The sequence below is a fragment of the Trachemys scripta genome, chromosome 13, assembly GCF_013100865.1.
Source record: "Trachemys scripta elegans isolate TJP31775 chromosome 13, CAS_Tse_1.0, whole genome shotgun sequence".
Classification (NCBI taxonomy): Eukaryota; Metazoa; Chordata; order Testudines; family Emydidae; genus Trachemys; species Trachemys scripta.
The window spans coordinates 17376324-17448412 of record NC_048310.1 but is presented as its reverse complement, the minus strand read 5'-3'; positions in this window follow the sequence as shown (position 1 = coordinate 17448412).

Here is a 72089-nt window from a genome sequence, read left to right as displayed (position 1 = left end):
GAAATGTATCTTAAAAACCTGCCTTCAATCTTTGCTTGCACTTTAGAGTTAAAAAATAAAATAAAAAAATCCAATTTCAGTGAAAGCAGCATGGATGCAACAAAATGTCTAATACAACAACATATGCTCCCTGAAGCAAGGTCAATTATCAGTACTTACCACCTCTGAGACTAACATTTTGCCCTGTTGCTGCAGCTGTCAACTTGCCTCCAATTTCTAGAGAAAAGCATGAGAAATGAAATTGAAATCTGGATATGGATTCCAGACAGTCTAAAGTTTGAGAATATTTGAATTAGGGGGTTGGGTTCAGCCTACTGACCGCTGTGACATTCAGCTGTGGATTTGCACTGGGTTCACAGCAATGTTCACTTTGGTGGGGCTGCAAGTTGATATTTGGATCTTGCCTTTTGTTTTGGGCCTATCTTATTTTACTTCTCAAAATTGGAAGCATTACAGTATTATATAAACCACACCACCAGTTTGGCTCTTAAATCACTTTGCTGTCTATAATGGATGTAATAAATGTTTCCGTATTCCTGTAGTACAAAAAATGGCTGAGGCAGTTGTATCCATTTGGCAATGGAACTCACTTGACTGTGATGTATGGCACACTTGTTATTTATTTGAAGAGGCTAGAAGGCAAATGCACTATACAAAAATAGTTCTTTAATGTAAAGCATTAAATTAAAAGCTTACCCTCAGGATTTTAACTGCCAGTAGAAGTAAATGGATGCCTGAGATAACAGAGGAGTGGTTACTGTTTAAAAATATGTTGCTTCTTTTTAAACCTTTGTATTTAACAGCAGATTTTCCCCTCTTTTACAGCAGGATGATATATTCTGAAAACTTCCCCCAAATGTTTACACATCTTTAGGCATATTGGGCCTGATTCTGATCTCATTTACTTGTAAATCATGAATAATTCTACTGAGGTCAATGGAGTTACCCCAGTGTATGTAATATCAGAATAATTAACTTCCAGGGCAGGTTCTTATGTGATCCCACTTACTGTAGAACCTGAGCACCTCACAAGCTTTAATGTATTTATGCTCACATCATCAGGTAGGGAAGATGGGGAACTGAGGCACAGAGTAGCTAAATGACTTGCCAAAAGTCATACAGAAACTTGAACTCAAGTCTCCTAAATCCTAGGTTAGTGCCTGAACCACTAGACAACTCTTCCTCTTCAGGTGAGCTTGCTCTATTGCTGTAAGATGAAATGCTGAAGCTGTGGCATATCAGAACAAAGAATTCCAAACATTTCCAATAGGTCTGTAACCTGGACTCTTTTGGGGGGAGGGAGGGAAAGCGGGGAGGGGACAGTTTCAAAAGTTAGGAAGTGTTAAATCAAAAGTATTAATGGAGAATACTGAATGGAAGGAGATACCACTGCCTACCATGCTAATGAAGGTTGTCTCATTGTTTTCTTCTACTCCCATGTGTACGTATCTGTATCCATATGTTGTCACTTGTTTTAAATTTAAATTGCTCCTTGGGGCAGAGACCATTGTTCTATATTTTTACAGTGCCTAGTGCCCAATGATGTCCATGACTATGTACTATGGTATTTTAAATAATAATTAATAAAAAGGTATAATACTAAAAGTAATTTGCCCATCACTCTTGCCCATCTGGTCTAATTCCCCAAACTCTTCCCATGCTTAGTATAGGCTACCATTTGATACAATCCCTCACTTATTAATCACATTAAAGCTGTCCAGAAATAGCCAGTAGAGTCTGATGCAATTCACCAGAGATGATGACCCCTTATTGTGACCTATATATCCATCCATCTACTCAACCCATCCTCTTAAAGGAAAATTGGTTTTGTGCTTTACTGATCCTTTATATGTAAAAGTGGCCTTAGTGTTTTTCTGCTTGCTTTATCATTACATTTCTCCACCTCAGTTTCTCTCTTTTGATTAAAGGACTTGGACAATCTTTAGAGGACCTGGATGCTGACATCGTAGTTCAGGCTGTAAAATGAACTGTAGTTGTCCCACAACTCAGCCAAAGGGTAATAGGGATGTTGCATCGGACTGACTAAGATCCAGCTAGTAGAGCTGAGAGTCTTCAGCCCAAGGACCACAGGGAAAAACATCCCTCCCACTTCATTTAGGGTCCCAAAGGCCTGCAAATCAAGTTTCAGCCTTGAGCTGTGATGTCACATATCCCAGAGCCTTCAAAGACTATCGATCAGAGACCTCAGCAAGAAGAAGGAAATAAGAATCTGATATCTTAAAGCAAAAAAACCCTAGGATTTTAATAATGAATCTTTCTTTATACTTTATATAAAGGAGTGGCATTGGACACAAACTTTTTTTTCTTTGTTGCTTTGAAGGATAAGATTAAACTATAACAGTAGACTATGATTACACATTCTGCACCTTCAAACTGTTAGATTTGCAAAATGCATTCTTATCACCAAATGCCTATAGATTTTATGCTTCCCAGTATCTTTTTCATGCATAAACATCATGGAGGTTGAATGCCATAGGCTTATAATTTCAGTCAACATTAGAGTAAAAAGCAAGCAAGTAAATATATAGCACAAGAGACTATTTATCAATAAAAAATACCAGCTCTCTGCTGTTTTTTTATCTTATAACATTTATCATCAAGCAATGCTAAAGTACTTCAAATAAGATTCTGAAGCTAACCTGACCAACAAATATCATATTACCTATAGTACCAATAAAGTAGCTGCATATCTTCTGACAACCTAAAACAACATGCAGTGGCAGTGTTCCCTGAAATTCTGCCTCAAACTGAGCTAGATGGGAAAGGTCTTTTTGTTCCTATGGAAAAAAAATAGAAAAGTTTTAAAGTTTTCATCAAGTAAACAACTGGAGAAATTTTAGTTTTTGAATTTTTAGAGAAAAACCTGAACTTTTTGTTGGAATCAACATTGCCCATTAGAATCTTCTATTCCTCCCTCATCCTCCTCCCAAAAAAGTTTTAAATGAAAAATTTCTACCAGTTCTACTTCTCAATAATTTGCTTTTATGCATTATTCAGTATTATTATTACTAGTCAGAGTGTTTGATGATGCATTGTTATTCCACCACTACTTATAAAATCTGGTAGTGTCTAAGGAGATAGGTAGTAGTACAAGTAACTAAATATTGTGTTTGAAATTCAACATACATACAATTGGATATCTGAAGCAAAATGCTTAACTCGTTTAATTTCAAAGAGTGAGAAAAAAAAATCTTAGTTTAACGTAGAAGCCTGAACACACAGTCAATACCCTTTCTTATCCTAACCTTGTGAGATGGAGTATGCCAGACCCACCAAGGCCCCCTGCTGTTGGGCTTGTGGGCCCGCCACACCTCTTCCCCCCCCGCGCCAAAAAAAGGCAGTGGAGATGGTCCTCCAAGCTGCCTAGAGTGGCTGTGTGGGACATGGACAATCAGGGCCCAGCAGCCTAATATAAGAAGAGCTGTAGGGCCAGAGAGAATTCAGTTCCTTGCTGGAGCTGTAGAAGCATAGATGGTGTGTGGCTGGCTGATGGAGCTAGTACTGGGTTTACATTGGCGCCCGGCCCAGGCTCCAAAGGGGCCCGCTCTCAGGGCAGGGGAGCACCCCCACAACCCTAGTCCACACCCCCATCCCCCTGCCCTGATTCCTGCACTCCCTTCACACACCCGCACAACCCCAGCCCTGATTCCTGCACCCCCACACATCCTCCCCCCAGCACCAAACAGGAGCTCCTGCACCTCCCCCCCACCCCTATTCCCACCTGCATCCCTCGCACCAAACATGAGCTGCCCCAGGTAAGCACTCCACATCCCAGCCTCCTGCCCCAACCCTGAGTCCCCTCCCTCACCCTAACTCCTGGTGAGATCCTGCACCCTAACCCCCAGCCTGCTCCTGCACCCTAACTCCCTCCCAGACTCTACACCCCCAGCTCTGAGCCTCCTCCCAAACCCTAAGTCCTGGCCAGATCCCACACCCTAACTTTTTTTTTAATTAAATAAAGCGCTCTTATCCAAAGCACTTTACAATAGTTAGCTAACGGTACAAACAATATTTGGAAATATCATTAAGTAGTCCGCCAAGACCCTGAGTGATTTTCAAGTGGTCTTTGGAAAAATAATTTAGACTACAAAAAACAATCAAGGTACCTCACTTTATTTTCATTTACTTGCTATTACTTATAGGAGGAGGAGGAAGGAAAAAATGAAAAAAAAAAAAAAACCCACACAGGTGGAGGGAGGATAAGAGAATTTCTTTTTCTTGGTTGGGTCCCAAGGAGGGGCTCCACTAACTCTAAATCCACCACTGGGGCTGACCCCTCCCCCACAGCTCCACACGCCACAGCCAGGGACTGACACCCGCCCCCAGAGCTCTGCATGCTGCTGCCAGGACAGGGGCTGACCCCTCCCTCACCCCAGTTCCCTGCACCACTACCAGGAGATGGGGCTGACACCCTCCCCACACAGTTGCCAGGGACTGGGGCTGGCCCCTAACTCCTGCCTCCAACTCTATTCTACCTGGGGCTAGGGCCTGACTCCATTCTACCTAGGGCTCCCTGACACCTCGCGTCGCCACCCTCCCCCACACACGTTTCTCTATGCCCCGCTAGGGGGGCACACTGGACTTTTTGGGTAAACTGAGCATTTGTTGGCAAGAGCAAAGAGGATAAATGCCCATTTTTGACAGAAAAGTCAGGATGGCTGGGACAGAGCTTAAAAAGGGAATTGTCCCAGCCAAATGGGAACGTATGGTCATCCTATCTCCAGGCAAGTGGGTCCTGAGGGAGTCTGGCCAGGGCTGGGGCAGACCCTGACCTGTCTAATCATGCCACTCCTGAAAGGCCAGAGTGATTCCCCACCCTGGCACTGGACCGGCCCTCGTCGCGATGCCAGCTCAGCCTGGCAGACACTGTCACCTTCCAGCAGGGCCGGTGAGTGTGGCCAGGGGGCAGGATGTGAGGGAGTGGGTCTCTGGAGGTGTGGGGGGTTGCTGGCCAGTTGGGGGGTCTGAGTGGGGTGCTGTGTCGTTGTGGTGGTGGGCTGTGGGGAAGTGCATTGGGCAGTAGTGGTGTGGCTGTGTGTGTGGGGAGGTGCTGTGCATTTGTGGTGGAGGGTATGTGTGTGGGGGGCTGCTGGGCATAGCAGTTCCGGAGGACACCGGGCATAGGGAGTTGGGGGCTGTGTGGCACAGCATGAGCCCACCCCTGAGGGGAAGGGGCATGCTGTCAGCACAGGGCTGGTCAGACCAGTGTGCATCTGGCAACTGCCGGTTTGTATTCAGTGCCCTTGCACTGGGCTGGGTGGAGTGGTATTGGCCCCACCATGCTATGCACCCTTGCCCCCTGCTCTGGGAGCCGACCTCCCCACGCCATGCTCCTTTGCCCTCATGGGGGGCCTGTAGCGAGGTCGATGACTCACTAGCATGGCACCTCCTGCTGTTCATCTTGGGAATTAGCTCTTCAGCCTCCAGAGTGCCTTCTGCTAGCCGATGTCTCGCTTGCCTCAGGCCCCATGTCCCTCCTGGCCCCAGTAATACCCGCCACTCTCTGGGTCTCCCCTTCAGGGGAACCCCCAACCCTCTAAACCCACCTTGCCTCACTGGCTACTGCCAGTCATCATCTAGCCCCTGCTCACTGGGGCAAACTGCAGTCTGTAAAGGCCACTCATCATTGGCATCGGACGAGCTACCTCTGCCTAACCCCAGTAACTGCTTTGGCCTTTAGCAAGGCCCATAGCCTGGGGATTTGCCAGGCTGGAGCTCCCCAGCTCCTCTTGCCTTTCCTCAGCACTGCTCTACTCCTGGTACCCTAAGCAGCCAGGTCCTTCTTTCTCCACAGCTAGAGAGAGACTCTTTGCCTTCTAGCCCTGAAGCTCTTTTATAGGGCCCAGCCTGGCCCTGATTGGTTGCCTCTTAGCCTTTCCTGATTGGCTCTCAGCCCTCTCCAAGGGCTGGCTTTTAATGCAGGTGATTGCCCTGCTACAGGGCCCACAAATATGTTGGCGCCAGGCCCAGAAAAGATTAATCTGGCCTTGGTTGGAGCTGCAGAGCCGCAGACAGGGCAGCATTGCCTGAAGCAGCCCTGAGCAGGTTGCTGGGACTCCATTAGGACAAAGCCCTGAGGTAAGGGTGAAGACAGTGTGGGGCTACGGGGAAGTGGCCCAGGGGATTAGAGAAGCCGTGTGGCATAATTAAAGGGACACAGCTGATGGCTGCTATCTACAGGGTCCCTGGGCTGGGTCTCCCCTACCCCCCATTAGCCACTGCGGGGAAGTGGCCTGGACATTGAGGCACACAAGGGAGGGAACTGAACTATAGTGGCCCAGCTGGAGGCTATAGCAAGGAAGCCCAAGAGAACAAAGAAATTGTCACCAGGGAGGAGTCCTGGAGAACTGCCCTATCCTGGAACAGGGACAAACAGAGAGAGTGCAGGCACATGCACTCAGCCAAGTTCACGAGAAGTGAGTGTGCCTTGTTACACCTTGTCATCCAATAAATTAGACATAGATGTAAATTAGAACATCAGATGGACAATTTCTATACCTGGTCAAAAAAATGAAAAACAAAACAAAACATGCAATACAGTTGTTTGTTTTTTTAGTATTCAGCTTGAAACCATTAATTGTTTTTCATGAAATTTTCATATTTAATTAGAACCATTTCCATAATGATTTTCATGACTATTTTCATACAAATTTTTAATTTAAAAATTCACAATTTCACCAAAAACGAAAAATATTGATAGTTTTTTTTTAAATTGCAGTTTAGAAATAAAAGAATCGTTTCATGATGAAAAAGCTTTTCATTCATCTATATATATAACCTAGCTCAACTGATTAATAGAACTAGTCAGAAATTTTCCAGTGGAACGCTTTTCTGATTTGCTGAACTCAGTATGTTCCATGCTAACATGTCAGTTTTGATAAAATAGCTCACCCTCCTCCCTGATTCTCAGCAGCCCACCTAGCAGGCTTGTGGGAAGCCCAGAATTCTATGCTCCTGAATCTTTGGCAGCTTGCCTGGCAGGATGATGGGGAATTGGGAATCCTAAGATCCCAGTCTCCACAAGTCCTTGACAGCTTGTTGAGTTTGGGAAATGGGAGAGGGGGGCCCAGAATTTTCTTTTTTTTTTAATGGAAATTTTTGAAAATCTCTGTCTGGCAGAAAATTTCACACACCCAACTTTTGGGTCCAATTCCGAACAATATCTTTTGGAAATGCAAAAATGTATTAACTAATATTCTCAGGATCTTTAGTTACAGCTTGAACAAAAGTGGTAGTTTAGCACTGTGTATACACTAACATAATTCACCCATTTTATTCAATTGCTATTGAGCTCTCAATGCTCAGGCCTTAGTTGGTTAATGTCCATTGACTAAACTGGGATGTTGTCAAAGTAAGGTCCTTAGGATATGATCCTTTGCTAATAATACTTGCATGGAGTCTCTGAACACCTGCCTTCCCCAGGGGATTTCGAACTCCTCTATATTTGTAGATCTGTGACTCTTCAATAATGCTGATTGATCAGCCCTTGAAACATATATGCAGCTGTGAAAAAGGCTAATGCAGTACTACAGGGGTCGGCAACGTTCGGCACGCGGCTCGTCAGGGAAAGCACCCTGGCGGGCCAGGCCAGTTTATTTACCTGCTGACGCGGCAGGTTCGGCCAATCGCGGCCCCCACTCACCGCGGTTCGCTGTCCCGGGCCAATGAGGGCAGCGAGAAGTGGCGTGGGCCGAGGGATGTTCTGTGTCCTACAATGTGCCAGAGGTCAGACTAGATGACCAGGATGGTCTCTTCTGACCTTAAAGTCTATGAGAAATAGCTAATCACTATAGCATATCTTTATTGATCATTCCCTTCATCTCCAGGTCTTACTCTAGATAGGGATTACAAAACTGCATGTATATAAGCAAATATAATTATTTCTGAGTAGTTTTAGTATTAGCAGAATAAAATAAACAAAAAGAGTTTTGACATAATATAAAGAAATACTGAATTATTACTATGGTGCTTGAAACATTCTGTTGATACAATCTTTTTTGACTTGCATTGGAATTTCTATGCCTATAGAAGTCTATATACAAAGTGTAGGAATTCATCAGTTATTTTGAATATGACCCTTTCCCTCAACATTCTTTCTTGATTGCAAGCAATAAAATTTAATATCGAGGTTAGACTAGCAATCTAATTAACGTAAAAAAGCCTCTATTCCATAATGGGATTACTGCATGAAACATATTTTGCACTTAAAAAAATCATTTTCAGATCTTTTAGATCTTTAGATCAGGTGTCTGATTGCCATGTACTAAAAGGAAGGGAAAAGTTTACTTCTTGCAGATTGTCTATTTGCTAAATTACCAGTAAAAATATGTATCATTAATTCTCCATATTCTTTTCCTCCATAATCAGGGTTCCTAATGGAGATGCTCAGCCAGAAGAAAGTAGTATCTCTCCTTTAGGTAAAGATTCTACCAAAAGCCTGAGGAATAGGGCTGTGTGAGAAATCTTACTCATCTCCACCTCCACTGACACCAACTGTTATAACTACTCAGACCCTGGCTGTCAGTGTTTTTTACACCCTGAACATTATTTTCAGTTTACTTACTGGCTGTTTGCCTCACCCTCCTCCTGCTCTTTTTACTCACAGCACCTCCACTGCTGTATTTCCATGCTCCTCTGCAACATTTTCTCTCTCCTCACCTTCCAATCTCTCCCTTCTCATCTCTACCGGACCGTAATAAATACAAAGGAATGAATGAAGAGTCTTTTGCCTTTTTTAGATTGTAAACTCTTTGGGGAAAGGACTGTGTCTTCCCACAGAGCTTGTAAGTCACCTAACAGCGTGGGGCCCACATAGAACTGGGGCATGTGAGCACTACCAGAGTATAAACAAACAAATAACAATGATGAAGAGAGGACCTTGCTGAACTAAAGCCCAATCAATTCCTACTGCATTTAGTGCGAACAGTTGAAGTGATTTTAACATGCCAAGGAAACAGGTGAATGATTGTACCAGAAGCATTAAACTAGTGGCATTAGCTGGAGGGGGAGCGGGCGGAAGAAAAAGAAAAAAAACAAAACAGCCAGAGAGTAGAGTTTGTTAACACATTTCCACCAGAAGGAGATTTTGACCAAAAAAAAAAAAAAAAAACCACCCAAAAATATTTTAGCCAAAAATGTTTTTACCATTTTCTGACCATCTCTAATAAAGATAAAAGCAGCGGTGACTCTGTTGTCGATTGATTTTTAATCTGGCCAGGAAATCATCCTAGATTCACATTCCTATCCCACATCTGTCATCAGGTTGTTAGCCCCCAAGAAAACTTACTAAGATAAGGTAAATTTAAAATAACAGCTTTATTTATAACACAACAGTTAAAACAGTAATACAGGGATAAACACTAAGGACTTCTGAACTATAAATATAGAGGACCAAATACAAACTCAGCTACGGCTGTAAAAACCAGGGGCTTAAAGCCCTGACCCAGACAGGACAGGTGATCAGAGCATAGATGGCTCTTTAACATATCTTGCAGCTTGATTATAGATGCCCACTGACACGACAGGATGAAGCACGAGACGCAGACGGTGACAGCAGGCTCCTGTGGATGGGACCTCCAAACAGGTAAGCTGACAACTTTGTTGTTCTCTTCACAGGCCTTTCTCCCTGTGCCATCATGTGTGAACTGAAACCACAGGACGGCAGATGGACAACTATCCTCACATGCAGGTATGTACTCTACCCCAGCTACCCTTAGTGTGTTACCTGTCTGCCTCTCAGATGGGCAGCCCTGTATGACTGGAGGGCTGGACTTTAATACTGCCCTGTTACTATGCAGATTACCAATCACATGGCCTGCCTCTTTTCCTGCCTTTAGCAAAAAGGGCACCAAAGGGTGGGGGAAAAGGGCACCAAACATGGATTCCCAACAACAACTAAGAGAAATCCAAGATGGCTTTGTGGCGATAACTGTAAAAATTGAAAAATAAAGAGAGTTCCCTTACACTGTGACATAACCCAGGGCATAGGCACCAACTCCATGGAGCACCCACGGGAAAAAAATTGGTAGGTGCTCAGCACCCACCGGCAGCTCCCGGCCCCACTCCAGCTTATCTCCGCCTCCTCTGCGAGCGCGCCGTTGCGTCCTGCTTCTCCTCCCTCCCAGCACTTGGGCCTCGAAACAGCTGATATGCAGGGCAGGGAGGGAGGGAGGAGGAGGGGCAATACGGCATGCTGGGGGAAGAGGCGAGGCCTTGGCAGGGATTTGGGGAAGGGATCCAATAGGGGAAGGGAGGGGGCGGAGTTAGGGCACAGACTTTGGGGATGGGTTGGAATGAGGGTGGGGCCAGGGGCAGGGAAAGGGAAAGGGTGGAGTCGGGGCGGGGTCAGGGCAGGGAAAGGGGGGGGCACCCACCAGCGCCGGAGAAAGTTGGCGCCTATGACCCAGGGTGCAATCTGGCCTAATGGACAGCTGTGTCCCCTCAATTCCCCAACCTCGGGTGCTTTTACACTGCTTTGCTGTGAGAGCAACCACACCTTGTCTGCTCACACACAGCCTTCAGTATGTAAATCACTTCCAGCTGTATTGTATGAGTGATATAGCCAGCCACTCATGAATTACACTACAGAGCAACACCTGCAAACTCTGAGTCCCAGACTTTCCCCCAGAAATGTGCATCTTGGACATCCTGCTGGACAATACAAGCTCAATAAAGTCTGTCATTTATTAATAGAAAATGATATCCACAGATCTTGTTATCCCCAATGGAGTTTCCCCAAACACTTCAGTCCAAACGCACTGGTCTACATAAAACAACAAAACAAATGTATTAACTACAAGAAGATAGATTTTAAATGACTGCACATAATGAGGCATCTGAGTCAGAATTGGTTACAAAGAAATAATACATAAAACACAACTAACACCTAACTTAGCTTGTTAAGTGAATATAAAGCAAAGGTATCTCTCACCACATGTTACAGTAGTCTGACTGGCTGAACCGCTTTCAGTCTGGATCTCCCGCCCCCCCACACTCCAATGCTGCTTCCTTTGTTCTTTAGGTGCTGATGATTCTGTGAGTAGAAAGCAAAGGAGAGATGATTTGGGGCATCTGCCATCTCCTTTTATACCCCTTCTTTTTGTACAAGAATTATCTCCAGCTGATATTCAGGACACAAAGGTGGTGTGGCCAACAACCTTAAGCTGTTCCTTTGTCAAAATGTAGATCTTTTGCCCACAACCTGTCTCCTGTGGAAGAGTGACCACTTAATCAGGCGATGGTCCCTTTGATCCCATTAACATCTGACTGAGGCACTGACTAGCTTTTAGTCTCAGGGGAATTTGTTTGTGACTGTCTCCAAAACATGTTGGAACATGTCCCAGTAATATCACACAGTGGAATCTTACATACAATGTTGCCACACGTATTTTACCAGGACAATAATGATCAGGAAATCATGAGTTTTCAATGATACCTTACACAATATTCTTTGTATAAAATTTAACATAGTCAATGTAGAAGGGGTGAAGATAGGGGTACAGACAGTCACAGAATTGTATTATTGTTTGAGAGGACAGATCAGTGTCTGTTGCTATCGTATATGAAATCCTTTACAATAACAAGATCACCAGTTTCCCCAGATTGAGAATCTTTTGGAAAATACTTCTTGTGGGCTGGTTAACCATACTAATAATAAATAACCAAAACCACAAATCTCTGAACTTGGGGTAAATCAGAATCTGGATATTGCCTCGTGTCTCCTGGGTGAGCTATACATTAAGGAATGTTGTCTTCAGATCTGCAATGACCCAGAATATTGGTGAAACACAGAAAAAAGCTGGGTGAGTGTGCTCCCTGGAGTTTTCTATAAGAATGAAACAAAGGGACCCTCATACAGATCTGAGCCACAAACAGAAATGGAAAAGAATATTGAAGAAATAGTAACTCTCCTGGACATGGCAGAAAACCCATAGAGACTGTACGGATGTGAATCCATGCTGATGATAACATACCAACTACTAAGATGATGACAGCTGCAGAAATTGTGGCTGCAGTAATGGAAAATAACTGAGGCAGTAAACCTCAAGGAACCCAGAACGATAAAGAGAACAACAGAAGAAAAATACACCCAAAATGATTGAGATTATTAGCAGTCTGGAAACTATTATGTACTAGTTATGAGGTGAATGCAAGATCTAGACTGCATAAGAAACCTGATTTTACTGTACTCATTTTAGGAGAGGGGGTGGAGCCGGAATCAAATCTGACTTAAAAATTATGTCATATTTTGCCTGACAGAACAATTATATTTTAAATTTTAAACTGAAGAATTGCCAGAAAGTTGTATTAAAATGGCAATGGCATTGAATAAACGTTATACTGGGACAGTTCTCAAAGACTTCAATCATGTTTGGGCCCCACTGTGCAAGATGCTGTGCAAACATGTAAGAAGGCACACACTTCCTTGGAGAGCTCACAAACTAAAGAGAAAAAGAAAACAAACAAAGGAGGGGAAGCATGCAGGCAAATCAATCTGGATGATGATGGGTACATACCTAGTTAGTACCATTTCTTCTTTCTTATTTATAGCACAACTGTTCTGTTCCACATAGGTACAGGCCTTGGGAGAAAGGAACTTGATAGTTTTATCAGGACACAGTAACAGATGACAATGACAATCAGTTAATCAATTTCACCAATTGTTGTGTCCCATCATTAGAGAAAACTACTGGAGCCCGTCACCATTCCCCATTCCCACTATCATTGAAAATCTCTGGGCAGGAAAACAATTAACTGTGTACATATCTCAATATTTATTGTGTACACATCTAGAAGTGCAGCAATGAGATGAGCAATTCTTGATGATTGGCCAATGTTTAATGATCACTTTTTTTATTTGATCCTCACTGTGTGAAGATTAGGTATCACACAGAGAGTCCCTAATTAATTAAAAAATATATAAACAAACAAACACCAGGTTTCACACTGTTACCCATTACTGAAGGGAGGATATGGAATTTCCTCTTGTTACAGCCTCTGCAGAAGAGTGTTGCTGTAAGAAAAATGTGTTTAGGAGAGAGAGAAAGGTAGGAGGAAGGTGCCCTCAACAAGGTTTGGATAGTTCAAATAAATTTTAGATAAACATATGAGACAAATTCATATATACCACTGAGTCTAATGTCTGAAAATCAGGGATTAATTTGCTCCCTGAACTTCTGGGTAATCTTTTGAACTGAAACCCCAAATGTAATAAGGTTCATCAGTCACTAAGGACTGTGTGTTAAATGGAACAAAATCACTAGAACATGAACAAAAGAGGACTTGAAATTTACTGTGGAAAAATCATTGAAACCATCAACTCAATCAATTATCTCAAAGCACAGCAGCAGTTCAAAAGGCAAAAAGGATGCTGGATTGTATTAGAAGACTCAGAAGAGGGATAAAGTACAAAACCAGAGGTGATGCTTCCCATATAAGCCCTTTGTTAGACTTCATCTGAAAAACTAGGTATAGCGCTGGGGTCATCATAGCAAAGGATGGATATTTTGCCGCCTCAGGCAGTAATCTTTTTTTTTTTTTACAATAATTATTGAGCATGTTTAGGGGAAGGTTTGGTTCCTCTTTTATTATGAGGAAGATTTAATTTCTCTTATCTCAGTTTGTCAATAGGCATAATGTATAAATTGTTGTATGCACATACATTTTATATAATTTCCCTCTCACTATAGATTGGAGATGGAATGGGGATCTGTTGATAGGATCCAGGGCAGCTTAAGCTAGGGATAAGGTTCAAGGCTGAACCATGATTTGATTTCTGGATTCAACAGTGCAATAATTTTGCAAGATGCTTTTCTCCAAGGAATTTTTAAATTACCCATCATTTATATTTCAGCCAACTTGAATGTTAGAGATATTTTAAAAATCAGCCATTCTTATGAGATCTCTGCCATCTTATGAGATTTCACCCTTACCCAAATAAAAGAGGTTTGGAATCAGAGCCAGAACTATAGATGCAGGTTCAAATCAAAGGATGTAGGTGAGTGTAACTAAGTAGTCTTGATTTTGTCTGTACTACACTTTAAATTCCTAGAATCTCTACATGTCTGCAGAGACATCAGCCATTTTGTCCTCAGAGTTATTATAGCTTGCTGCAGTAGATACCCCCCAACTGTGCTCTCTCACGGAGAAGGTACTTTTGTTTTTACTTGCTATTTTCTTAAATCTCAAAAAGTAATTGTATATTGAAAGTATGTTTTGTTCTTTGGGTATGGAAAACATAACAGGGAGAAAATGAAAAGAAGGAAGAAAGTGGTCTGAGGACAGTGTCAATTTAGTCTAAGCCACAAGAAAAGGCTTAGTCCAATTTTCTGATCCTCTTTGCCCATCCGTGGTCATGATAATTTCCACATCACACCTGGGGTTAATCTCCCTCTTCCACTGAAGATGACAAGCATGCAGCATCTTTGGTCTCATGCATAACACATGAGGTGTAAAATATTACACACAATAATTCACATCTAGTCATATCCTATAGCTGGGGGGGAAATAATATTTAACTACTTCACCTTAAATTGCCAGATGCATTAGAAGGTTAAATTAAAATGCAATTAAAAATATCATCCTAGTAATGATGTGGGATTCTTAATGTGGAATGTAAAATCGATGGCAAAGTCAATTTATTTCAGAAGGGGGAAAAATCTCCTTTCTTTTCTAGCAATCCTATTACATTATACTTCAGTGCATTGCTAAACATTGCTCTTACCTTCTACTTTAACAGTGGCAAACTCAGGGGTCTGACATGAAATAGGCTATTTCATCTGAGATGGTTTAAGCTGGCCTAAGGAGTGACAAGAGAATATAGCAAGCAGTCAGTGCTAATGACAGCATACCATTTTTATAGACTAAAGGTCGAGCAATGAATTTCAATTATAGAGTGTCAGGATGCCCAAATGTAGGTACCTGATAACAAGCCTGAAGCTCCAAGCTTCTGCAGATTTCTTTAGAATTTCAATAAAGCTCTTAGCCTTTAGCACAGATTTTTTTTTTACCAGAAGCCAATAGATGTAATCTTTTATAAGAAACTCCATCTTTGCTTCCCTTCAGCAAGAATGGTGTAGTAGCTAAATGAAGCGTGCCTTTAAAATGTTGTAGCCATGCAATTTTTTTAAACTTGTTTTTATGTTTGTCCCACCCCAACATCTGTATTTGTTTCTTAACCTGGCCATTTTAGAAAACTCTGTTTTTAAATTGAAATCTTTAAATAACCAACTTGTTAAGATATTTCTAATTAACTTTGTCAGAAAGAGGAGAATGTCTCTCTCTTTCTTTTAGCAGAAAGTTGAAACCATCTTTATACAATTAGGGGTAAATTAGAAACAAGCTAGCATTTCTAAATCCATTGTTGTATGTTGGGCGAAATGTCATTAAAGCTGGTGGGTGTAACTGCTGCCCTTTCTTTAAGATAGCTGTAAGAAACAATTAAGCTCCTTCATAGTAGCCTCCACTTAAAACAAAGGCATATGTGACTCTGCCCAGCATGGAAGGCTTTAATGGGCATTATTATTTGTTGGGGATGGGGGGATGGAGAAGCACACAAGAATAGACTCAGAAAGCAGCACACAGGAACATACTGAGAAGAGAGCTACAGTCACATCCTGAACAAGCACTGAGTCCATGGTTCTGAAAAAGGATTGGGGCTGTGAGCAAGGAAACTATCTCCTGTTTGGTTCCTCCTATGTTCAGGGAAATGAATTTGTACATTCTCTGTAAATAAACAAAGGTACCTGACTCCATCATCAATTCTTTCCCCTAACTGGAACAACCTGAAATTCTCCAAATTTATGGCTAGCTGCTCAGCTCAAAGGGATTAACAGTATGTTTAGTACACTCACAAGCAGAGGCAAAAATAGCAAAGTCATTTGCAAAGAAGATTCAGCCCCTGATCCTGCACAAAATTATGCATGCGCTTAACTTTAAGCTCCCTAAATACTTTAAGCACCCTACATCCATTTCCACAATAGTGGAAATCCAGAATGGGTTTATTAATTGTTTTCTCATTCATTCATTCTGTTATTAAGATTTTGTTTTTATGAAAGTCACCCATCCAGTAAAAAAACCCACACTTTCTAGGTTTAATATTATGTTGCAAACATTTGGATGCAAAAAAGACACTCTCGCCAGACCATTCATAAGAAATATTGCCTTTCCCCATCTGGCAAAAACATGAGTAGCCAGAAGGGTCTTATCATGGAGAATACAGAGCTCATCAAAAATGGCTCAACATTTTTGTGAAAAGGTTAACAAAAGTTCTATCCCCCCTTGTTTAGGGAGGTGGGGGTAGGGGTCAAAACATCAAGGGAACACTTCATCACTTCAGTGTGTCCAACTCTGAAATTTTTTCACCAGCTCTACTATAAAAATACATTTGGGGCTTTGTCAGACAAATGGAGGAAGAAAATTTCTGACCTGAAGGCCCTCCACTGAAAGATATTGTTACAGTAGCCCTCAGTTGTTCAGAGTGTTATCTGTCCTCTTCATTCTTCTGTGGCCACTTCATATAGCATAGAAAGTGAGCCACAATCAGGCCTAGAATAATATTTACCTGAAGTGATATAGTTGGGCCTTTCTTATCTTGGTGAACTCTTTACCTCCTCAACATTTCATCTTAATTGTGTGTTTCAGCGTGCTCTCTTGACAGAATCTCTTATAGTATTTGACTGAAACATACTGTGCCAGATCATCCATCCATAAAGCATGGGACCTGTGGAATCTCCTCCCGACAGCTATTAAGACTGCTGAAGTACCATATGTTTTTAGAAAGAAAAGTAAAGTCTCTGTTATTTCTAGAGGCCAGCAGCTGCAAAGTTCATGACAGATTTAGCAACAGAGCTCGTTACAAGATTCTGAGGACAAGACTTTGAAATGCTCTAATGAATGGGCCTTTATAAATGTTTTGCTTTGCTTTTGCCTTGACCTCATGCAAGACGATGATAAGTTATGAATATTGTGCCATGAATAATTATTAGCTGTTCTAAGTTACTGCTTTTAGCTCTTTTTAGTTACTATTTTTAGTAATTTTAGTTTCTCATTAATCTTTTCTCGATTTCTCATTCTTTTATGTCCCTTCGAAACTGTTTTCTTCCTGCATTTCCATATCCTGTATCTAAAGCAGTAGTTTTCAACCTGGGGTCCACAGACTATGTCAAAGGGGTCCACGAAATGTGACTATGAAAAAGTTCCAGATCCCAGAACAGGCATTTCATTTTTCTGATCAATCAAAAGTATGTGGATATCCTCACCTCAGATCAAAACCCGGAACTGTTGTGTTACCATAGAAGCCCACAATTTAGTGCCCTTTCTCATGCTGCATTAAATGTCATGCTGAATATGTATGTTTATTCAGTTTTAGTCAGTTTTAAACATTTATGTTAGTCAGTTTTCAACCTAATACTTCTATGGTAGGGGTCTGTGGATTACAAGTTGAATTTCTGAAGGGGTCCACACCTCCATTTGAAATTTTTTAGGGGTCCGCAAATGACAAAGTATTAAAACCACTGATCTAAAGTAAACTTGTGTGAATAATGGATTTTTCAAGTCACTGGAAATTTTCACAAATTAATAAATACATATTATTTTGGTGATGAAATTAAATAAAACTTTTCAGAATTTTGCAGCAAATCAAAAAGTTAAAAAAAAACATTTTGGGTAGAACAAAAGATTTTGCTTTGACAAAATCTAAATATTTTGTTTTTGATTCTTTTTAAATAAAACAGGAAACTGATACAAAAGGTTTCTTTGAATGCAAAGACAAAACATTTCATTCTCAAAATGTTGAAAAAAAGTTTAGATTTTTTTTTCATTTTTTAAAAAACAAAATACACTAAATATCAGGAGGAGATTGCACATGTCCCATGCTTTATGGAAAAACTACAGTAATTCATTAAATGTTTTGGTGTCTCAGAATCTGCATTTTTCACGAGAAGTTTTGTATGAATTGTATGCATTGGCCTCGTTAACACTACAAAGTAATTTTCCCTCTCTTAATATTCACCCCTTCTTGTCAACCATTGAGAATAGGCCACTTCCACCTTAATTGAATTGGCCTCGTTAGCACTGACCTCCAACTTGGTAAGGCAACTCTCATCTTATCATGTGCTATGATATACAATAAGTACAACAAATACAATGAGTCTTGCACACCTTAGGAGATAGAATCTACATAATACTGCCAGAACTGAGAGAAAATGCTTACTGTATTTGTCACTCCATGCATCTGATGAAGTGGGTTTTATCTCACAAAAGCTTATGCCCAAATAAATGTGTTAGTTTCCAAGGTGCCACGAGGACTCCTTATTGTTTTTGTATGAAAAATATTTTCCAACTCTAGACCTCATTCTCTCAGAGTGTAAATATTGTCTCAAGTTTGAGTAGAGCTAGTAGGAGAAACTTTAATAGGACCATATTCAGTTGGAATCTGCAGTTCCATCAATATCACCAGAATTTTGTTTCAGAAAAAGGTTCAGCAAACTTAAAATATCCCATTTTTACATTTTTGAAACAAAATAATTTCATTTTTTTTATTCTGAAAGTTTAAAATATTTTTAAATTTTATATACAAAATAAAAAAGTGAAATAAGAATTTACCTTTGCAGAGTATTTCAAAATTTTTGGCTTTCACTCAAATTCAGACTTGCAAACTCTAATTCTTCTAACACACTGATGTAAATCAGAAGTAAGGCTAATGAAGACTAAGTCCAGTACATCGCTCGACCGCGCCGCTTCCTGCCACCCCCATTGACCCGGGACGGCGAACCGCGGCCAGTGGGGGCCGCGATCGGCTGAACCTGCCACGTCAGCAGGTAAATAAACTGGCCCAGCCTGCTAGGGTGCTTACCCTGGCGAGCCGCGTGCCAAACGTTGCCAACCCCTGATCTACATAATACTGCCAGAGCTGAGAGAAAGTGCTTTCTACTCATAACAACTAAATGAATTTTAATGAGATGAAAGTCATCATATATGCCACAAATCAGCGACTGTAGACTGGAACAAAGTAAACTTGCCTTAATGGAAAGAAATACTATGCTATGAAATTCCTGATAACAAAGAATCGTTCAATAATATCAGGTCTAGCTACCTTGAACCACATAATAAGAACAGAGGAATGTTACAATTGTGAAGGAGATTAAATTCATATATATCTCTATTTTAAGTATCATCATAAAGTTATTTTCTCATGGAGCATTTGATTAAAATGAGGTGGGCTTGGGTTGAAAAATTCTCATCCAGATGCTGATCATCTCCCTCCACACCAAATCTTTGTGGTATCTGGATCATGAGCTTTGGTCTGAGCACATTTCTTATTCTAATGGATAAGTTTGGAGGCTCCAAACCAAATGCGGTTATAGTGGTGCATAATGATATCTGATTTTGCAACTACAAAAATTCAGTGTCAGTTTAATAACTAGGTTTCTATTTACTTTTCCAGTATAAGAAATAGAAAGTCTCTGTTCATTCAAATTAGGAAAAATATGGTGTGCATAAATATAGTATTGTTCTCATTATTTAATAAAGTCCCTTACTGTGAATACAAGTGTACAATTGTACAGTGTATAATGTCCTTTTCTTATTAAGTTCAGGGTCAGGTCAATTGAATTGGTGGTAAAGTGATGAATGTCTTAACCTAACATACCCTGTTTTGGTTAATTAGGGACCTACTTCACTCTGTTAAGTACAATATATGCTCTACTTACACCATAGTGAAGTATAGTGTAATTGTATCTTTGTAATTATTTTTTAGGTTCAATAGTCAGCACAAACAGTTCATTTTCTTAGAGTTATTTTTACAGTGTGCAGTTAGCATGAACAGGTCTAGTATTAGAAAATATTTGTAATAAAACTGAAATTTGCCAGTTTAAGTTTGCAAAACTTAATCATCTGCATTTGGTTCACATGATTTTGTGCAAAATAGTTCATCTTCTGGCTGTTTGTGAAAGACTGAAAAGCCACTCTGGCACTTTGAAGGAGGTGTGATTGTGAGGGAGCAGAGTACTGCACACCAAATGTCACGTGGCCTCATAAATAAAGTAGAGGACTGAAAATCAGGAGGTCCCAAGTGCTAGTCAATACTTGCTAAGTGAAGGCATTAAGCACCATGAAAGAGTGGGGTCATTACTTAGTAAATACATAATAATAACCCCCTAGTTTACTGATCTAGAAAATGGAGGCTCCAAGAAGAAGTGAAGTGGCATGCCAAGGATATTCAGCAAGTCTATAGCAGAACCACATTTGGATTCCTAGTCCTAGTCCTACAGCATGCCTAATCCCCTAAATGTGCATTGAAAATATGCTTGGGAAATTATGACTTGAATTATACCGTATAACCCCATTGTCCTCAATAAGTGTTCTCAGTCACATCTATGTAACCCTACAATTGTCAAACCCTGCCAAAGTTGAGAGTTTTACAGGACTGATAGTAACAAAGTGACCTCTCCACCCTTTGTCTGGCTTGTCAGAGAAGGTGCTGCACTCCTTCAAGGGCTGTAGAGCCAGAGAGGCAGTTCTAATACCAGATCATCATGGGGACACTGATCCATCTCCAAGCCCCCACAGGTGACTGAAAGAGAAGGGGACTATTTATGCACATATCTGTGCAGTAAAAGCTTTCTTTTTCACCAGGCAGAGTAGTAAAGGAGCCTCACCACAGAGAACTTCACATATTGATAATGCTTATCTGATGCCTGCAAATGTTGATCTTACTAAATGAATATTTACCTAGAATAGCTGGGTAGGAAGCCCTTGTGATAATTCATACAATGCAATTTTTAAAAAGGGGGAAAATAGCATGCATGGCTGAATAATTGTTCCATACAATTATTAATTAAGATCCAATAGCTCTTGAGGAACATTAAGCTTGAAACATAGTCTACTCTGCATTCCAAAGGCAGCATTTCTGATTGTTCAAAAAAATTTGCACACAGTTAGAAGTTCATGTTATTGGATGAATAAATAATAGGGAGAGAGCCCTGTAAAGAACAATTTGAATAACAAACAAGAAATGTATGGGCATTTCAAATGATTTATTTATAGTGCTAACATTTTAAATTAGATACCTAGATACCCATAATTATTGTATAAATTCTAGCTGAATATTTTAACTCTTCATTTTATATATTGTACATTTTTAACTGTACACCAGTTCCTCTAATAAAATGATGAAAAAATATGCAGCTCAATGAAGCAGGTTTATAGGACTGTAATCTAAAAATATTAGAGTATTAAGCAATCATTTCATGATGTTTCTCAGCACATGGATGCAGCAAAATTAAACAATTTGAATGCTGTAGAATAGTATCAAAAATAAAAATTAAACTTAGGTTGCTTTAATCCATCTATAATGCTCCTACAGCACTAAATTCAGAACCATAAATAACTATAATTTGAATCTTTTATAAATGGACTCATATTCAAGTGTGCAGTTAGTCTAAAACCAATAGGACTGTTTTGCGTTTGCAAAGATTATGTTACTAGATGTGATGTATTTTAATACATTCTGTTGCTTTTCATGTTAACAAGTTTCTAAATGACAAATACAAAGGGTTGTATTGTGTGAGGTCTCCTGGATTTCTTGCGTTTCACTTTGATTTGGGGACTGACAAGACCTACCCAGGTGACTGCATACTGTGGTGATTTGCATTAGTGGCAATTTTGCTTACATGTTATTTATAGTAAAACAGAAAAAAGTATATACTCAGTAAAAAGAATGCAGAAAATCAATACTATCAAAGTTAAAAGAAGATTAGAAGTCTGACCAGTGAAGCAATTTACTAACACATATTAGGCTTAATCCTCATTTATATTAAAGTTACATTATATCTTTAGCCCACACTTTTAGGCACTTTTATTCAGCCAGACTGGTGTCAACTGACCTTAGTGAAAAGAGAGTCATGCCCATTGTTATTAATTATCTGTATTTGAGTATCACCTACCAGCTCCGTTTAAGACTGGGGGCTCATTTTGCTAGGCACCTTACAAACTCATAGTGGCATTCTCTGTCCCAAAGACCTTAACTCTAAATATGCAAGACAAAGGGGTGGCCAAGGCTATACAACAGGTTAATGCCAGAACCAGGTCTCCTGAGTCTCAGCCCAGTGCCTTATTTACTAGCTGCCTTATTGGAGGATAGGTCCATCAATGGCTATTAGTCAGGATGGGCAGCAATGATGTCCCTAGCCTCTGTTTGCTAGAAGTTGGAAATGGATGCCAGGGGTTGGATCACTTGATGATTACCTGTTCTGTTCATTCCCTCTGGGGCACCTGGCATTTCCCACTGTTGGAAGACAGGATACTGGGCTAGATGGACCTTTGGTCTGACCCAGTATGGCTGTTCTATGTTAGATCAGGCTGCATCACTAAAATGCAGTCTTTGTTATCATCAAGCTCATTATAGCTGGTTTAGGAACACACTAAATATACTTATTTCAAGTATTCCAAACTAACATATATAGTCAGACGCTGGCTTGCAGCATAACAATAAGACATCAATCCAGAGGAATTGCAAATGAAAAATCATCAAAATGAAGTTCTCACATTAATGACATTAATCTGTTTGGTTTGGTGGAGACTTCTACCATTATACTATGATACACTGCAATCTAATTCAAGCCTTTGCAGAAGAATGCCACTTTAGCATGTCCTCCTGGAGACAGTCTCTCAGACAGGCTCGGTGCACGTTGGAGCAAAGAGGAACTCATTCTCTGACAGGGATTAGCTTTGCTGGCTGCTGCAGGGCAAGAGGAGGATGGCACCCTGGTCAGTGCTAGTACCTAATGACTGCAATTGTGTTTTCCCCTTCACAAAGCCAGAAGCTGTCAGGCTACTTAACTTCTCCCCATTCCATACCTTTGTACATTTTCTCTGGAACAAACATAATCTTGCATCATGGCATTTTTAGGTGAAAACAAAAATAAAACACATTGACAGGCTGACGTCTGACATTTATGTAAAGCAGGATTCAGAAGGGCAAGTTACCGAGTACAATTAGTGCAGGATATATATCATGCCTTTTCTGCCTCATTGTTTTGAGTCAGGCTGAGGCTGGGAGCAAGTGAAAGTTACCTCAGGACCAAATCCCGCTGATTTTACTTATGTAAATACTCCCATTGACATCAAGGGCTATACTCAACTGAGCCAGCTGAGCAGGATTCATTCCCGAATGATGATGATGTATGTGAAATGAGTTTGTGGTTTAGTTTTTATTTCATGGGTATTTATATTCCAAACACATTAAATAAACCACTACAACTGGCACCGATTGGCACTTTTATGGTAGGCTCAAGGGGTGGTCAACGACTGTCTCAACATGAAGATTTAATATGCTCTTGTGATTAGAGTCCAGACACTAAGGGAATAATCTGGGGAAGCTTGCAATCATTCTTCATCCTGTCCCTGTTCTGTAGATAAAGTGAAGACTTCATTTCCAAGTGCTGTCAGCCTGACCTTTTGTGAGCACTAATTTAGAGAATAATACAGGGTACTGTTAAGTTCATTGAGATGCTTACTGTGCAGTAATAGCAGCATCCTACAATATCCATAAGAAACTATTACACACATTTAGTACCCTGAAATATGTTCTGGATCTCTATATTTAAGATAATTTGTATAGTCTTAAATATGGAGTCAGGACAACGTAATTTTCTAAAGTATCAGCGGGGTAGCTGTGTTAGTCCGGATCTGTAAAAAGCGACAAAGAGTCCTGTGGCACCTTATAGACTAGCAGACATATTGGAGTATAAGCTTTCATGGGTGAATACCCACTTCATCAGACGCACGCAGTGGAAATTTCCAGAGGCAGGTATAAATATGCAGGCAAGAATCAGTCTAGAAATAACGAGGTTAGTTCAATCAGGGAGGATGAGGCCCTCTTCTAGCAGTTGAGGTGTGAACACCAAGGGAGGAGAAACTGCTTTTGTAGTTGGCTAGCCATTCACAGTCTTTGTTTAGTCCTGAGCTGATGGTGTCAAATTTGCAAATGAACTGAAGATCAGCAGTTTCTCTTTGAAGTCTGGTCCTGAAGTTTTTTTGCTGCAGGATAGCTACCTTAAATCTGTTATTGTGTGTCCAGGAAGGTTGAAATGCTCTCCTACAGGTTTTTGTATATTGCCATTCCTAATATCTGACTTGTGTCCATTTATCCTTTTACCTAGGAATTGTCCAGTTTGGCCAATGTGCATAGCAGAGGGGCATTGCTGGCACATGATGGTGTATATTACATTGGTGGATATGCAGGTGAATGGTGCGGTGTGTGGTTGCTGGTGAGAATATGCTTCAGGACCAGACTTCAAAGAGAAACTGCTGAACTTCAGTTCATTTGCAAATTTGACACCATCAGCTCAGGATTAAACAAAGACTGTGAATGGCTAGCCAACTACAAAAACTAGTTTGTACACCTCCCTTGGTGTTCACACCTCAACTGCTAGAAGAGGACCTCATCCTCCCTGATTGAACTAACCTCATTATCTCTAGACTGATTCTTGCCTGCATATTTATACCTGCCTATGGAAATTTCCACTGCATGAGTCTGATGAAGTGGGTATTCTCCCACAAAAACTTATACTCCAATACATCTGCTAGTCGATAAGGTGCCACAGGACTCTTTGTTGTAATTTTCTGAAACAACCAAGTTATTCAACCAATGAAGAAAAAAACATACAAGAAATTAAGAACACAATTCTCTTTTCATTGAGGGCAGTAGTTAAATCCTCACTGATTTAAAATGAATAGAATCAGGCTTTACTTGGGCATTATATAATTTACCTCACAGATGTTTGTAAAAATCAAGTACAGTCATGGAACAACATTCCCACTTGACCTCAGAAGGAACTGTTCAATGCTCACACATGGATTTTGTTTGGAGTCTTATGGGATAGAATCTATTATTTTTTCATTTGTTCATGCACTAGTGGAGAATTTCTTGTACAGAAGAGGACTTCCACTTTACAGCAGCTACAGAGGTATTTCAACTTCTCTATTACTTTACTCTGTGTGTGATCCTTCCCCATGTTTATCAGGGGTTTATTATTGAAAAATAAAGAAGAAAACTATAGTCATAAAAAAACTGGACTAACTGGAAAAGTTTTTTTTTAATCATAGTATATCATCTCTTTACAATATGAAAACTACATCATATCCTATTAGAATTCCTACAATAGAGTGTTCTGAATTTCAGAAATATAGGTCTGCTTCTACAAAGGCTTGAGAGAATCTGAAGTTGATTACCATGGGAGTGGATGACTGTTCACTGGGAGCTCTCTTTTTGTCATATTTCTATATGATAACTATCCAAAACAATCAATTAAACTGTTATTGGAAAAAATGGGCCTGATCCTTTATTCATGTAAACAGGACCACTTGTGTGTGGAAGGGTTGGAACACTGAACCCTTGTGCAGTCACTGTCAGATGTGCTAGCTTTCTAAGAACAACTCCAAATTTTAGCCCAGAACAAAGGCATTCTGTGTCCTGTAGGGACTCCTGGAAGATAGAAAATGGCACAGTAAGGAATGCTGGGAAAAGAAACTCATTTATATTGCTGTCCTATTTCTCAGCATTGCTCCATGTCCCAACTGGAGCTGGGTGAAATTTATGGCCAAAATGTTTTTTGGCCAAAAAAATGCAGATTTAGATAAACCAAAAAAATTCACAAATTTATACTGAATTCATCAAAGTTCTTCCATTGAAAAGAAAATTAAAAAAAAACAACAACCAAACAAAAATACAAAACAAATCAAAACATTTCATTTCAACATTTTCAAAACATTCAATTGAAAATTACTCCTTTTTTTCAAAATATACTTCCATTTTATTTAAAATATTTAAAAGTTTTAAAAAACTTGAATATGAAATGTTTCATTTTGGGTTGAACTAAGTGCTTTGTTTGACTCTAAATATTTTTTTTGTTTGCCTTTTCATTTTTTTTTTCATATGGCCAGCAAACCAAACAATCATTTATTGAAATAGCTCTAGCCCCAACCCCCAATTCTCAAGTGTTCCACTGGACTACATGTCCCGGGTCAGATGCCTCTGTTCTAGGCTGAAATTGGAAAAAGTTCTATGCTAGATTTAGGCTAATCAGTAAGGGCCAGCACACCCTGTTATAAACTTAACATCTTGTAAGATTTCCTAAATGTACATGACCATTTTCTCTCTTCTGAGCATAAATATTTATCACAAAGCAAGAGGATCTCAATAAACTGCACTGACATGTTGCACTCTGAGTAGGTGGCTTATGGGAAGCTGTATAAAGAGATGTCCTAAAATGAAATCTTACAACTTTACATAAATATCATGAGTTGCTGTTCTTAATCACACACAATGCATCTTCTCACACAGAAAAATATATTTGATGAACTAATTAAGTTTTCTGGATATGTGCATATAATAGATATATTGATAGTATTAACTATATGTATTACAGTGCACTATTATGTAAAACTTCCTCACACAGCTCTGTGATCCTCATTGTGACTTCCAACATATACTGTACTACAGGTCTCTGGAATAATTCTCAGTAAATCTAACAATTGAACTCCACTATATCTCTGTGCTAATAGTGTTTGCTTGTACAGAGAGATTTTATAACATACCAAAAGAGTAGATGAAAATGACTGACCAAACACATTTTATTTATAACCTACTGGAAGCAATGTATGAAATGCTCTTTTGAGTAGAATATATTAATGTGATGGGCTTTTCTCTGTTTCATCCCATTATATTTTATAAAAATATACCTTACCTGCAGATTTAAAATTAATACTGTTATTCCTACTTACTTAACTAACACTTTTATTCATTAAATATAATTTTGATTATTCTAAGATTATATTAGACCAGGGGTCATAGAATCATAGAATCATAGAATATCAGAGTTGGAAGGGACCTCAAGAGGTCATCTAGTCCAACCCCCTGCTCAAAGCAGGACCAATTCCCAGCTAAATCATCCCAGCCAGGGCTTTGTCAAGCCGGGCCTTAAAAACCTCCAAGGAAGGAGACTCCACCACCTCCCTAGGTAACGCATTCCAGTGTTTCACCACCCTCCTAGTGAAATAGTTTTTCCTGATATCCAACCTGGACCTCCCCCACTGCAACTTGAGACCATTGCTCCTTGTTCTGTCATCTGCCACCACTGAGAACAGCCGAGCTCCATCCTCTTTGGAACCCCCCTTCAGGTAGTTGAAGGCTGCTATCAAATCCCCCCTCATTCTTCTCTTCTGGAGACTAAACAATCCCAGTTCTCTTAGCCTCTCCTCATAAGTCATGTGCTCCAGACCCCTAATCATTTTTGTTGCCCTCCGCTGGACTCTTTCCAATTTTTCCACATCCTTCTTGTAGTGTGGGGCCCAAAACTGGACACAGTATTCCAGATGAGGCCTCACCAATGTCGAATAAAGGGGAACGATCACGTTCCTCGATCTGCTGGCAATGCCCCTACTTATACAGCCCAAAATGCCGTTAGCCTTCTTGGCAACAAGAGCACACTGTTGACTCATATCCAGCTTCTCGTCCACTGTGACCCCTAGGTCCTTTTCTGCAGAACTGCTACCTAGCCATTCGGTCCCTAGTCTGTAGCAGTGCATGGGATTCCGTCCTAAGTGCAGGACTCTGCACTTGTCCTTGTTGAACCTCATCAGGTTTTTTTCTGCCCAATCCTCTAATTTGTCTAGGTCCCTCTGTATCCGATCCCTACCCTCTAGTGTATCTACCACGCCTCCTAGTTTAGTGTCATCTGCAAACTTGCTGAGAGTGCAGTCCACACCATCCTCCAGATCATTAATAAAGATATTAAACAAAACCGGCCCCAGGACCGACCCTTGGGGCACTCCACTTGAAACCGGCTGCCAACTAGACATGGAGCCATTGATCACTACCCGTTGAGCCCGACGATCTAGCCAGCTTTCTATCCACCTTACAGTCCATTCATCCAGCCCATACTTCTTTAACTTGGTGGCAAGAATACTGTGGGAGACCGTATCAAAAGCTTTGCTAAAGTCAAGAAATAACACATCCACTGCTTTCCCCTCATCCACAGAGCCAGTTATCTCATCATAGAAGGCAATTAGGTTAGTCAGGCACGACTTCCCCTTCGTGAATCCATGCTGACTGTTCCTGATCACTTTCCTCTCCTCTAATGTTTCATAATTGATTCCTTGAGGACCTGCTCCATAATTTTTCCAGGGACTGAGGTGAGGCTGACTGGCCTGTAGTTCCCCGGATCCTCCTTCTTCCCTTTTTTAAAGATGGGCACTACATTAGCCTTTTTCCAGTCATCTGGGACCTCCCCCGATCGCCATGAGTTTTCAAAAATAATGGCTAATGGCTCTGCAATCTCACCCGCCAACTCCTTTAGCACCCTCGGATGCAGCGCATCCGGCCCCATGGACTTGTGCACGTCCAGTTTTTCTAAATAGTCCCGAACCACTTCTTTCTCCACAGAGGGTTGGTCACCTTCTCCCCATGCTGTACTGCCCAGTGCAGCAATCTGGGAGCTGACCTTGTGCGTGAAGACAGAGGAAAAAAAATCATTGAGTACATTAGCTTTTTCCACATCGTCGGTCACTAGGTTGCCTCCCTCATTCAGTAAGGGGCCCACACTTTCCTTGATTTTCTTCTTGTTGCTAACATACCTGAAGAAACCTTTCTTGTTATTCTTAACATCTCTTGCTAACTGCAACTCCAAGTGTGATTTGGCCTTCCTGATTTCACTCCTGCACGCCTGAGCAATATTTTTATACTCCTCCCTGGTCATTTGTCCAATCTTCCACTTCTTATAAGCCTCTTTTTTGCATTTAAGATCAGCAAGGATTTCACTGTTTAGCCAAGCTGGTCGCCTGCCATATTTACTATTCTTTCTACACATCGGGATGGTTTGTTCCTGCAACCTCAATAAGGATTCTTTAAAATACAGCCAGCTCTCCTGGACCCCTTTGCCCTTCATGTTATTCTCCCAGGGGATCCTGCCCATCTGTTCCCTGAGGGAGTCAAAGTCTGCTTTTCTGAAGTCCAGGGTCCATATTCTGCTGCTCTCCTTTCTTCCTTGTGTCAGGATCCTGAACTCGACCATCTCATGGTCACTGCCTCCCAGGTTCCCATCCACTTTTGCTTCCCCTACTAGTTCTTCCCTGTTTGTGAGCAGCAGGTCAAGAAAAGCTTTGCCCCTAGTTGGTTCCTCCAGCACTTGCACCAGGAAATTGTCCCCTACGCTTTCCAAAAATTTCCTGGATTGCCTGTGCACCGCTGTATTGCTCTCCCAGCAGATATCAGGGTGATTAAAGTCTCCCATGAGAACCAGGGCCTGTGATCTAGCAACTTCTGCTAGTTGCCAGAAGAAAGCCTCGTCCACCTCATCCCCCTGGTCTGGTGGTCTATAGCAGACTCCAACCACGACATCACCCTTGTTGCTCACACTTCTCAACTTTATCCAGAGACTCTCAGGTTTTTCTGCAGTATCAAACCGGAGCTCTGAGCAGTCATACTCCTCTCTTACATACAACGCAACTCCCCCACCTTTTCTGCCCTGCCTGTCCTTCCTGAACAGTTTATATCCATCCATGACAGTACTCCAGTCATGTGAGTTATCCCACCAAGTTTCTGTTATTCCAATCACATCATAGTTCCCTGACTGTGCCAGGACTTCCAGTTCTCCCTGCTTGTTTCCCAGGCTTCTTGCATTTGTGTATAGGCACTTAAGATAACTCAATGATCGTCCCTCTTTCTCAGCATGAGACAGGAGTCCTCTCCTGTTGCGCTCTCCTGCTTGTGCTTCCTCCCAGGATCCCATTTCCCCACTTACCTCAGGGCTTTGGTCTCCTTCCCCCGGTGAACCTAGTTTAAAGCCCTCCTCACTAGGTTAGCCAGCCTGCTGGCGAAGATGCTCTTCCCTCTCTTCGTTAGGTGGAGCCCGTCTCTGCCTAGCACTCCTTCTTCTTGGAACACCATCCCATGGTCGAAGAATCCAAAGCCTTCTCTCCGACACCACCTGCGTAGCCATTCGTTGACTTCCACGATTCGACGGTCTCTACCCCGGCCTTTTCCTTGCACAGGGAGGATGGACGAGAACACCACTTGCGCCTCAAACTCCTTTATCCTTCTTCCCAGAGCCACGTAGTCTGCAGTGATCCGCTCAAGGTCATTCTTGGCAGTATCATTGGTGCCCACGTGGAGAAGCAGGAAGGGGTAGCGATCCGAGGGCTTGATGAGTCTCGGCAGTCTCTCCGTCACATCGTGTATCCTAGCTCCTGGCAAGCAGCAGACCTCTCGGTTTTCCCGGTCAGGGCGGCAGATAGAGGACTCAGTCCCCCTGAGGAGGGAGTCCCCGACCACCACCACCCTCCTCCTCCTCTTGGGAGTGGTGGTCGTGGAACCCCCATCCCTAGGACAGTGCATCTTTTGCCTTCCAATCGGTGGAGTCTCCTTCTGCTCCCTTCCCTCAGATGGGCCATCTAGTCCACTCTCCGCATTAGCACCTGTAGAGAGAACATGGAAACGATTGCTCACCTTTATCTCCATTGCTGGTGCATGGACGCTCCTCTTTCTCCTTCTGGAGGTCACATGCTGCCAAACCTCCTCACAATCCTTCTGTCCCTGCTGCGCCTGCTCTGAATCTTCAGAACATTGTGGCCGTAGAAGCATCTCCTGACGTCTGTCCAGGAAATCTTCATTTTCCCTTATGCAACGCAGAGTAGATACTCGTTTCTCCAGCCCTCGAACCTTCTCTTCCAATATGGAGACCAGCTTGCACTTTGTACAGACAAAGTCGCTTCTGTCCTGCGGAAGAAAGACAAACATGGCACAACCTGTGCAGGTTACAACAGCTGATCGCTCACCTTCCATATCACCGTCCTCTTAGGAGCTTCCTCAACTGTTGCAGGAACTACTCGGAGAAACCTGCAGATGAAAGCCTCAGTGCGCTCTCCCAGGCAAACTCCCGCTGTTAGCCTCTGCTGTTCGCCGCTCAGCTGGTTCGCTGCTGACTGCCCTTATATACCAGTCAGGCCCACTCAAGGCCCAGCTGGAACAAAGCACTCCCAATTCACACTTTTCAAACAAACAAGCAAGCAATCAAGCACACGGTCAAACTGACCAACTGTCCCAGCAGCAGACACTCAGATACTCACCAACACAGCCCCCCTAATGCAGCACTTAGCGTACCTCCTCTCGGACAGCTCCCAGGCAAACTCCCGCTGTTAGCCTCTGCTGTTCGCCGCTCGAGGCTCGCAGGCCGGGCCAGTTTATTTACCTGCTGACGAGGCAGGTTTGGACGATCGCGGCCCCCACTCGCCGCGGTTCGCTGTCCCGGGCCAATGGGGGCGGCGAGAAGCGGCGTGGGTGAGGGATGTGCTGTTCACAGCTAGGGTGCTTACCCTGGCGAGCCGCGTGCCGAACGTTGCCGACCCCTGTATTAGACAGTCAGTTGCATAGAAGGATTATAAAATATGCTAAATTTTAAACATGACAAATTTCAGAAACTATTAGAAAATAGAAAAGTCCAACTAACAAGAATGTGTGAATAAAAATGTTAATTATTTTCATCCATTTACTAAGTAGTTTTGGATTCTATCAAAAAGTAGATTAAACTGAAAGGAAATATTCCAGGATTAATTATGGTGACTTGAAGAACATCTTATACTATGTTAATTGAGTCCATACATCATCTAAATTTCAATTGCTATGTTGACTAGACAGGAAATGAAAATATAGATTAAATGTTTACTATTTTGTAGTTATACATTTATCTGATATTTCCTTGAAATGTATCTATTTGATACCGAAGATCAAAATTCTCTTCTCAGACTTTTACTGCCAGAACTGGTTAGAAAAGAGTCTTTTTATTCTTTGTGGAAAATGTAAATTATACTTTTTTTTCATTTTTGTTGAAATCCCCCCGCCCCCAATTTTGAAACATTAAAATCCAAATTATTTGAATTCAGAGAACACTGTGGTGCCTCGTGGGAGCTGTAGTTCGGGAGCTTTGTGCTTCCATTCTTCTCTATGTGCTAGTTTCCCTGGTCCGACTACATCTCCCATGATACACCAAAATATCCCCCCCCCCCACCACCATAGTGAATGGGAGACAATTGCAAGAGTCCCTGGTCCTGATGCATCATTGGACATGCAGTGTGGCTGGGAAGCACAGCCCACGGAAGAGAATGGCGACATGGGAACGCTGAACTACATCTTCCAACAGCTCTATGGTGGGGCATCTGAATTGAAATATACTGTTAGTCTGAAATATTTCAATTTTTGTTTGTTTGTTTTTTGGAGGGTGGGGTAATGAAAAAATTCAAAACTTGCCATGGAAAGTGGATACTTCGCAAAAATAAAAGTTTTGTCAAAAACCAAATTTATCATCAGAATACAGTTTCAACAGGAAAATTTTGACCAGCCCTAATTAGCATTTCCAGCATTTGGAAAATTAGGTCTTTGAGAGGCTGTCAGCAACCTCCAAGTTAACATTGGATCTGGTTTGTTTGAATATAGGCTTTTGTTTACATATCACACAGCAATACCACATACAGTACTAATTTCTATAACAACGTCTGCATGTTAGGACTGCTGCATTTAGCGACAGGGAACATGTTTGTCAGCTAAAGAAAAACATACCACAACTTGGCTTCTTGGTTGGGATAAGTCACAGCTTGCAGCCAAAGATTTTTCAGTCAAAAATCCAGCATATGGCATGCATTGTCTATACTAATGATTTTCAGAACCTCTCCCACTCTTGGCCTAGTACTAGTCCCCAGCAGTGGCAGTGCTTTTATGTCTTATTTCCAGGCCAGTTTACCCTAGTACTATGCTATCCCAACACCAGAAGAGTCATTAGACACCATCCACACATCTAAAAATCATTCCATATGTTTCATTTTGTACAAAATTCTGGTTCTCCAAGCACAGTCTAACAGACTTTGAACACAGAATTGGGGCTACCTCATCTTCTCCTCATCCTGGCTATAGAATACAGAGCCCCCAGCAGTGGGTGCAATTGCTACTACATTTCATGGCACATAGTCCTGTCTATGATGAATTCAAACTGGAACAGGTACAGAGAAGGGTTACCAGCATGATCCGAGGAATGGAAAACCTGTCTTATGAAAGGAGACTGAAAGAGCTTGGCTTGTTCAGCCTAACCAAAAGAAGGCTGAGGGGAGATATGATTGCTCTTTATAAATATATCAGAGGGATAAATATCAGGGAGGGAGAGGAATTATTTAAGCTTAGTACCAATGTGGACACAAGAACAAATGGATATAAACTGGACACTAGGAAGTTTAGACTTGAAATTAGACCAAGGTTTCTAACCATCAGAGGAGTGAAGTTCTGGAACAGCCTTCCAAGTGGAGTAGTGGGGGCAAAAGACATATCTGGCTTCAAGACTAAGCTTGATAAGTTTATGGAGGGGATGGTATGATGGGATAGCCTAATTTTGGCAGTTAATTGATCTTTGATTATTAGCAGGTAAATAGGCCCAATGGTCTGTGATGGGATGTTAGATGGGGTGGGATCTGAGTTGCTACAGAGAATTCTTTCCTGGGTGCAGGAGGTCAGACTAGATGACCATAATGACCTTAAGTCTATGAGTTTATGAGTCTATACCCACTGTGCCTGCCTACAGAGAGAAGAGGTAATCAATATGTGTAGTGACAGACCTAGCACTGTGTCCCTGATCAGACCCACTTCCAACCATCCTGCACACTACACAGAGTGCAGGAGTCTCTTTGCACAGTGTCTCTATGGATGGGCTACCATCCTTTCTTTAGCAGAATGGAACCAGTTCCACTGCTTTTGGGGACTAATGTGCCCATGCCAGTGTAGGGAAAGGCAGGATTTCGTCATTTTCATATAAGCAGTTTTTATTATATGCACAGTTTAGGTTTGTTCATTTTTCCATGTTTTAATCTAAAGCAACACAGCAGTGTAGTGAGGACATGAGATATATCACAAGGCAAGTCAGGAGCTATCACAAAGTATCTGTGTCACAAAATGACACCATTTTTGTCAATTACTTTGTGACATGTCATGAGCTAATTTGTGAGGTACCACAGTCACAAGGTAACCCAATTTAACTCATGTCAGCACCATATAAAATATTAAAAGAGGTGAAGTATGTCGATGTACTGCAGAAAAGTAACAGATTTTCTACCGATGAAAATTAAGAAAGTGATAACCAGAAATTTTGCTTCAGCTATAGGCTGAAAGTGGTGATATATAATGAATTTCTCTCCACACTTTCCCAGCACACAGTATATTACCCTGGAGTGTTGACCTGTGGCACTAAGAGATGAGAGACTAATTTAATTTTATTGTTCCCTCTTTTAATCAAAGGCTGTCAATCATACAATTCCAATTCAACTAAAATTAAATGGAGATTTGCTGATGTGGGCAATTGCTTTCTAGTTATGGGGATGACAAGTGTTTCATATGTGGTCTCATTTGCATTTGAGCCCGAGTTTTCAGATAAACATTCTGGCTCTAGAATTCTGATTGGAAATGATAATTGAATTTTAAAGTGTAGTATTACCTAATGAAAGAATTTATGATGCAGATATATTACTGGCAGTAAAAATAAGGGATTCCAGTGGTTTGTGTATATTCAGGACTATAAAGAATTGTTTATTCAACAATTGATTTTTTTAATATAAATTTCATGAAAGTTTATACATGTGGGATTAAAACAGAATTCCAAATAATTGACTCATTTTCTATAAAGGGAGCAATTCATTCCAGGGTAAATTCACATGGGGCACAGCGGATTCATTTAATGCTGTCTTTCATGCCACCTAAACCTAACAGAATTGCTGAACGTGGGGTGGGGATTGGCAGAAAGGGGCTGCAAATATTAGGTAATCTTTGCAGTGGCTCTGAACAGGCTGGTGCATAATAGACTTTTAAGGTAGCCCAAAGGAAAAGCTGCTACATGTGAAACTACATCAGGCCATCAGCTAAAACCCCCTATTTAGACAGTGCTGACTGGCAGTGGTCAGTATTTTAATCTATGGTCATGAACATAGATTTCCCAAAGGTTATATGGCAGACCAGCCATGGTTATCTCTGTGTTTGGATGAATTCCATACAATTCAACCCTCTGAAGATTCCCTAATTCAGGTCACACTCCATCTTTGTGAGGGAGCATTGAGGAGTGAATTTAACTCAGATGGTAGAGGCTTATATCTATTTTTACTCTACTTATATACCAAAATATTGGAGACAGTGAAATAGATCTCTTTGTTAATAAAGGAGATGGGGAGAAGTAGAAAAAGGAAATTACTCCCCATGACCACGAGTAAGGATACAGATCCTACTTGATCCATTTTTCCTATTTAATCTTGACTAATTTTACGTCAAAGTTACACTATAAAAATCTTTTGATTGATTCATGAACTGGTGATTAGTTGTACAAATTCAAGATGAACTGTGTCCAAAACAATGGACAACAAATCTACTTTTTGTTTTTAAACTGCATAAACTCTTCAGGTATCGGAAATTTTCCAACTCCAATACATTAATTCATTTTATGTTAGCAGTTGTTTCCAATTATGTGATTATAGCTTACAAAGTCAACAGAAATCATGTGTTTACCATCCTAGGAATGAAACAGTTTACCGTACAACCATAAAAAATAAAAATCCCTTGCACTGCAATAATCTGAAAGTCTGAATTAGGCTGTAGACTATAGCTATTAAAGGAAGTCATGCAGAAATATGCCCTTTAGCATGATACTTACTCTAAATTATGTTACTCTTTAAAGTTCTTATTTTACCATGTGAATCTTTAAATTAAAAATGAGGCACTTTTATAAGCTTTCCAAAGGTATATTCTGTGATAGCTTACTTTCATTTTATTAACCTACAGTCTTTTATCAAATAGGATAATCCTAGTTTTCTAACTACCTATGTAAAACAATTGCCCTTTATCTGGAATCCACCAGCATTGCTGTTAGTCATTCTACTTTACTTCTGTTGTTGACTCCACTGTTGGAAATCCATGCAGTAAAAGCCTGCGAGATCAAGATGAATGAAAGGACAATGTGAACTATTAAAGGCTGGGTTGGCCCCCTGCAATCCAGCTGGAGTATGGGGTAACGTTCAGCTGCACTGCCAGGGGCGGCTCCAGGCACCAGCGCACCAAGCGTGTGCCTGGGGCCGCAAGCCGCGGGGGGGCGGCCTGCCGGTCGCCGTGAGGGCGGCAGTCAGGCTGCCTTCAGCGGCATGCCTGCGGGAGGTCCGCCAGTCCCGTGGCTTCGGCAGCAATTCGGCGGCAGGTATGCCAATGGCGCGGGACCGGCGGACCTCCCGTAGGCATGCCACCGAATCCACGTTACCAGTGGACCACCCGCAGGCGCTCCGCCAAAAGCTGCATGACTGCCGTGCTTGGGGCGGCAAAAACCACAGAGCCACTCCTGTGCACTGCTTCAGGAGCAGAGGATAGGCCAAGCTATATCTCAGAGAGCCACAGTTCAGACTCAGCTTCCCATTTGCTCCAGGGAGAAATTATGCTGGGGCAGTGCTTTCTTGATGCAGCTTCCTTCCCCCTCTGTGTTGGCTCAATTGGGCAAGCTGTAGTGTTGAGGAGTCTGAATCCAGCCAATAATCACTCCCCCCCCCCCCCCCGCAGAGATGGTATCTCCCTGCCATGCACAAACCACTGGTGTGGGTATTAAGCAGAAGATAAGGGCGTGCATATAATTTCTTTATTACCTGCTTGGGTGTGTTAAGTAGCATGTGTCTGAGCCTTTTGAAAAACTTTTTCATATCATTACATATGACTGATCAGGCTCCCCTCGCAGTCAGTGGGAATTTGACAGTGTCATCAATGACAACGGGATCCACGGAGGATCAGATAGAAGTTATTTTGGTTTAGTTTTGCAGCTCAAGAGCTATTTGTGCAATACAGAGATAATGTGTTAATTATCAAACTAGCACCTCCCATTTTAATACCATTATGAGCCAGCTTGTGGCCTGGACTACAGGTCCATGCAGGGGAATAAGTGTCCTCTTTACAGCTCTGCCTGGCATATCCTACCCTTGAGAAGAGTCATGTGTGGTACATTAGGCTACTCACCAACTTAATGCCACCCCAGGGCAGGAGGGCATGGAATGGGGAATGGGCAGAGCCTTGCTTCAAATCCTCTTATTCACTGCTCAGAGTAGTTGAGCCAACCCCAGAGCATATAGGGGTATAGGCCAAGAGTAGATTATTAACACCCAGGCCCAAGGAGGAATCATGCTTGAGAGCTACAGCTGAGACACTATCTCCCACAGGAGCTCCTGAGGCGGAGGGGCTTGCACATTACTCCTTGCTTGGGGCTGTTCTTAGGATCAGAACCTAGCCCTAACAGACCTTTAAATTGACATGGCCAGGGAGCCAATACTATTTTATTTATGATTCATTCATATGATACCTGTCTACTTACCATGATCTCTTTGGAGCAAGGTCCATGTGTTTAGATGGTATGAGTCTGTGAAGTACTTACCACAATGGGGCCCCAATCCTGATTTGCACCCCAGGAACTACTGTAGTGTAAACATGCCATAACAACGAGAACATAGCCACAGAAAGGAACAGGAGAATTAAATGAAGTAAGGAGTTAACACATTCTGTATTTCAGCAACTCTCCTTAATCATACAGTTCAGAAGAGGTCATTTCCTTTAAAGTGGTTTTATTGTTGGGTTGTAATAGTCAGAGCTTGAGTTTACCCTCAGGAATAAAGAAATAGGTCAATTTTCTCAAAAAATGCAATTATTTAAAAAAATTGTCATGATATGTGGGACCCATTCACAGCAAGGTCTCCAGCACAGTTAAGTAGGTAAGGAATACATTACTGTCAAGAAGCCAACAGATAAAACCACTTACTGTTTTAATGGAGTTGTAACATTAAGTAATGAAAATATTTGATCTGCTAATCCACAGAAAAAAGTCTTTGCAAATTGTGATTTTCTTCTTAACTGTGTTTTCAGTTGGACTTTAAAGTTACACACAGAGTACAGCCTGGTACATTACTAACTGACTCAGTTTGCACGGGATTATAAATCCAGGTGGAAAGTTCACACAGCTTTATTCTTTTATTTTTCTGGTAGCCTTATGATATACCCCACGAAGATAGTCTTTAAAGCAGGGGTCGGCAATGTTTGGCATGCGGCTCGCCAGGGTAAGCACCCTAGTGGGCTGGGCCAGTTTATTTACCTGCTGACGTGACAGGTTTGGGCGATCGCGGCCCCCACTGGCCGCAGTTCGCCGTCCCGGGCCAATGGGGGCGGCGGGAAGCCGCGGCCAGTACATCCCTCACCCGCGCTGCTTCCCGTCGCCCCCATTGGCCTGGGACGGTGAACCACAGCCAGTGGGGGCCGCGATCGGCCGAACCTGCTGCGTCAGCAGGTAAATAAACTGGCCCGGCCCACTAGGGAGCTTACCCTGGCGAGCCGCGTGCCAAACATTGCCGACCCCTGCTTTAAAGCTTGACATTGTACTGTAAAGCCAAGCACGGCCTCTATGATTTTTCTTTTTGTATAGTCTGTTGGCCAGGCAGTTAAAGCAGTTTAGGGTACCAGTAAAAATAGCTAAAAAAAAAAAAAAAATCATAAAATGTGACATGACTTCAAACTGCCTTGTTTTTCAATTTTAGTTTCTCTTCTATTTCATACAGAAGAATTTGCAGGTTTTGCACATTCAAAACTTCTAATGACTTGGGAATTTTGAGACTGTAGGGACTGGAGGATCATACGCTTCACTGCTACAGTAGTTTGCTGTGCTTACAGTAGGTACCAGGAGACACAGGACTGTACCATGTAAAACAAACTTTTAAAAACCTAGTCTACCTGACACTCTATAAACCAAAGCCTGTGCCTAAATACAGATCCATGCAGGTGGAGCCCTGCCCCCACGTGGAGCTGCATTGACTTCAAGACGCTCTGCAGAGGCCAGTTCATGCAGATCTGATAAGGCCCAGCAATCACCATTTGCTTAATAAATCACTAATGAGCAAGGTTCAGCCTTGGACACTGTACTTAAAAGAAAGAAATTGCTTAATAATATCAGCAAGATATTAGTTGTAATTTCATGCAAACCTGAATTAACTATTAAGTGAACACTGAGGTAAAACCTGAGAAGTTTATTGAGGGAATTATTTGATATGTCTTAAATAGAAGAATAAATATTGTGTGTATATATATATATATATATATATATATAAAATTTATAGTTTGCCACAACTTTTTCTTTTCTCAGAAAGAAATTATTATATTTACAATGTAGCAGAAAAAATAAGTTACTCAAACATAAAAATAGTTATAAAGTTATAAACCTGTACCTTAGACTTTCAGCATGAAGAAAGGGCCTGAGAAGTAATTCTGTAAGTCTCTTAATTTACTCCCAACTATCCCAAGTACCTGATAAATGGTTGTAATCTTTATTCTGTCTATGTGATCCATATTAGATATAAATATATATGCTAGGACATACAGGTGCCCGAAAGCAACTCTGTATTATGTAAAACCTCCAAAAATTAAAATGGGGAAGACTAAAATGTAGATTTACAGATGTGAAAGGATAGCTTGTTCTGTTATTTAAAGTAGAGGCAATGGTCACATTTAAATGTTTCCACTAGCTTGAAATATTTTACCTGTTTGAAAAATAATGCTATATATTTTTTGCCCTAATCCAGAAAAGCACATGAGCATGTCACTAACTTAAGCATGTGAGTAATCCCAATAAAATCAATGAAACTACTTGTGTGCTTCAAGTTAAGGACACACTTATTAATTAGAATGTAACATTCTTCAGCTCCAAGAAATTCTTTTTTAAAAAATAATTCCTCCCAAAAATCAGAATAATTTACAGATAGAGAAGCCGTTCTGTTAATATTCTATTCTGAACCTTATTTGCTTCTGGACAAATATAATCTCTAATCTTTTCTAAGATTAGCATTTGCTAATTACAGAGTCTTTCCACCATATGAAGAAACCATATGAAGAATCCCTATTAGAGAGGGATAGAAGAGAATCAAAAGTATTGTGTGTTTAACTTTCTATCATCAGAAATGACTAGAGAAGTAGAGTAAAAAGTTGTTCACAAGACCATTTACACTGGACACTAGATCTAGACATAACTAAATCTTTCATGAATGGAATTATTTCAAAATTTGGTTTTGCTCTGATTAGAGTTGTAGTTCCTGCAAGCCCAGGCTCCACACCTCTTCTCCCGCCCCCCGGAAGGGCCAAGAAGCTGGGTAGGTAAGTTTCCATTAGAAATCAAGCAGGTTTCCATCAGAACTTCAATTAAATAAATCTGGCTCTGTGGAACATTTCAATTTTGCTGAATCAGCAAATTCTGATGAAACATGGTTTTATCTGAATTGTTACAATCTCTACTGGATGTCTTGTTAATCTATAGCTGGAGAGGCAATGACAGTCTTTCATGTTTTCACTGAAATTTGTGTCTGTGTAGCCCAAGCCAATTCAAAATACAGCAAAGGCAGCAAAAAAAATTGCCAATGAATAACTTTATTCATATGAAATACTTACAAGTCTTTGGAAACTTGGGACCATAGTCTTTTCAGTCAGTGGAACTGGGGAACACACAAAAGAGAGGTGCTTCCTCCATCTATGTACATGCATTTGAATAGATCAATATATTTACAGTTTGCATCCTAAAATATCATTAAGAAATGTTAAATGAAAATGCTGATACATGCACAGTAAAAGAAAAAAAAAACATTCAAAATGAAATACAGGAAGGAACATGGTCACTATAATAACTCCTCTCATAGCTCAAACCAGTTAAAGCAATCAAAGCTGCATTAGCTTATAAACACAATCTTTAAGTGTTACTCTATTTCACTCAACAAAAAAGTAGCAAGACAGATATTTTCAAATAAGGTTTGGGGAAAAACCTGTCTCTAGTTTTAGAACTCTGTAATTTAAGATGCTCTCGCTTGGAGCAAACTTTCACAGCAGAGCCATAGACTGACAGAATCTAAAATACAGCTAAATAAAAGGGTCAAATGTGTAATAATATCATAAGCATTTCTCACTGTATTGTGGTCCATGAATGATGCAAACCATTAATGGACACTAGGAATTAATTAGTGGTCAGAAGGTTTGAGATAGAGAGCATAGTGTCCCTGAAAAAAGAATGAATTAATCAGCCCAATGATTGCTCTATTCTTTCTTTCATCTGAAGAGATTAAAAACACACCATTGTTGTATGCTATAGAATTAAGAAACCTACAGACCATCAGACAATCCAGCTTATCATTTGCATCATGAACTTCACAGACCTAATAATAATGAGAGGGTTTCAGCATAGTACATGCAAGAGTCTCTTGTTGCATGGAAGCCTCACCCTGGTAGTGTTTCAGCAAATTGCACTAATCCAAGTGATTTTAATCAGTGCAGGCTATCAAAGAGGACAAGGTAGGGGTAAGGATCATGGGTTTCAGATTGCCTCATCAAACTCAGTCAAGGCTTATTTAAGGCAAGTATCTTGATGGAAATCATGTGTGCAGACTTCTAAAGAGAACAGATTCTTGTTTAAACAACCACAAAAACAACGGTATTATCCCAGGTTTTTAATTATTTTAAGCAAACTGCTGTTCTCTCCATCTTGACATGCATATGCTTCTAGTTCTGGGTATAAACTCATGGTCCCCCCAGATGTCATTTGAATCATTTCAGTTTACAGCATGGACTATAAGCTGTGCTTTCTGGATATCTGTTACATTAGCTCCATCTGTAGTATTTCCATAATCAAATGTCTTACCTACAGGCAAAATCACTCATTTAAAACAACAAAAATCCATAGGCATATTTTCCAGAGAAAATGATACACATAACAAGCAGAGTAATAAAGAATAATTAATATATGTCTGAAAAAATAGCAGCTTAAAAGAAAAACAAGATCATGTTCTCTTTTACCTGAATCTGGAAACTTCTATCAAACTTCACGCAAAGCAGTCTCATAGACTTTGTATTTTCCCTCTGGGACTGGCTGGCCTTTTCAAGAGAAGCCCTGCCTTATTTTCTGTACTTCGTAAAGTATTTTAATTACAATATTATTTTAATTACTATAAGAAAAACAGTACAATGTCATAAAAAAAGGAATCCGTCTCAATCCTGCAGTAGAAGAGATCTCAACTAGCCTTATCAGTTCATATCCCAGCAACAACATTTCATTTACCTCCCTACCTTGCATCATCCCCACTGTTTTCCAGGACTGGATTAAGGCACACACCTTATAGGCCCATACCTAAAGACCCAGCTTCTGGAGTCATATGATGAGTTCAGCATTTCATCTTTAATTTATTTTTAAAAAATCAAATTTTCAACATGGGTGTGCAAATTAAAACTTGAAAGCATGACCAGAGTTTTACTGATGTCTGCCTAACATTGCATGGAGCCTGAAACAATAGCTCAAAGAGGTATCAGCTGCACCCATCCATTTTAACTCTAATACCTGCTGCCACCCAAAGGAGATGTGAGGCATAGAGAGGGGCAATAAAGATCCTTTTGGGTTATGCTTAGTTCAGACCTTCTGGTCTCTCCTCCAAACAGGGCTGCCGAGTTCTGCCTCCCTACTTCTATAGAGGTGTAGAATTCTTTCTATTCCTAGAGCCCTGGCTCCCAGATGTTCCCTCCTCACAACCCAATGCTTAACCTTAAGCTCATGAGTAAACAAATCCCTATTCAGCAAAGCACTTAAAGCATGTACACAACTCCCATAATCTCCAATGACACAATGCATGCATGTGTGTATATGCCTTGCTGATAGGAATGGCATAAAACATGTATGTAAAATTAAACATGTGAGTTTATGCTTTACTGGATCAAGGCATTAAGAAGCAGCAATAGCCAGAGATTGTGTTCACAAAGAGCTAGACCTGGCCAGTTGAGATCTGGAGTTTTTAGGGACCCTTAAACAAGCTAAATTAACATTAGAAACAAGAAACACAGACCAAGACTAACTACTCTACTGCTGTGCAAGACTTTATCATTAGCAAAAATAAGAAGACATTCACTGTGGAAATTTTAACATGAAAGAGCCACATTATAGTTATTCAAGTAACTCCCAACAGAGGGCAACACTGGCCAGCAAGTGCTAGAGAAGGTTGGGTTAGAGATGGTTGGGTTTTTTGAATAAAAGTTTTTTCATTGTAAAATAGCCTTATCTGGTAGAGTCAACACATTTCACGTTTAAGAAAAAAAAGGGGAAAAAAAATCAAAATTGTCAAACCATCCTGCTTTGACATTTTCAGAATGGAAAGTTCCAGGTTTAGGGCCCAAATTACTTTTCATCTGAATTTTAAATTCTAGTTTAAAAGAGAAAACAATACAATAATAGTAATGAAAAGGGTCAAAATTAAAATGAATCAAAATATTCTGATTGAGCTGATCTATTTTTTTTGGGGGGGCGGGGGCAGGGTTTCTAGTCACAAATTTTTTTTGAAGATACACCTTTTGTCCAGATTTGGGATAAGAATAATTTTCAAAATCTTAAAAATTCTCAGAGGATGGGAAAAACATTTCCCACCCAGCTCTAATACAGGCGTCTGTTCATATGAGAAGAGTGAGACCCACTAAGCTGGGAGTAAATCCCTAGGAGAGGGCACTCACTAGCTAGCAGGATAATTTTATACCTGCATCAGTGTGAGAAAACAGCCATTGAAGGAGAACTTGAGAAGTTAGGAACCAGATGGTCTGTCTTGGTATTTACGGTTTCTTTTAAGAAAAAGAAGCACTCTAGCTGCTTAGGCCTCAGAAAAGGCACATCCTAGCCCAAAGGGTCATGTTTTTATATATGAAAGTTGAAAAGGATGTGAAAGAGACACTAGCTACTGAGTGATCCCTTAGGATACTCCCTCTCTCTACCCTTGGTAAAAGATGGAATAGCTCTCAAAGAAGGGCTGTTTTTCAAAATTAGAGAGAGAATATAAGCTTCGCAGAGCACATGGTACAGCAACTAAATCTGTCTCTCCCAAAGTGGGCACAAAAATAACCCTGTTAGCCAATATAGGCCAAATTGTGATTTTGGTTACATCTGTGAAACTCACATATAATATAATGAGAAATAATTCAATCGTATTGGTTAACAAAAGGGCTATTTTTTGTGCCTGTGCTCAGACAGATTTAACTGCTGTAGCATGTGCTGTGAATGGATTAATTTCCATCTACAGTTTTAAAAAACAGCTTTACTGCCATCCATTGAAAGCCATTTGAGGCAAGCAACACTGTACTGGTGAAAAATACCTCCATCACTGAACACTTTCTCGGGCTACTTGAATGTGCTAATCATTCTTCTAATTAAGTCACTAGGTTCTGTTTGGAAACTCACAATCATCTTCTATAGATGAGGGTATACATGAACACTTGTTTTCTCTGTGATTTAACAATCTCTTGATTAAATTCCGTTTATATCTGAGACAAATACTGAAAAGGCCTAAAGGTAGCTCTACATGTGCTCACTTCTTTACTGATTCTGCTAAAAGGCTTTTAAATGAAAATTAATAGAAAACTACTGTGGATGAGCTGTATAAGGCCATTATTTACCACCAATGCTATAGTCCAGAGTACCCCACTTTGCAACTTTCTTTCCAATATGATTTTTCTATTCCAATTTAAGATCCTGATCCAAAAATCACTTAAGTATGTGATAAACTCTAAGCATTTGAGAAGTCAATGGGTCTGCTCACATGTTTAACGTTACGCACATAGTTACGTAGTTTGCCGGCTCAAGGCCTAAAGCAGCATTTGGGATCTAGAACAAAAGATAGGCACAATTCAATTCATGAAGCAGTTCATGAAATGAACGCTGCAATGCGTTTCATAGGGGTTAGAAATGAACCAACATTCAAATTCAGTTGGAGATTCCAGACTGATGAACTTGAATATCCAAGTAGGAACTGCCCCTACTATTGGCTAACAGGGTTATTTACTACTTTCCTTACTATGCAGCTTCTCCCTCTCCTTTACAAGTCTTGGGACACCCCTTCTTACCTCAGATATCTTTTGGGGGTCCCAAAATGTGTTTGTTAGGGAAAGGTGGCAGCTGTTAGAAGGCAAGGAACACTAGCTAGAAGTACCAACCTCTGGACATACTCAACTCACATTCTTGGCATTCAGCCTTCAACCCACAACTCAGTTAATTGGGCCTAATGTTAAATATTATTTTATTTTCACAGTTCTAGCAATGAATTAACAATTTGATGCACATGGCAAACTTTGGGACATATCTGACTTGAGTTCATGCACACAGCCCCCATTGATCTGTTATTATTGTGGATACTTGTGCATCTAAAATGTTTCTATAAGGCAGAACTAATAGCTGTCATGCTCTTCTGAAGGAGATGAGATTCTAGAACTAATTGAAAGTATGATTTTTTTTAATTGAGCTTTATCTTTTGATTATTGTTTCATGCACATTAAAGCAAAACTATCGGATTAGGTGCTCTTGCCTATTGAGTAAACTGAATGTTGATAGCTCCTTCTCTCCAAAGAACAAATGTGCATTATAGATAAACATGTTGGTATTTTCTTTTTCTTCTTGAAAAATGTTTTAGCCTTCTTGTAAGTCTCTGTTGCTAGTTATTTTGAGTTGTTTTAATTATGAACTATTGCCTATAGATTCATAAATTTCAAGGCTAGAAGGGATTGTTGTGATTCTTTGATGACCTCCTGTATAACATAGGGCAAAGAAATCCCCCAAAATAATTCTTAGACCATATCTTTTAGAAAAACATCCATTTTTGATTTTAAAACTGCCAGAGATGAGGAATCCACTACAGTCCTCAGCAAATTATTCCCATGGTTAATTACCTTAATTGTTAAACATGTATGTCTTATTTCCAGTCTGATTCTGTCTAGCTTCAAGTCTCAGCCATTTGATCACGTTATAATTTTCTTTGCTACACTGAAAAGCCTAGTATCAGATATGTTTCCCAATGTGGGTACTTATAAACATAAGAACATAAGAAAATAACATAAGAAGTGCCATACTGGGTCAGACCAAAGGTCCATCTAGCCCAGTATCCTGTCTTCCAACAGTGGCCAATGCCAAGTGCCCCAGAGGGAATGAACAGAACAGGTAATCATTAAGTGATCCATCCCCTATTCTCATTTCCAGCTTCTGGCAAACAGAGGCTAGGGACACCATCCATACCTATCCTGGCTAATAGACATTGGTGGACCTATCCTCCATGAATTTATCTAGTTATCTTTTTATCTAATTTATCTTTTTTTAACCCTGCTGTAGTTTTGGCCTTCACAATGTCCTCTGGCAAAGAGTTCTACTGACCGTGCGTTGTGTGAAAAAAAAAAACTTCCTTTTGTTTGTTTTAAACCAGCTGCCTATTAATTTCAGTTGGTGACCCATAGTTCTTGTGTTATGAGAAGGAGTAAATAACACTTCCTTATTTACTTTCTCCACACCAGTCATGATTTTGTAGACCTCAATCATATCCCCTCTTAGTCATGTCTTTTCCAAGCTGAAAAGTCCCAGTCTTATTAATCTTTCCACATACGGAAGCTGTTGCATACCCCTTACCATTTTTGTTGCCTTTTTCTGAACCTTTTCCAATTCCAATATATCTTTTGGGGGTGTGTGTGGGGGATGGGGCAACCACATCTGTACTGTTGATAGGAACTCACTAGGTACTTAATCACATAGAATGGGAGGAAGTGAAATGTCCTGCCCTGATATGGCACCCCTTAGGCAGAATTGAGAAGAATATTCTGGCTCATTGAGTCCTCAGAAGGAGTATGGGACAGGCTGTCCCCTCTGTCTATTTACCTAGAGATTTTCTGGGGTCTGGAAGATCTTGTGCTATTCTATCCTGCTCTGCTCCAATACCTTCAGGATTGTCTGTGTGGTTTATGATCTCATCTCATTTCTTCAGTCCACTGAGAATATGGAGACCTAAGCCATTGGGCTTATCTTCACCCTACAGAGATACTGCAAAGGCCTGTTTTGGGAAGCAAAGAGGGTATTGAATTAAGCTGATATTTGTGTTCTCTGGTGACCATACAATAGGAAAAGAAGATTCTCTGAATATGATTACTCACTGAGATGTTAGTCTACATTAAAAACGAGCCCTGTATTATGCCTCATATACAATATGAAAAATACATAGTCTCCCAGCAAGGATGCCATAATATAGTTATATGCATATGAAGATGCTTTGCAGTTCCTAAAAAGGGCAGATCAGATGAAAAAAGGTAATTTTATTTTTTCATTCTACACATAAGTAAGTGGCTAAAAATCTGAACTCCTGGTCAACCTCAATTAACTTAGATAGACACATTCAATACAAAATGTATCTAGTTACGAGAATAATCAATTCGTAGTGATGTTTTTCAATAAAGAAGTCAGACATATGATTTTTATTGAATCTGGATCATATTCAACATGTTGCTATGAGAATTTTTTATTTTTTTTTCTATTGAAAACAAGAAATTGTTATAAATACCACTCAGTAATTACCTCATATCCACATGTACATTTAACATACACATGCTGTGTTTCACTACTCACTCACATATTTATTTCTTTTTCACAAAGACTAACCATTATAAACTGTTATTAATTACATGACATACAATAATGTTCAATGTTCCACAGGAAAATAAAATCTGTATTGAAACCACTCAAGTCATAAGCAGAGTTCCTTGGTGTATACAATGTTTTTAAACAACAGAAATATCTCTTTTGTCTCCCTGTGGCAATAAGTTACATCTTCCGGGAGTTGCAAGGGATTTTTCCTCCTTTTCTGAATGGTGTGGAACATAGTGGATACATTTCTAAACTAGGCCTGATATATCTATACTTAACTCTATGGCTCTACATCAGAGATGAATATCTACCCATTATCTTTTGCTAGAGCAGGGGTTCCCAAACTTGGTTCTTGGCTTGTAAGCCCCAGTGGGCTGCGAGATGCTTTGTTTACTTGAGCGTCTGCAGGTACGGCCGCTCACAGATCCCAGTGGCCACGGTTCGCTGTTCCCGGACAATGGGAGCTGCAGGAAGCAGCGTGGACTGTGCCCGTTTCCTGCAGCTCCCATGGGTTGGGAACAGCAAACCATGGCCACTAGGAGCTGTGAGCCACTGTACCTTTGGACACTCGGGTAAATAAAGCATCTCGCAGGCTTACCCTGAACAAGATGCGAACCAAGTTTGGGAACCCCGGGCTAGAGAATTTACGGTTGAAATAGGAAAAAAAACCATTGTCAAATTGGAAAAAAGGTACTGTTACTGGCCCCTACTACTAAAAATACCTAAGACTTTCTATAATAAGCCCCTGTTTTTAACTGACAAACTCTAACCATTCAAGTTGAAATTTTCTCTGCCTCAGGTTGGAATTTTAGAAAAAATAATATGTATCTAAAATTGTATCATAATTCATACAAAGAAGGGGCAGAATAAAGGTTACACAGTCCCTTTCAATTCCTCCATTTCTAACTTTTGAGTGCTTGTTTATCCAACATTAATAAAATTCTTTTAACATAGTTTTTTGCATGTAATTATAGGCAGACCAGGTAGTATCATCTATTAAGATTGCTCATTACTTCTCATTATAAAGATCTTGTTCTCAGTTGCTCCTAACTTTGCCATACTTTAACCATTTGGTCTTCAATTTTTGCATGCTGGGTGTCTGGCAATCTTAATGTTGGCATTTGCTAATATTTGTGTGCTTGGTTTGCAACCTTAATAATGTTTTAAACATAGTTTTTGTGTGCAGCTGTATATTAAGTAACATAAGATCTGGCAACTGTATTGTTCTGGCAACTGTATTATTTTTTTAACCCACACATAGCCCCCCCCCCACACACACACACAGATCAAATTTTTAAAATCCATATGTAAATCTTTTTAACTAATGGGAATTTTATTGCCCTTTAAACCTGTTCCAAGAGGCAGGAACTTGTATTTAAATGGAAATTGGAAAAATATTCCTTTTTGTTTTCATTTTAAAGCATCAGCAGAATTACTGATACTAATCCCTCTATTTATATGTGCTTTAAAAATTTACATAATTTTATATAAAATTTCAATGTTCAGTATTTAAAAAATATTTATATACTGTTAGCACAGTAGGTTTGTTACCAGATTGTGCTGTATTAGTATGCTTTCAGGATATAACACAAATGTCACACACTTCCCCCTTCACCTACTTTCGTTTGCCTAGTAATTCATCATTTAAGGAGCCATTTTCAAGACAATGGGATTCTGAGGGCAGAATATGGTCCAAAGACTGGCTGTTAGCCAGCAACTTCTCTGTCTCCTGGAACAGGTAATACAGTTTTTTTTCTTGGTAAGAAAATTATTGAATTCTATATAGATGACTATATCAGAATTACAATGTGAACATTAAAGGTCACACTGAAATATAGTAGAGAGATGAGGCATTCAATAATAAATATATACACGCATTGCATGTGAACTTAGGGCTGGTCTACACTGGAGGGGGATCAATCCAAGATACGCAACTTCAGCTACGCAAATAGCGTAGCTGAAGTCGAAGTATCTTGGATCGAATTACCTGGGGTCCAGACAGCATGGGATCAACGTCCGCAGTTCCCCCGTCGACTGCGCTACCGCCGCTCACTCTGGTGGAGTTCCAGAGTCGGCGGTGAGCGCGTTCGGGGATCGATATATCGCGTCTTAACGAGACTCGATATATCAATCCCGGATAAATTGATTGCTACCCGCCGATACAGCGGGTAGTGAAGACGTACCCTTAGAGTGAGAGGAGTGGGTTAAAACATTACTTCCACTTAATGCTGAAAGTCTCTAAGAGGCATCTTGGAAAAATAGACTACATGCATAGTGGTTTCTTCATGATTTCCAAACATTATTTATTTTAGGGTTTCATTACAGTCTCAAAACCAGAGCTTCCAAAATATATGCTGAGATTCATAAATATTTTGATAGAAGCTAAGCTGACTTTCAAGGAAATTTAAGCCATGAAACTCGTGGTGTTGATAGACCCATCTGAACTTCACTTTGAATCTAAATCTAAGAAACTTTATACAGAGCCCTGCTTACCAAAACTGCTGATTTTTTTCAGAGCTGCACTCCCAACTTCAGATAGTGCATAGTCAAGATAGTGATTTAGCCTTGCATGTAGATATTCCTATTTGGTCCTAGACTTAGTTCTACTAATATTTTAAAACATAAGGCTGATTTTTCCCCACTATGAAGTAATAGTATATCCGTTGGCATGAAATAAAGGGGAAAATGAGAGTAAGATTTTATGGCATTTATAAGCAGATTCCTTTGGAAACTGCTGAATCAATATTTGTTTAGCTGGCCAAGAAGCTTATAAAGATGAAAAAAAAAAACACAAAATAAATACTGAAAACTATATTAAACAGGATTCAGTGGGAGCTCTTGCAGCTTCTGGACATATAACTCATGCTCACTTTGTATCACTTTTTCTTAAATCCTATAAAATCAAATGTTTTGGACTTGTTACAACTAATCAGACCACTTGTGTGGTCCTGATAGGATTAAATTCTGTGCTTGTTGAAATCAATGGGATTTTTGCCATTAACCATCATAAGAGTAGGATCATATCCAAAATAATTGAAAGAAATTTTTTGCAATTTATATTCACTGGCAACTCTCTAGGGAAGTTTTAATGGATTTATTATGGTGAGTGTCAAGCTGAATTTTACTGTCAGGAATTATTGTCCCGGTTCTCATTTGATCAGGCAATTGTTACTGGCACACTTACATGCTGCTAGGAGGAAATATGAGCTCTGATAAATAGCAAGTTATTTAGATAACTAGATTATGTTTCCATTTGATCATGTACAGTACTAGCACAAGTATGTTAATGGACACTCTTTGTATGTGTTAGCCAAGTCTTGTAGGCTAATGGAGTTTTATATTAGACAGGCTATCTAGCCAACATATATTGATAAGAAGTAAGTATTAATATACCACTAATGCAAAGAACTGTTGTACAAGACTATGCCAGGGGAGTATAGGATAATAGTAAATTATTTCAAGTGAATTAACACAATGGAAATATCTACTGCTTGTTAGATCCCAGTGCAGATTTCAAAAGCATAACACTTTCCACCTGGGTAACTCATGTACATCTCAGATTGGCTTTAGGACTCCCCTCCACCAATTTGATTCCAGTAATGCTCATGTGAACATTTTAGCAAGCTGAATAGTGCAGGTTTTATATATGAAGGGGAAGATAGCTAGTGGTTTATGCAAATTTAAAAAAAAAAACAGACCAAGCAAAGGTGAAGTTTAGCTTAGTAAAGAAAATGAAATCAAATCAGCTTTCTCAAGAGATAATAGTGATTCAAAACAGACACTTTTTTTAATGCAAACTCAATACTTTCAGTCCAGCTGATCCTAAGAAAAGACCTTTTCATTAAGGATTATCTGTCTCCTTTGCACAGACATTATTGAAGATTAATGAATTTAATGAAAAGCTCCATGTAAGCATCAAACTAAGAATTCTGTTGCTAAGACAGGACAGCTGACTTTCTTTATTGAAATCACACTGTTACCATATGCTTCTAATCCTGAGCAGGTGACCATATTGTTTAACAAATAACTGTTTAGTATATAGGAATGGTGAGCTCATAAAAGACTTGGCATGTGTTTCCTGGCAAGGAAGAAAGTGAAAGTAAAGAAGAAAGGAGACTGGCAAAAGAGTTTTTCAAAGATGTTGCTATGGGAAAAAAATGTGTGAAACAAGTTGCAGGGTTCCATTACTGTAATATTGAATCAGAAGCAATGCTCATTTATTAGCCATCCAAATTGCTGACTTGCTATGTTATTTCCTACTCTTACCATTCATATTTTGCTTTTGCTTCAGTTCCAAAATTTCCCTCCACACACACACTTTGCTATTTTTAAAGTGAATTAGGTGCTAATGAAAGGTGCTGTATGACATCCCCAGAGATGGAAATTCTGTATCCCCATAAAAGATGTAGCATTGGTATTAGCAGTAAGAGCTTCACCATCAACTTATCTGAATATAGTTCTACAGGTTGTTCTCACCTGTTGTTTTCAGCAATATGTGTAATTTTAAGCAAGGGTGGCACGTCACATGACTTGTCCCTAGTTGTTGTTTCAGACAAAGTTTCATGATGGAAATACATTTGTTAATGCACAAAGATTTCTATTTGCTTAGTGTTAATAACAATAATACTGTACTCAGCTCTAGGACTTTCCATGTGAAGATTTTCAAACAATGAGGCTTCACAAAACTCCTATTGGACAGTGAGTAGAGGCCTCTACTCAGTACTGTTTCTGGTGGTGGACACTTCAGCCAGGCTCCCATACCATAGGAAATTACCACCTAAGGCAAAGCAAAGCTCAATGGATCCAGGATCCCGTCTCTTAAAAACTGGCAGGGAGAAAACCTGAGATTTTTCTACCCAGAGGATAAGTGTGGAGGGAGAGAAGTGAAGAAGAGAAAGAATGGGGGGAAAGGGGAAATATACCTCAAGTTTAATAAACACATATCACCTGGCTCCAGGAACAATAGCTGTAATAAAAGACTGCCCTGAGGTAAAACCAATTCCTTCAGCTGTGCATGTTGCTCTCAAGTTCAGGAATTTACCTCAATGTCAGGAACTGTGTTTTTCACATTGTGTAATATTTTACTTCCATTGTTCCAGGAGGTAGTTATCATTTGTAATATGAAAATAGATCATTAAATCTCTTCCCCTCTCCCAAACTTCACAATAATAAAAGATTTCAGCCGCCAATATTTAAGGAAAAAAAGGTGAAACTTAAGGAGGGCAAGAGAAGGAGTTTAAGTGTGATGGGAATCTTTGTAGCAAGAAATAGCAGTTTCACACTTAACTGTATTTCCATATTTTTCTAGATTCAAGTCTCCACCTTAATGGCCTGTGAATTTCTTCAAGAGCTAAGTATTATTTATTTTATAGTATAAATCTATGACACAGCCAGATGTTTAAGGTAATGCTCCATTGACACCGATCTTTAGTTTCAATAGAAATGCTCTGTTGGTTTCAATCATTCAAAATGTTTTTTTTCTCACCTTTCCCTTGTAGAAGTACAAACTCAGTTATGCCCAACCTCTGCTGTCAGATTGTAGTCCTGGTGATTTTTTTCCAGGTTACTGTAACAAAATGTAATATATAGCAGTATTTAAATCTATATAGTTACACTGACAGGGCTTAATGAACCCAATTACTCTCCCAATTAAGAAGCAGAAAAAAAACCCACAATGAATTGTTTCTTGGTCATACAGAATACACGTTTACCTGTTTAAAATGCTGGGCTAGCAAAAGAACAAGAATATTAAGATTAAAAACACCCTAATATAATTTTTTTTCCATATGCCATTTTACTATCATTATTTGTGCCTATTTCTTGTCCAGTCCAGGGCAGAAAAAGTACTAAATACTGACTATACAATCTTATCTTTTCAAAAGATTCTAGCAGAATAGAAATATATATTTTACTATCAACCCAGATAATCTGTAGGAATAGATTTTGAATAATCTGCATTGTTTTATTTCATGAGGACATCATTGGTTTTCAAAGATGTGACAAATGAGATTTTGATAAAAGTATATCAGCATTCCTCAAACTCTTGATCACTCAGTCATACATGTTGTGAAGCCACATTAAAAAAAAACAACCACCAGCCAAAACAAAACTCCCAAACCAACCAAACAAAAACAAAAAGCAAACAAACAAAAGGTGCATATTGTATATACAGCTGAATAGACTATTAAAGGAATAAATAACCCCTTGAGAAGCAACACAGAAAGTGAAGATTTTCAAGAGTGATTTTGGGTGCCCAGTTTTTGAGTTCTCAGCTTGAGACATCTTAAAGGAACCTGACTTCCATTGGGTGGATACTCAGAGCTCTCTAAAAATCAGGTCGCTAAGATCTATGCCATGCACCCAAAACTGAGGTACACAAAATCATGGATTACTTTTGAAAATCTTGGACAAAGACCCCAATCTTGCAGAAACTAAAGGCTCGTCTTCACTGCAACAATTAGCTCAAGTTACTCCACTTGAGTTAGCCAAGGGGGATGTCTATACCTCACAGGCTACAGTGCATAACCACATAGTGTAGAAGCAGCCTACACTGACCAAAAGGATTTTTCCATCAGTCCAAGCGACAATAGCTATTTCAACAGTGGGGAGGGAGGGAGGGAGTTATAGGCTCATGAATGTTTGTTTTTCACATCTGTTTGATTTAGCTATGTTGACCTAACTTTTAAGTGTAGACCAGGCCAATGTCGATGGAAGCACTGTTCTGTAAACATAGCTGCATCCACACTGGCGTTTATGTTGGCATAGGTGCGTTAGTTAGGCATGTGTTTTTTCACACCTCTGACTGAAGTAGCTATGCCAATATAAAACTTTCAAGTGTAGGCCACACCTTAATTGAGAGATAGTGACCACACATTGACATACAAGACTGGAGCTACTCAAAGTAATTTGATTAGTGATTGGATTATCAAAGTGATGGGATTAGCAGTGGTGGGTTGGAGCTGCTGCATTCCCACTGCATTATTAGCTCAAGTGTCAGTAGCCCGCAAGCTTCCCCATGACTCACCAACCATCTTGTGTTTAAAGTACCACTGAATTCAAACTAGAGATTTTCCTGTGTGTGGACAGGGTTAGGGTTAGGAGCAAAACTCAAGTTATAGCTCAAACCAACAACGAAATGGAGACAGGTCCTTCCGCAGATGTGGAACTTTACAACTGAGAATAGTCCCAGTGAACTCAGAGTATTCTGATTGTATTCAAACATATGAAGCAGAGTAAGAAAGACAGAGAACAACAAAATAAACAATAAAATACCATCCAAGTAAAGGGCCCAGACAGCTGTCCTTTGACTTTAATGGGAGTTTTGCCTAGATACATTTTATATCACGTTCTCCATACTGTGCTGCACTGATAACCTTTACACGATCCTTACTGAAATATGATGAAGTGAAGCAACATATATACATCTGACAGTACAAGGAAAAGAAGTTAATCAGCCTACTTAAATTAGTATATTTGATTTCCCTTACCAATAATCCTGGTAAGTGTATGTATTGTACTAAAAACATGACATCATTTTATAAGGATTAGAATGAATGTCAGTTGTTGTCTAAAACACTAGCCAAAAGCATCACTCATTTTCCAAGATATGATAATGTTTTCACCCCTCAGTTTACGGAGAGCCGATACTACTTATACAATTGCAGCACTGTCATACTGATTATTTGACACTCCTCTGTTCATGGGACCTAGTTCTGTGCTGTCAAAACACCATGAATGCCAATAGAGTTACCTAGTCGGTAATTTGGCACCTGGTGTGAAATAAAGCTTTCTAAAAGTAACTGATTTTTTTATGCTTATGTCAAAACCCTTCTGAGGTAATCCTTTGTGAACCAGAAAAGTAACACACGGAGATTGGTTTTCTGTTGCTCTGTACCTTGGCAGACATTTAGAACAGTGCAAAGTTGTATACAATGCCACCAAATCAGAATAGTAGAACTTGATACTTCTGGTATAAATGCCTGCGCAAGGTGCAAGGCTACAGAGAGTCATGCCTATTTATCTGGTAATGGTGACGTACAAATTCTTCACAGTGGAATGTGAATTCTCAAGTTAAATAAAAATTCCAAGCATATTATATGGTCAAAATGGGTGAGGTAATACTTTTGATTGGACCAAATTCTGTGTCTCTCACCAACAGAAGATAGCCAATAAAAGATATTACCTCACCCATCTTGTCTCTCCAATATCCTGGGACCAACACGGCTACAACTACACTGCATGCAGCACATTATATGTTGAGCATTCTTTCCTATTGCCAAGGCTGAATATTTCTCTAGTCTGGTATTTTGATCAAAATATACTAATGCACGGTATATACAGTATTATGTAGTAAATAGCATTATCTATTAATAATGTTAGTGTTTTTCACAATCTGTTGTATAATTGCAGTAGATTGAATGAATAAAGATTATGCTGGGCTTCTTAAAAATGTAACGGCATGACAATTAATTTCCTGCTCCTCCCAAGCCAGCCATCTGGTGTCTTGCAACAGTGAGGTGTTTTCAACTAGCCAGGATTGCACCATCTCTCAAAAGGTTACTCTGATTGATGGCATGGGTAACTAGCAGAAAATAAGGTAGCAAGTGATATTTGCTATATGTGTACCCTGTATGATAATCATCTGACTGTAAATCTAGAAAATGCCAACAATCCAAGCGCTACTGTAAACAGCTATGCTCATCTTACTCCTGTCACACACAATATTTTTGGAATGCTATTCAAAAGCTAAATACTTATCTTGTCCCCAACTCATCTTTTATTTTAAACTTGAACCTGTCTTCTTCAAACCTTGATTAATGTCGCTAACTGCTGTTTTCTCTCCCTTCATAGCTGCCAGATGGAATGGTGCAGATTATTCTGCATCATTTAATTGGAGTTCATAATTAAAAAACAGTGAATGTTATGGACTGCATTTTTCCCCTTTGATCTCGCACAGTACAAACAAGCTTCTCTAATCAATATTTCACCCATTTTGTCTTTCAGAGGCTGTCAGAGATGCTATTCCTTCTGCTTTTACTGTAAGTATATCATATCATTTCCATGCTCAGAACCAAAATCTCTCTCTATACACTTTACTCCCAATACAGGCTTAGATTAAATAAAGAGCTAATGTTCTCCACACTGGGCTCATGTACGCACCTTCCACACAGTTTATTCTTGACAAAAGCACAAATAATCTGCAAAGAGAAGAGCATCGCCATGAGTAAGTCTACACGACAGCACTACATCAGCACAATTGCACTGATGCAGCTGTAGCATGATGTACTGCTGTAGCATGTTTGGTGAAGACATGCTATACCGATGGGATAGCGCTCTCCCATTGGCATAATTACTCCACCTTGGTGAGAAGCGGAAGCTATTTCGGCAGGAGAGCATCTCCCGCAGACATAGCGCCAATATGGATAGTACATAACTTGCATCACTTGCGGGGGGGACTTTTTCATATGAGTGACGTAAGTTATATCGACTTAGACTGGCCCTATGTTCCAGAGAACTCATATATACCCCTGCAAACTCTGACGCAGAGTACCCTTCTTTGGCTTAGTTAAGGATGGGTGCCCTTCTCCCTCAGTTCGGAAAAGAGCCAGAACTGAAGCAGAGAAGTCTTCTCTAGCCTTCCTTTTCTAGTAACAGTTTAGCAGGTATGCCTGCATGTATACTCAGTGCCTAGGTGGAATTTGTCTCAGTGTATTCAAAACAACATCTTTTTTTGCATTTTTGCATTTAAGCAAAGTTGACTGATTGAAATCAAAGTAATTGAAATCACTTATTTTAATCATGATTTAAATCAACAAGCGGGAAACCTTGATTTAAATAATAGATTTCAATCTTATTTTGCATATACACTTTTTAGTTATTTTCCTAAAGAAAGGATGATTCTTATTGGTTGGTATTCATTAAACATGTTTATTTGCCTTTACGGTACATGTGGTACTTCTTTTTGTTCACCAGGAGATAAACAATATTTGTACACATTTAATCAGTTATATAGCTTAACATAAGATTATTCAGAATTTCAATTTTTACTTTTTATTGTATTTGAAAATGCTATATGACATTTCTTATTTACTGATGATTAGTATTTTACTCTTTACTTGTATCAAATTCTATTTGGACAAAACTCAGAATTCAACAAAAAGTGCACTTTTCAAATAGTTTTTATTAGTTAAATAAAGCTACCTTAAATACAGTGGATACATTAGAAAAAGTAAAATTATCAAAACATGTTTTGCATTTAAAACTAGCTGATTTATTAAACAAAGGAAGTGTCATCTGGAGTTAAAGATTTGAACTGATTGTTTGGGGTCACTTTGTCTTTCAAGATTATAGAACTAGTAGATATCATCCTCTCACATCTCATTTTCATTCATAGATTGGAAAAGGGAAAACAAGCTTTCCTTCTTTTTTCAACTCCCACTCCATTTCTCAGCTTTGAATGAACTAGTCACTTAATTGAACTGAGTTGAATAATTTGAAATGAAGACAAATATTCTCTCTGCATCTGCAGAAGTGGCTACTGCTGTCTAAATCTGGTTTAGCATGTCAACAAACTCTGCTTCCAGGTGCTTAGCCAGTGACTTCCACCAGTTCAGTAGTCTAATTTTCTTTAAAATCTCAGCAGCAAGCATGCACTGCTTGGATATTATTACTTTTTTGTTTAACATAAGTGATTTTAATAGATGTAAGTAGATTTAGGCCTTAACATATATTTTCATAATTTAAAATTTAATTTTAAATGTTTATTTTTAAAAAGAAAAATGTATTTCATTTAAAAATTTTAAAAAACCTGCTTTTAATTTAAAAAATCCATTTTTAAAAATCATTGATATTTTCCAACACTGCATTTAAGGTATTGTTGAATTAAAAAGTGCCTGTGATAACTGATGCAATTTATGTACTGCATATTGAAGTGAAATTGTTGATGCTCATGCCAGAGGCGTAGCGAGCGCCCTCCGTACACTCTGACCGGAGGGGGCCCTGCAAGGAAGGGGACCCCTAAAAGTGGCAAAATAAATACCGCATTCCAGTTTCTGCATTGTAAGGGGCCCCGTGCATGGAAGGGGGCCCCTAAAAGTGGCAAAATAAATACCGCATTCCAGTTTCTGCATTGTAAGGGGCCCCGCCCGGACATATGTTCGGAGGGGACCACCGTTCGGAGGGGGCCACGTTCTTTGTTGCTACGGCCCTGGCTCATGCAATGATTGGATGTTCTTTGTGATTCTTCTGAGAGTGTTTATAGTTCAAGCATTTGGATAGCATGACAATGGGGGCAGTATCAGAACCTAAGTATACAGATTGGATTACATTAATTAAATTTGGGGAATGGTGATGGCAAAGAAAATGATGTCACCATCTGATGTTACTATCATCCACCATGGTCAGAGAGCAAAACAGGTTCCATTTACTAACAACATGGGCCTAAACAAGTGTCCACACTTGGCCACTGACCAGCTGTGTAGTCTGATTGTTGAGAGGACTGCTGTAAAATCTAGTCCAACTGACACTGACTGTGTATTTTTTACAAATAGATTTTAGCTGTGGTATCTGTAGGAAAATCTTCTGGTGTCATCCTAATGGATTCTAGCTACTCCTCAGATACTGAAGTAACTACTGGTGGTAAGAGAAATATATTTTGTCACGTTTGCCAGGTACGTAGAGAGAAACTCCATTTCAGCCATTTGGGAAGAAGAAAAATAAAATCTAACCTATTTACTTCTCGATACTGGAAAAAATAAATAAATAGATAAACAAACAGCGTTGCCAGCAATATGGAAAAGAAATGGAAACATTTCCAACAGTGTGAGTGCAAACAAATAGCATTTCTTTCTATAGGTTAATGTGAGGAAGACTGATTTGAAGTATGGATGGGGACAGACTAGAGCAGGGGTCGGCAACGTTTGGCACGCGGCTTGCCAGGGTAAGCACCCTAGGGGCCGGGCCAGTTTATTTACCTGCTGATGCGGCAGGTTCAGCCGATCACGGCCCCCACTCACCACGGTTCGGCGTCCCAGGCCAACGGGGGCGGTGGGAAGCCACAGCCAGCACATCCCTCGCCCGCGCCGCTTCCCGCGGCCCCCATTGACCCAGGATGCCAAAAGTTCTGCCTTTGATCCCAACCTATTTATGACACCAAAATGGGATGCAATTCAAATGCTGTGATCATCCGTGAAACAGTTCGTCATTATGGGTTCTGGTGTGACTTTGCCACAAGTCCATAAATGGCTAATAACTGTGCTGTCCCAAGAATAAATAAATAAAATAAAAATAAATTAATGGAGATATCCTATCTCCTAGAACTGGAAGGGACCCTGAAAGGTCATTGAGTCCAGCCCCCTGCCTTCACTAGCAGGACCAAGTACTGATTTTTTCCCCAGATCCCTAAGTGGCCCCCTCAAGGATTGAACTCACAACCCTGGGTTTAGCAGGCCAATGCTCAAACCACTGAGCTATCCCTCCCCATCAAACCAAAACCCAGAATGTGATTCACAATCTGGTGCATGGTTTCCCCACCTATTCTGGGAGATGGGAATTTAATGAGAATGTAATCAATGCCAACCCTTGCCCCATGGTGACCCTCCACTATGGGGGTGTGAACATGTTGGCTGGTCCATGCTGGCAGGCAATGCTGATCAAAAAGTTACTCATCAAAAGTAAGATTTAATCAGGTAACAGATAATGAGGTTATAAGATCAATTAGATAAGAAATAAATTGAACTTTAAAATAGGACAAACTGGGTTAACTTGTCATGTTGTTCCATTCTTTCCATCATATTTTCCTAATATCTTCTATCTTACTGTAAAAGAAAAAGTTCTTAAAACAGATTGTACTATCCATTTTAAAAGAGAACTTCCCATTGAGATTAAATGGGAGTTCTGCTGAAAATCTAATGGTTTTAAATGGCACATAATAATTGCAGGAAAAGAAAAGAAAAGAAAAGAAAAGAAAAGACCATATGAACACCTCTCAAAACGCAACAGCCATTGCTTTTGTTGTAATACTATTATCACTAGAATTTTTGTGGCTTAAACCAGGGATTCTCAGGACAAATTTTGGTGGCCTCAGAGTGCAGCCACCAATTCTTGTTGGTGGCCCCTCTCACTTTTTCCTAAAATACGTAATTAACTTTAAATTAAAGAGCCACCCAGATCTCCCTTTCATCCAGGGTGGACCTACAAAGTTTACACCTGTCACAGTGAGTCAGTAGAAATTATTCAGCATCTGCCTGCAAGTTTCTAAAAGCTGCAATCAGGAATGGTCGACAGAAGAACCTTGCCACCCCACTACACATATAATGTAGGTGCTAATGTAACTAACATATTTAAGCCCCCTAACTCACCACACTGTTCCAGTAGTACCAAAAAAACAGTCTCTAAAATGCCAAAATTAACAATATTTAGAGCTTAAAACTATGGTTTTCAAAGAAAGATCTTTGGTTTTGAAGTAAATGAAGCATGAATGCTATTCAAGTATAACCTTTGGGTACTTGAGATTCAAATCTTTATGTGTAATTAGTCTACTCCACAAATTATGATTCATGAAGGTGATAAAAACAGTCAGTTTGAAAACTAACCAACAAATGAGCCCATATTTTTCAGAAGTCATATCATTCATTAATGACAGCATTGGTTTCAAGATAGTGGAGTTAAGAAAACAAAAGTAAAAAAGCCAGCAGTTAAGGAATGCTGATCATCACATCTCTAACCACGTTAAACTAAATTATTCCACAAGGCAAAAATGTTTATGTGTTCACATGTGGGGCCTCCTGGCCAAGTTCTTCTGGTAACTGCAAGATATAAGAGCAACCAGAAATATGTTGGATGACTATCAGTTCCTCCCTTGGAGAAAGTTAATGTATGTAGGTGGCATCAGTTCAACATTCTTATTGCAAACAGATTTTTGTTTTGAAATTACTGTTATTTCAGCATTTTATATTCTTCTCTGAACAGCTGCAGTTAGTAATATGACTACATTCTTCCAGAAATAGCCTACACTTAACAAAAGAGTATTTCTTTGTAATTAGGGTGTTTCATTCAGCTTTAGGACACAGCTACGGTTGAAACATTTATAGTGTTTTATATAAAACACAGTTTTTCCTGCTAAAACAGGGGTCGGCAACATTTGGCACACAGCTCGCAAGAGTAAGCACCCTAGCAGGCTGGGCCAGTTTATTTACCTGCTGACGCAGCAGGTTCGGCCGATCGCGGCCCCCACTGGCCGCAGTTTGCCGTCCCGGGCCAAGGGGGGCTGCGGGAAGTCGCAGCTAGCACATCCCTCACCCGCGCCGCTTCCCGCCGCCCTCATTGGCCCAGGACGGCGAACCACGGCGAGTGGGGGCCACGATCGGCCGAACCTGCCACGTCAGCAGGTAAATAAACTGGCCCGGCCCGCTAGAGTGCTTACCCTGGCGAGCCGCGTGCCAAACATTGCCGACCCCTGTACTAAATCCATCTCCTCTTTAGCTTTTTGATCTACAACTTGCTCAGAGTTTTCCAAAATGGGTGTGTACAGCTTTGTAAGAGAAAGATAATGTACAGCAGTAAGACTGGGAATAAGAGTGTATTTATTCCATGATTTCACCACCTACAATTTAAACTAGAGTTCCAACATTTTGAGGGTGTGTTTTGTCTGAAGTGAGCATATGTTGCAATAACTGGGGATTTTTTTGCTTTGGTCGTTAAAAAGGGAATTTTAGTACTAACAATCAAATAATGGCATAAAAGACTATATTTTCCCAAAATAGTTCTTCTAGGCATCTTGATGTCCATTATAGACTTTAAAGTCATAGACTTTAAGGTCAGAAGGGACCATTATGATCGTCTAGTCTGACCTCCTGCACAACACAGGCCACAGAATCTCACTCACCCACTCCTGTAATAAACCCCTAACCAATGTCTGAGCTATTGAAGTCCTCAAATCATGGTATAAAGGTGCAGAGAATCCTCCAGCAAGTGACGTGTGCCCCATGCTGCGGAGGAAGGCGAAAAATCCCCAGGGCCTCTGCCAATCTGCCCTGAAGGAAAATTACTTCCCAACCCCAAATATGGTGATCAGCTAAACCCTGAGCATGTGGGCAAGACTCACCAGCCAGGCACCCAGGAAAGAATTCTCTGTTGTAATTCAGATCCCACCCCTCTAACATCCCATCACAAGCCATTGGGTATATTTATACCTAATACTCAAAGATCAATAATTGCCAAAATTAGGCTATCCCATCATACCATCTGCTCCATAAACTTATCAAGCTTAGTCTTGAAGCCAGATATCTCTTTTGCCCCCACTACTCCCCTTGGAAGGCTGTTCCAGAACTTCACTCCTCTGATGGTTAGAAACCTTCATCTAATTTCAAGTCTAAACTTCCTGGTGGCCAGTTTATATCAATTTGTTCTTGTGTCCACATTGGTACTAAGCTTAAATAATTCCTCTCCCTCCCTGATATTTATCCCTCTGATATATTTATAGAGAGCAATCCTATCTCCCCTCAGCCTTCTTTTGGTTAGGTTAAACAAGCCAAGCTCTTTGAGTCTTTTTTCATAAGACAGGTTTTCCATTCCTCGGCTCATATCAGTAGCCCTTCTCTATACCTGGTCCAGTTTGAATTCATCCTTCTTAAATATGGGAGACCAGAACTGCACACACTATTCCAGATGAGGTCTCACCAGTGCCTTGTATAATGGTACTAACAGCTTCTTATCTCTATTGGAATTACTTCACCTGATACATCCCAAGACCACACTAGCTTTTTTCGTGGTCATATCACATTGGCAGCTCATAGTCATCATGTGATCAACCAATACTCTAAGGTCTTTCTCCTCCTCTGTTACTTCCAACTGATGCGTCCCCAGCTTATAACAAACATTCTTGTTATTAATCCCTTATCATGGCATTTAAGGAATTCAAAGTATAGTAGGATTGCCTAACTAATTTAGGAAATTAAATCTCATTTTAAAAAGTGATTTAGGCACTTAGGAGCCTAAATTCCAATGACAGTCAATTGAATTTAGGTTCCTTTGAAAAATGAGATTTAGTCTCCTAAATCAGATAGGTGTTGCAAAACTAAATATAGGAACACCTATGTACATTTGAAATTCGGGGGTTAAATCCATAAGTTTTTGACACAACAGGATGTCTTGGAGTCATTATGGCATACTCTGTCAGGTCATGTTAAAAATGACATACATAAATAGATTTTTGATTAAAATATCTTATAACAACTCCTTCACATATCTTCAACTATGGGCTAGATCCACAAAGGTATCTAGGGATCTAAGTGACACTTCAAATGCCTAAGTCCAAAACTGAGATTCTCAAAACCCTTACTCACCTTCCACCTAATCTTGTAGCTGCCTAAAGTCCCTAGAAACCTAGGTTTCCATTGTTATAGTCTCCTAGGTGCCTACATTTCTGCTGCTGGGCATGTGCACAGCGGTCTAATTCCTAAGACCTAGACCTAGCTCATGACTAAGCCCCAGAATGATCCTCAAAGTCAACATTGCCCTGCATATCTTGCCTGCTGAGTCTGATCCAGTAGGCATGTTGAGCATGCCTAACCTAACACAAAGGGACAATGGTGGTGGCTCTCTCATAACCAGTGGTTGAAGCACTCATCCAAGTTCAAATATCCCCTCTGCCAGATGTGAATCAGGGATTTAAATCAGGATGCTCACCTGTCAGGTGAGTGCCCTAACCATTGGACTATACAGTCATCCTCACTCTGTCTCAGTCACTAGTAAATATTTCATACAAAGTGCAATAGCTTCAACAGTAAAAACTGAGAAACCTCCAACCCAGAATATGCCATAGCCCATAGATCTAGGCTGAAATCCCTGCTCCACATCAGGCAGAGAAGGGATTTGCACCTGAGTCTCCTACATCCCGGGTGAATGCTGAAGCCAATGGACTAAAGGTTGTGGAGGTGGGGATACTTGCCCCCTCATTTTTTGTGACGAAGCTCTTAGGAGCCTAACTCCAGGAGGAGATTCATGGCTGTGAACCCCAATTAGAGGGTGTGCCTCCTTCTGACACATACTTATGTTCCCAAAGGCCTCACCCTCTTCTCAGCATTTCCTACTGGCTAGCTGATTTGGCTCTCCACTCAGTTTGCTGACTTTTGTGAATCCCTTTCTTAGGCACCTAACTCTCCTCATGCATTGTATAGGGAGCCTGGGCACCTAACACAGGGAGGCAGATTCCATAAGGCAGCAAGGTGCCCAAGCATGAGACATTACAATACTGAGTATACGTCCCTTTGTGCCTCTATCCCAATATGTCTATTTGTAAAACAGAGATGTTGGGATGTTAATATGAATGTAGCTTTCAAACTGAACAGGAAAAAAATTACACATGGCACCAAAAAACATTGGATATTGAATGTTAATGAATTAATTATTTCAAACTACTAGATATAAAATAAATTTCAAATGGACAATGCAAAAGGACAAAAGAATAAATTCTCTCTATTAATCTCCGAACATGGGTGAAATCTTGGCTGCCAGTGAAATCAATTAGAGTTTTGTTCTTGACTCCAGTGAGGCCAGGATTTCACCTGTCACATATCACCGTTATAAGTGTGTTACAAAGATGGACAGAAATTAATATCAACATAAGCCCTGATTCGGCAAAGCACTTAAGACCATTCTTAAGGCGTCCTATGCTTAAGTGCTATTGGGACTGTGAGTGGGGCAGTTTGAAGATGAAATGGGATGCTGCATCAACCCACAATATGCTTAAGTAAAGGTTCTTTTGTCTTCCATGTCTTACAAGGAGGTCCAACAATTAGTTTGTCTCTTCCAAGATGTATACAATGGCTAAAGGAGGGGTAGGGGTGACAGGAACCTATTGGCTGTATATAATTGTTTATTAAACACAGAAGGACTTTTCCATTAGAGTTGAGAGTTAACTTCTGTTATTCTTTCTTTTTGTTTTCCCTACTCTAAAATAAAACGAATTCAGAAATAAAAATCTATGGAGAACCACACTAATTCCTAGAAATGAAACATCAGATATGTTACTTTGAGGGATAACAGTTTAAGATACTGGTGGCTGGCAATTCAAATATAAACATATATTGCTGTCGAGTCACTGTAGAATTCCAGTTATAGTCAATGCCTCTCAAGGTGCATGACACCTGACCTATGTGGAACAATCTTTTCATGTAGAAGTACCAGAATTTCTCTTCAACATTAGTAATCGACATTTCCAAAAACTCAAAATGCAATTGGGTTAGTAGCTATGCTGTTATTCATTGGTCTTTCCTATGATTAAATTGTCTTGTCCTCTCTAATAAATATATTTCTAGCAATCAAATGGAAATATTGTAACTTATATAATATAATATAATTTAATATAATATAATATAATATAATGTTGTGCAATAATTTGTTACTTAAAATACTTCAGTAAAGCTCCTGTGTAATTAGAGCTCCTAAAGTTTAGGTTTGCTTTATGCAGAATTATACAAGAAGACCCTAGAAGTGTGTAGTCTACTTGTGAAGTAAATGTGAGTTTGCTTTGAGAATTAGGGGAAAAGAAGCCTACTGAGAAAAAAAAAAAAAAAAAAAAAAAAGTACTTTATATGCACCCTGTTCTATAATGAGATTCTTTGAGAGAGGTTTCCATTGTCTAAAGCATTTAAAATACAATGTATTTCAAGGAGTAACAATATAATTCCTAATTTTCTGGTATTACACTGATGTGGCTTTTAAAGTATTATCCTGCATAACATTTGCTTTTATTTTTTAGAAATGTTATTTTATTATTCTTAAAAAAAACCTGGATCATCAAACATTCTGACTGTTTTTCTATGAAAATTGAGTTCTGTAAAAGTAACAGGAGATGCAGTCTTTGTAAAGGCTTAAAAAGGTGAAGAACAAAAACTGGATAAAATTGCTACTTGCTGTTTGGAGCAGTGTTGCTGAACTGCTTAATTCTAGTATTTTATGCCTAAAATGTTCACCTTCTGCAAGCTGCTACTCAAGAAAATAACTGTGTTATAATCCTGGATTCATATATATATCACATGCCTTTGGCTTCCTACCATCCCTGGTACCCCTCTGTTATTTTTGGTAGACATAATTTTCATTTGTGGTGCAAAATTTGCTCTAGCCCCAGCAGTTGAGTTTTCTATATGTCTAAACAGAAATTTGATAATACTTATTTCATGCTCACTTATTCAACCTTCCCACCACCCCTAGTGATTTTGTTAAGCATAAAGAGATAAATGATCTGTTAATCACTGGTAATTAAAACTGCTGTTTCCTTTCAGTTAAAGGACATACTAAACTGCACATCACATTTCTTGTAGGTGATCTGTTCTACTGAATTCTTAATAAAAGGTTGGGAAGAATATTCTGGTCATTCTGCTACCAGTTTCACAACGTTCAATGTACTTCTCAGAGAACATCGTTGGAAAGCTACACTAAAATTTACTGACTAACTTGATTATTATATTCTTTGTTCCAATTTCCCAAGTATGACCAATAAAGCTAAATATGTGAACAGCACGAATTGAGAGAAATAATTAAAAAGTTTTGCTAACAATATGGGAATACTCACACGTGACATATAGCAGTGAAACAGACTACAGAGTACATACTGACCCTCCCAGATCTAGACTTCAAAACAGTACTTGTTTTATAAGATGAAAAGGAGATTCTCTTCTGTGGGTTTCAGTTGTGGATTTCAGATGTAGCAATTTGCTGATCCTGATGACTTTTGTTACAGAGAATTGAGAAGAAAACAGGATGGGGGACTGAGAATTGCCAGATACTTCAGCAAAGGGATCGGAAACAAAGGACAGGAAAAATGCATGAATATATTTTGAGGTTAATGCCAATAGAAATTGACTAATTATTTCTGATTAGATTGCTGTTGTCTGCAATAAAGCAACTGCCTATTGCTGTAAAATATCAGGAAAGGAAGACCTGTTGTCCAGACTAACCATGTAGAATGTCTGCCTGCCTCTGCAGGGCGCTTGCATTAAAGGCTGAGCCATTTTCACAGGTAATCCATTTATAAATCACTGTAATAAAATGGCCATCTTGACAGTAGCTCAGTAACATTCTTTCACATATTACAGCTGTATCCAGGCAACGAAAATATCTTAGTTAGATAAAAGGAGAGGTGGGATTAAGAGTTGGGATTTGATAGATTTTCATTGACTGGGGTAGGAAGGGCAAAGGGCTAAAGATAAATCATTGGTAACCATAAAAATGAATATAAAAATATCTTTGATGCCTGTTTTGAGAAACTGAATATAATATGGCAAAAAGACAGGGGACTGAAGCCTACTGAAACCAAGGGTTAGAGAAATGATTCATTATAAAATTAGATTGTCTAGCTACACAGGTTTCCCCCCGCCCAATGTCTATTAAATTTTAGTTGTAGAGTATAACTGTATGCTAAATTCAGCGTACAGATATTAGCCAAAAATGTGAGACCAGTTGGTAGAAACTCAGGGGTACGCTATAAAGCTGTTAACAAAGTAATTCTGCTACCTACACATTCTAAACTATTAATTATAAAAATAATATTAGGTACAACAAGTGCAAAAGTATTTTTTCAAGCATAATTACAATGAAAAATGATAACAAAAATATGTTTCCTCCTCCCCAAAATAGTCAAGCTTTTATAATGTATGTATTTTATCATTCTAGGCATTGAAAGTTGATGAGAATTCAGCATCTAATTCCCACAGGCCCCTGTGAAAATCCCAGCTTTTCAAGTGCACCATCATCTAACATAGTGCTGAGTCACTACCACCAGAAAAGGGGCTTGTTTTATTTTTTTGAACAAGATTTAAGGGTGAATACATTGGCAATATTACATTTAAATGCATAGATTTTTCCTCTATTCAAAGATACAGTCTGTATGTTTAGGTGCCAATTTATTTTGAATGATGCAGTTATAGCAGATAGCTCACAAACATTAAACAAACCCTTCTAATTTAGAATAAGGATTTTATTCAAGAAAGATATGAAAAAAATCATAATCATATAGTGTAGCTGTGAGTAATGCAACATTTCTGAGATTTACAGGATTCACCCATTAAATATTCTCTTGTTGTATTAAGGGCCAATCCAGCACCCTTTGAAGTAGATATAGAGACAACAATTGACTTCAAGGTTGCACTGTGCCCTAGCATAATATAAAAACAAAATACAGAGCATACTGTCAGCCCTAAATATGATCCCCCAAGAGATGAGAAATATTTCACACACACACACACACACACACGCAAAGATGTAAGAAAAGAGATGAACCTATATATCAACATAGTTACAGACCAAAAAGGGAAGCAAATTCCAGAGCTTTAAAAATACAGTGCATCCAAGTTAGATTTACCCAGCCCTCCCCTGATTTACCACTGCTGATTAGTGCTAAATAATTGAAACAGTTCTAGTTTGATTTCACCCACTGATCTGCCAGATTCAAGATTTTGTCAATAGCATTTAGTCTGCCTGGTTTTGGACAGACAGAGGCTGAAAGTAGTTTCAGGCCAACTCTTATTGCCTATGAGTTAAAGAAAAAGTAAACTGGTGGGTATAAGAATGAATTGGCAAAATTAACCCATGGAAACATAGTTATCAACAAAGAATGCTTCAAAAAGCAAATGAGAATCTACACGAGGCAGGCTATAGCAGGAACGGAGTTGCTCCTTCATTGCTCATACTTAAGATTCTCACACATACACCCTGACATATACACCTTCGGTCCTACTCCATAAGATAGTCCCTGATTAGTTCTGTGGTACTTTTGAGCAGTCAGATTTTCCTGTGTAACTTGTGGACCTTGTATAATATGTGAACCACTTTCTCAAACTAAGGCTGTGATTCTCATCCAAAAACTAGACATATTTATAAGTATAATTCTACATAGAAAGCACAAGCTGATGAATGGACAAAAATACAGAAAATATGTTCATACAAGTGCTACCGAGAAAAGAGATGGTGGCCCTGAGCTGCTTATTGTCTCTTAATAAGAGAAAAGAGAGATTATGAAGCCATCTGAATAACCCCAGGAGAGAAAGGACAACAAATTAGGTTGGGACTTGACACTGGCATTTCTGTAATTTAATTACCAGAGTAAAAGAGAAACTATACCATATGAGTATGTGATCAATCACTATTGTAACTTTTTCTACCTGAAGATGACTAATAATGTGACTGAGGAACTTCATTCCATTCTTTCCCTGGATAAATCAATGCCCCAAGGATTGTCAGGCACTGGTCATGTTTATAGCCCTGGTCTACATGGGAGGGGGGACGGGGGAGGAATCGATCTAAGTTACGCAACTTCAGCTACGTTATTCACGTAGCTGAAGTCGACGTACTTAGATCGACTTAGGCCTAGTCTACACTATGAGTTTAATTCGAATTTAGCAGCATTAAATCGAATTAACCCTGCATCCCTCCACACAAAAAAGCCCTTTATTTCGATATAAAGGGCTCTTAATATCGATATCTGTACTCCTCCCCGATGAGGGGAGTAGCGCTGAAATCGGTATTGCCATTTTGAATTAGGGTTAGTGTGGCCGCAATTTGAAGGTATTGGTCTCCGGGAGCTATCCCACAGTGCACCATTGCTGGACAGCAATCTGAACTCGGATGCACTGGCCAGGTAGACAGGAAAAGCCCCGCGAACTTTTGAATTTCATTTCCTGTTTGCCCAGCATGGAGAGCACAGGTGACCACACAGAGCACATCCATGCAGTCCGAGAATCGAAAAAGAGCACCAGCATGGATGGTACGGGCGGTACTGGATCTGATCACTATATGGGGAGAGGATTCAGTGTTAGCAGAACTAGATTCCAAAAGATGAAATGTCAAAACTTTTGAAAAAATCTCCAAGGGCATGATGGAAAGAGGCCACAACAGGGACTCATATCAGTGCCGCGTGAAAGTTAAGGAGCTCAGACAAGTCTATCAAAAAACCAAGGAGGCAAACGGTCGCTCCGGGTCAGAGCCGCAGACATGCCGCTTCTACGCTGAGCTGCATGCAATTCTAGGGGGGCCCGCCACCACTACCCCACCTCTGAACATGGATTCCGAGGCGGGGGTAATCTCAGCCACAGTTTAGGATTCTGCAGATGGGGAAGAGGAGGAGGAGGACAACAACGAACTTGCGGAGAGCACACAGCACTCCGTTCTCCCCAACAGCCAGGATCTTTTTCTCAGCCTGACTGAAGTACCCTCCCAACCCTCCCAAGGCAGTATCCAAGACCATGACCTCATGGAAGGGACCTCAAGTGAGTTTACCTTTTAAAATATAAAGCATGGTTTAAAAGCAAGCGTTTAATGATTAATTTGCCCTGAGGACTTGGGATGCATTCGCGACCAGTACAACTACTGGAAAAGTCTGTTAACGTGTCTGGGGATGAAGCGGAAATCCTCCAGGGACATCTCCATGAAGCTCTCCTGGAGGTACTCCAAAAGCCTTTGCAGAAGGTTTCTGGGCAGTGCAACCTTATTCCGTCCTCCATGGTAGGACACTTTACCATGCCATGCTAGTAGCAAGTAATCTGGTATCATTGCATGACAAAGCCTGGCAGCGTATGGTCCCGGTGTTTGCTGGCATTCAAGCAACATCCATTCTTTATCTCGCTGTGTAATCCTCAGGATAGTGATATCGCTCATGGTAACGTTCTTTTTGTGGATACAGACTAACACGGCTGCTACTCTGAATACTATCACTACATTAGGCTAAAAGAGATGAAGTAAGAAATGGAAAAGCATTATAGTTCCAACTAATCGATACTCAAAGGAGCACTTGCTATGAACAGTTTTCAAAAATTCATAGTCCCAGATACATTAATAAAAACTATCACTGATGAAACACAACAATTATTGAGGAGATATATATACACATACAGAAAGCATGAAAAGGTGGGAGTTGTATGTGTATATATATCTCCTCAATATATGTTCCATTCTATGCATCCGAAGAAGTGGGCTGTAGCCCACGAAAGCTTATGCTCAAATAAATTTGTTAGTCTCTAAAGTGCCACAAGTACTCCTGTTCTTTTTGCGGATACAGACTAACACGGCTGCTACTCTGAATACTATCACTACATTAGGCTAAAAGAGATGAAGTAAGAGATGGAAAAGCATTATAGTTCCAACTAATCGATACTCAAAGGAGCACTTGCTATGAACAGTTTTCAAAAATTCATAGTCCCAGATATATTAATAAAAACTATCACTGATGAAACACAACAAATAATTTATTATTTGTTTGCGGGCAATTTATGAACAGAAAGGAAGCCAATTCCACTTGCAACGGATAGTTTCACTGCTTGCAATAACTAGTTCAGCCAGCTCAGCTTGGAATATTGGATTGATACCAGTTCTCTGCATATGTTATCTACAAAGATAGATCCTGTTTATAATAATCATTACCACACACTATGACTCAGCTTCATTCATTTCTTGGAGAACTGAACCACTTGGAGAGCTTTGTAGCCTAATGCAGTGACAGTCATTATTTCTGTAAAACAACTGGTTGTACAA